Source organism: Ovis canadensis, chromosome 18, assembly GCF_042477335.2.
Source record: "Ovis canadensis isolate MfBH-ARS-UI-01 breed Bighorn chromosome 18, ARS-UI_OviCan_v2, whole genome shotgun sequence".
Lineage (NCBI taxonomy): Eukaryota > Metazoa > Chordata > Mammalia > Artiodactyla > Bovidae > Ovis > Ovis canadensis.
The window spans coordinates 38466060-38537945 of record NC_091262.1 but is presented as its reverse complement, the minus strand read 5'-3'; the positions used below and the strand labels follow the sequence as shown (position 1 = coordinate 38537945).

Genomic DNA, 71886 nt, shown 5'->3' with positions numbered 1-71886 from the left:
AAGTTCGATAAGGTTACAGTGGATTAGGTGGGCCTTATGCAGAATGATGGGTGTCTTTATAAGAAGAGGAGAGACACACAGAGAGGAGGAGGCCATGTGAGGAGGAGGCAGAGGCTGGGGGGATGTGGCCACAACCCAGGAACACCTGGAGCCCCAGAAATGGGAAGAGCTGGGAGTGACGCTCCTCCAGAGCCCAGGTCGGGGGGCCGGGTCCTGCTGACCCTTGACTTTAGACTTCTGGCCCCCAGAACTGGGAGAGAATCGATTAGTATTGTTTTAAGCCTCCCCACCACCCCAGTTTGTGGCCGTCGGTATCAGAAGCCCCACCTGGGACACTCAGTGTTCTGTGTCCCTAAGATCCACCAATCGACTGCTACCTCAGCCAGGCCAGTCTTCCCCCGGTCATCACGGGATGTCTTCTCAACAATAAACCTCCTGACTCGGGAGAAAGGCTCACGCTGCACACAGGGGCCCCATCTGTGTGGGGCCAAAGCGCATGTTGCCTCAGAGCGGCTCAGCCTCACACACCTGCTGGCCCAGGGGGAGCAAAGAGGGTCACACACCTCTGAGCCCCTGTGCCCTCCACACCCTGCCCAGTCATAACTGCAGACGACCGGGCCAGCAGACATTTCAGGAGGGCAGACTTGCTTATCTGCCCCCATTGCTCTTGCTTCACTGTCCTTTTGCATTCCCCCACCCCTGCTTCTGGGCTTCCCTTGGGCCTCCCTTGGAGCTCAGCGGGTAAAGAATCTGCCTGCAATGCAGGACACCTGGGTTCAGTCCCTGCGTTGGGAAGATCCCTGGTGAAGGGAAAGGCTACCCACTCCAGTATTCTGGCCTGGAGAATTCCATTGACTGTATAGCCCATGGGGTCGCCAAGAGTTAGACATGACTGAGCAACTTTCATTTCCTTCATCCTTGCTCCTGGTCCAGCCTGTCCAGCTGGCCCTCATGTTTGGGCCCGGGGGACACCGGTGACATCTGGGGACATTTTCAGTTGCATTTATGAATGCTGCAAGATAGTAAATGCCAACAACACCAAGGCTGAGAAATCCCACTTTAAGACTCTTCATCTTTTGGGGGTCATTGCTTGAGTATCCAATAGAGTCCATGGATTTCTTTCTCCCTGGGGAAGCACGCAGAAGCCCCAATTTTGTTTCACAGTGGGCAAGGTAGTGTGGCTGGGCTCTCTCTGAGGCTATCTTGTTCCCCAAACCTTCTCACTTCTTGTAATCTGAGCATCCCCAGGAATGAGTCTTCCTGACATCTCTCCACTACTCAGGCTGGTGTGGACCCGCACACACCCTGTACGCTGCCTGTGCCCAGTGGCCCCTGAATAGACTCTGGTCTCGAGCAGGGGCAGGCAACAGGCTTCCTGGGGCCTGACTCATCTCAGGGGAAAGCTCAGGGTTGCAGGGGCCATGGAAAAGTTGGTAACGATCTGAAGACACCACAGGAAGATGGCTCATGCTCAGCTCCAGCGTTTTGAAATCTTGAACCGTTTAGTTTATGCCAATAACAGTTTCACCTAAAAAGGGCCCAATCAGAGACTTCCCTGGTGGTCCAGCGGTTAACACTCTGCCTTCCAATGCAGGGAGTGTGGGTTCAATCACTGGTTGGGGAACTAAGATCACCGCATGCCTCGAGGTGTGGCCCCCCAATTTTGTTTAAAAAAGCCATTCACTCATGAAGGCAGCTCAGGTGCTATCGAGCCCTGCCTGCCTGTCTGGCTCGTCCATGAGCTGTGACCACCTCCAGGGAAGGACTTCACCTTCTCTTCTCTCTGCACCATGAACCTGCACACAGGGGGCCTTCAGAACCTCAGGAGACTCACCCCACCCGCACTATAGCCAGAACCCTCCCCAGGCATTAAAACAGCTGTGGAGTCACTTTGGCCCAAGCCCTGGTTACGGATCCCTGCAACCTACTACAGCCTCTACAGCGTGAATGATCAGGTCCTTTATACACAGATTCCCGGCTGTGAGATCCGAGCTTTGAATTCATTGTCAGCTCTGTCCCTCCCGTGGCAGCCCGGTGGGCCGGGATGCAGACAAAGGAGCTCATGAGCTGAGTTTCAAGGGAGGCATTGAAAGGACAGCGATGGATGCAACCTGTTGCAAACCTAGGCAGGGTCCCTACATGTCTCAGAAAAGGCCTCTGGTGTGCAGGTGTGGAGGAGGGCTCCCACGATGCAAAGGAAAGAAGGTACTCAGGGGCAAAGGCTCATGGCCTCTCCTGTAGCAGCTCCACTTGGTAGCTCGTGAACAGTGGACAGCCAAGTGGTCACATGAGTGTGACTCTTATTCCCTCACAAAGCAAGAGAAAGGGGGCAGGGTATGGGAGTGCCCTGAGGGTGTGGTGGGGCGGATGAAGGGAGGTGTCCTTCCTCTCTTCAGTGCAAATTGCTTTTGTGAGTCTCAGAGCTTCCAGATGGCAGTTACCAAGTCAGGTCCCCACAGGATCCAGTGTGGGCTGGGTGCCTTAGCCCCTGTCACATGGATGAGCCACACCATATGGTTTCCCTGGGTTCTAACAGCAGGATCTGGGGATTTTGTCTAGGTACACACTTCCTTGCTGTAGCTGTCTTACCTGTTACCCGCTTCTCTGAGCCCCAGTTTTGTCCTCTAGATAAAAAACATCGATTGCTACCTTAGCAGGTTGCTACCTTAATCCTGTGAAGACTAATTAGGGTAATCCTACAATTAATAGCTGGCCTTAAGAGATATCAATGAATAGCTGGCCTTAAGAGATACTGGGCTTCCCTGATAGCTCAGCTGGTAAAGAATCCTCTTGCCATGCAGGAGTCCCAGGTCTGATTCCTGGGTTGGGAATCCTGATCCTGATCCACTGCAGAAGGGACAGGCTACCCACTCCAGTATTCATGGGCTTCTCTTGTGGCTCAGCTGGTAAAGAATCTGCCTGCAATGCAGGAGACCTGGGTTCAATCCCTGGACTGGGCAGATCCCCTGGAGAAGGGAAAGGCTACCCACTCCAGTATTCTGGCCTGGAGAATTCCATGAACTGTATAGCCTATGGGGTCGCAAGAATCATACACGAATGAGGGACTTTCACTTCATTTTCAAGAGATATGACCTGAATCCAGATTAAACTGGCGTCTCCAAGTGTCATCTGGCATTTCTTCCCTGAAGCCAGCCAAAACCCACACAGCTGCATTTCCAGGGTCTCCACTTAGCCAGCTGGACAGAAAACCCAACGTGGTTCAAGCAAGCTGACAGACAAGCAAGAGAGGACTCACAGGCATACCGCTTCCCTCCGGTTTCAGAACCGGCACTCTCAACCCCTGGGCTCAGGAACGACCTCATTCTCAGGCCAGCAGCTCTGCCCTGATGGGCTCAGAAGGTCACCAACTGCCCCAGGCTGACCTCACGCCCCTCCCACTGCTGGAGCCTGATCTCACCCAGCTCCACCCCTTCTGGCAGAAGGCGAGCTCCTCTTCCCTTGATTCCAGCGAGAGGCCCAGTCCTGGGCCCCAGTTGGCCACCGCACCAGTCCTGAGCCAATCACGGTGGCCAGGAGGGAGAGAACACCCCGATTGGCCAGGTTCAGGTCATGTGACCATACTCTCCAGGACACGGGTGAGCTGCTCCCCCTGTGTCAGCGGTGGAGACAGTGCGATGCCCAAGAGCAGGGCTGAGAGTCCAGTCACTGTGTCCGTGTGCTCAGTGTCCTGGGACGTGCCTGCACATCCTCTCTACACACCACTTTGTCCTCTGCAGGCAAAATATTCATGACACACCTCTTTCCTTCCCAAGCGCTGTTTCACACACCCACATTCCAGGGAGCAGGGCCTCCTGTTTGAAGATAGGTTAGGAGATCCTCTCTTGACCTCTGGGCTTATTTCTTGTATCATGTTAGAATAATTTATTCAGTCTAAAAACCCCTACAAGCACCACCACATGCTGCTTTGCTTATTCAGGATTCTTAGCTGTTCTGAGTTGAGGGCATGGCCCACGGGCCTCCCAGAGGGAATGAATTTTGTCCAAGGATGCACCTGAGAGGCTGAATCACTGAATCACTTTGCTGTAAATGTTAAACAAACAAATTATTGTAAATTAACAATACCTCGACTTAAAGAAAAGATATTCCTTCATCCAAAATTGTTCAAAATTTTGTAAAATTTCTCTCTCAATCGTTGGTTCTTCAGTTCAGTTCAGTTCAGTTCAGTCGCTCAGTTGTGTCCAACTCTGCGACCCCATGAACTGCAGCACGCCAGGCCTCCCTGTCCATCACCATCTCCCGGAGTTCACTCAAACTCACATCCATCGAGTCAGTGATGTCATCCAGTGATCTCATCCTCCGTCGTCCCCTTCTCCTCCTGCCCTCAATCCCTCCCAGCATCAGGGTCTTTTCCAAAGAGTCAACTCTTCGCATGAGGTGGCCAAAATACTGGAGCTTCAGCTTTAGCATCATTCCTTCCAAGGGACTCTCAAGAGTCTTCCCCAACAGTCTTCTCCCCAGTTCAAAAGCATCAATTTTTCAGCTCTCAGCTTTCTTCACAGTCCAACTCTCTCACCCAGTACATGACTACTGGGAAAACCATAGCCTTGACTAGACGGACCTTTGTTGGCTAAGTAATGTCTCTGCTTTTGAATATGGTATCTAGGTTGCTCATAACTTTTCTTCCAAGGAGTAAGCGTCTTTTAATTTGATGGCTTCACTCACCATGTGCGGTGATTTTGGAACCCAAAAACATGAAGTCTGACACTGTTTCCCCATCTATGTGCCTTGAAGTGATGGGACCAGATGCCATGATCTTCGTTTTCTGAATGTTGACCTTTAAGCCAACTTTTTCATTCTCCGCTTTCACGTTCATCAAGAGGCTTTTTAGTTTCTCTTTACTTTCTGCCATAAGGGTGGTGTCATCTGCATATCTGAGGTTATGATATTTCTCCCAGCAATCTTGATTCCAGCTTGTGCCTCTTCCAGCCCAGCGTTTCTCATGATGTACTCTGCATAGAAGTTAAATAAGCAGGGTGACAATATACAGCCTTGACATTCTCCTTTTCCTATTTGGAACCAGTCTGTTGTTCCATGTCCTATTGCTTCCTGACCTGCATATAGGTTTCTCAAGAGGCAGGTCAGGTGGTCTGGGATTCCCATCTCTTGAAGAATTTTCCACAGTTTATTGTGGTCCACACAGTCAAAGGCTTTGGCATAGTCAATAAAGCAGAAAGAGATGTGTTTTTTTGGAACTCTCTTCTTTTTCGATGATCCAGTGGATGTTGGCAATTTGATCTCTGGTTTCTCTGCCTTTTCTAAAGCCAGCTTGAACATCTGGAAGTTCACGGTTCACGTAGTGCTGAAGCCTCGCTTGCAGAATTTTGAGCATTACTTTACTAGTGTGTGAGATGAGTACAATTGTGCGGTAGTTTGAGCATTCTTTTCCTTGCCTTTCTTTGGGATTGGAATGAAACTAACCTTTTCCAGTCCTGTGGCCACTGCTGAGTTTTCCAAATTTGCTGGCAACTTGAGTGCAGCACTTTCACAACATCATCTTTCAGGATTTGAGATAGCTCCACTGGAATTCCATCACCTCCACTAGCTTTGTTCATAATGATGCTCTCTAAGGCCCACTTGACTTCACATTCCAGCATGTCTGGCTCTAGGTGAGTGATCACACCATCATTTTTATCTTGGTCGTGAAGCTCTTTTTTGTACAGCTCTTCTGTGTATTCTTGCCACCTCTTCTTAATATCTTCTGCTTCTGTTAGGTCCATACCATTTCTGCCCTTTTTTGAGCCCATCTTTGCATGAAATGTTCCCTTGGTATCTCTAATTTTCTTGAAGAGATCTCTAGTCTTTCCCATTCTGTTGTTTTCCTCTATTTCTTTGCATTGATCCCTGAGGAAGGCTTTCTTATCTCTTTTTGCTAATCTTTGGAACTCTTCATTCAGATGCTTATATCTTTCCTTTTCTCCTTTGCTTTTCACTTCTCTTCTTTTCACAGCTATTTCTAAGTCCTCCGCAGACAGCCATTTTGCTTTTTTGCATTTGCTTTCCATGGGGATGGTCTTGATCCCTGTCTCCTGTACAATGTCACGAACCTCAGTCCAGGGTTCATCAGGCACTCTATCTATCAGATCTAGTCCCTTAAATCTATTTGGTTCTCAGTATGTGTCTAATTGGTTTGGTGGTGTTTTGTGAGGTAGGGATCCAACTTACTTTCCCATATGGATACCAAATTGCCCCAGTGGGGTGATTCTTTTGTCCTTTCTCCTGGAAATGTCCTTTCTGGGTTTACCTATTAAAAAGCTTTTTTAAAAATGCCAAGTATCAAGCACTTCAGATCTTCTTAATTTATAGAGCTCCCCAGAGGCATGTTTCCATTTCTGTGTCTTCTTTGCATTTCACCATTGCCAGTTTCTAGTATACACAAGTACCCTCAGAGGGTTCTCTGTAGTGAACCGTGTATGTTTCTGTGAGAGCAGAGGATGTGAGCATGGAGGAGGGTCTGAATCCATAGTGACCATGTGACCATGCTCAGCAACCCCAATATTAAGTCTGGCTGAGACCTCCTAAGACAAGGTCTGTGTTTCTTCCTCTTGGTGTCTGGATATGCAGAACGATGTCGGTGGATTGGGACTTGGATCTCTGGGTCCAGCAGTGTGGAGATATATCCATAGCCTGCTTTTCCATTCTATTTTCCTCCTATAGGCTCTGCTGAGCTGGTGTGGAGATATTTCTGCTAAAGGTTGAGAGGTCGTCAGTCCTTCTGCTTCTCATCCCCTGCCTCGTCTGTACTTCTGTCACTTTTTAAAAATATAGCTAGTTTTCAACGTTGTCCATCCTTGTGTCATTCTGACCCTCAGGCCCCTGTGGTTTAATAGACCTCCAGCTCCCAAGAGCTCTTTGCCTGGTGGAGACGTGGAGAACTCAGGGAGCAACACTACATCACACTGGAGCCTGGACCAGAGAGAAGGTTCTTGCCAGGAAGGCTCCATCCCTGCTGTGGGGGGTTCGGAGTTATCACTTCTGACTGTGCATGGCCCTCGGTGCAGGCCCCACTCTGAGATCTGGAAAGGAGGTGGCTTCCCTCATTGACACAGAACTAGTATTTTTTTGTCCTTGTCCTTGTCCAGTCCTGCTTGGCTCCCAGGCTCTACCTTTGACCCTCGCCCACAGGATCAGGAGAGCCCGGTTCTAGAGGAGTTTCATACAAGGAGAGGCTCCTGGAGACACTCCAACCCCTCAGCCTAAATAAGCATTTCCTTGGAGTTTCACAGCCCTGGGAGGAGACACTGGTTTTTGTGTTCACTTTACAGTTGAATATGTTGAGCCTCAGATCATTGTGTGATTTGCCCTGGGTCACTCTGCAGGTCAGAGGGTGAGCTGGGATTTGAACCCAGACTCTAGGTCTTGGAGCCCGTGACTGTACAGGTATTTCTGCCCCTCAGTTAAATTCATTTCAGGGTTTGTTGTTTTTTTTGCATGCCTTTGTATATGGGACTGTTCTGTTCTCTCTCTGATGGTTCATATCTTGCTATATTGCTGAGTTTATTGGTTTTAATAGTTGTTACTTGGTGGAGTTTTTAAGGTTGCATATAAATCCTGTTGTAATCGAACAGTGACAGTGTAACTTCATCTGTTCTGATGGGGATGCCTTTAATTTCCTTTTCTCGCCTAGTTACTCTGGGAAGGACACTGCCACTGCTATGATGAGCAAGATAGGTGAGAGTGGGCATCCTTGCTCTTTCCTGATCTTTTAGGAAAACCTCTGGTGGCTCAGATGGTAAGGCATCTGCCTACAATGTGGGAGACCCAGGTTGGATCCCTGGGCTGGGAAGATCCTGTGGAGAAGGAAATGGGAACCCACTCCAGTACGCTTGCCTGGAAAATCCCATAGACGGAGGAGCCTGGTAGGCTACAGTCCATGGGGTCGCCAAGAGTCGGGCACAGCCGACAGACTTCACTGTCACTTTTCACCTCTTTACCACTGAGTTGGATGTTAGCCGTGGGCTTGTCTTGTATACCCTTTAGTATGTTCCATGCATAGCCACTGTACTGTGAGATTGTATCCAATGATGTTACCCTTTGTCAAAAGCTTTTTCTGCAATTATTGAGAAGATCATGTGATTTTATTCTTAATTTTGCTCATATTGTGTATCACAGTGATTGATGTGCAGATCATAAATCATGCTTGCAGGCACAGAATAACTACATTTGATTATAGTGTATGATTCTTTTAGTGTATTCATCAATTTGGTTTGCTAATCTTCTTTTAAGGATTTTTACATCCATGTACAGCTGAGTCAGGGTTCTCTGGTGGTTCATATGGTAAAGAATCTGCCTGCAATCCAGGAGACCTAGGTTTGAGCCCTAGGTCAGGAAGATCCCCTCGAGAAAGGAATGGCTACCCACTCCAATATTCTTGCCTGGAAAATGCTCTGGACAGAGGACCTGGTGGGCTACAGTCCATGGGTCACAAATAATTGGACATGACTGAATGATTCACACTTACAAGACTACTTCTTGACAGTCGTAATATCTAAATTTAAGATTTTATCTCAGTCAAAAATTACAGTCAAATGCAAAATGTCAAAGTCCAAGAGTCCTTAGAAATAGATGACAATAAGGCATAACAGATGAAAGCAAAAAGGACACCACATAATTTACTTTTCATGAGAATTTTAGATCTTCAGAGGAATTCTCATTTAGCGAAATTAAAATGCAAGCTTTAGTTTAGACTGGAAACCTTTTTTGGTATTATGTTTCTATCTTCAGACTGAAATTTCATTATTTATGTATGATGTATTAAGCAATACTGTGTGGATATTAAAATCATATTTTCAAAACCTTTAATGATATTTATAAGTACTTATAGTGGAAAAACAACTAGGAAGAGAAGATGATCCCATAAGGTTTAATGACATTGCATATGTGTTGAATGATAGTTTTCAGATTGTATTTATTTATTTTTAATTGAAGAATAACTGCTTTACAATGTTTGGTTGGTTTTCCTCATACAACAACACAAATAAGCCATAAGTATATTATCCACTCTTTGGTGAGCCTGGCTCCCACTTCCCACCATCCCACCCTCTCGGTCGTCACAGAGCTCCCTGCTGGGCTCCCTATGTTATACAGCAACTTCCCACTAGCTAGCTATTTTGCATATGGTAGTGGCTATGTTTCAATGCTACTCTCTCAATTGGTCCCTCCCTCTTCTCCAGCTGAGTTCACAAGTCCTTCCTCTACATCTGTCTATCTATTCAGTTCAGTTCAGTTCATTTCAGTGGCTCAGTCGTGTCTGACTCTTAACAACCCCATGAACCCCAGCACGCCAGGCCTCCCTGTCCATCACTAACTCCCGGGCTTTACCCAAACTCATGTGCATTGAGTCGGTGATGCCACCTAACCATCTCATCCTCTGTCATCCCCTTCTCATCCTCTGTCATCCTCTTCTCCTCCTGCCTTCAATCTTTCCCAACATCAGGGTCTGTTCAAGTCAGTCAGCTCTTCACATCATGTGGCCAAAATATTGGAGTTTCAGCTTCAACATCAGTCCTTCCAATGAACACCCAGGACTGATTTCCTTTAGGATGGACGGGTTGGATCTCTTGCAGTCCAAGGAACTCTCAAGAGTCTTTTCCAACACCACAGTTCAAAAGCATCAATTCTCTGCTCAGCTGTTTTTATAGTCTGACTCTTACATCCATACATGACTACTAGAAAAATCATAGCCTTGACTAGACAGACGTTTGTTAACAAAATAATGTCTCTACTTTTTCATATGCTGTCTAGGTTGGTCATAACTTTCCTTCCAAGGAGTAAGCATCTTTTAATTTCATGTCTGCAATCACCATCTGCAAGGAAAGATAGAAGCATCTGAATGCAGAGTTCCAAAGAAGAGCAAAGAGAGATAAGGAAGCCTTCCTCAGCAATCCATGCAAAGAAATACAGGAAAACAATAGAATGGGAAAGACTTGAGGCCTCTTCAAGAAAATTAGAGATACCAAGGGAACATTTCATGCAAAGACGGGCTCGATAAAGGACAGAAATGGTATGGACCTAACAGAAGCAGAAGATATTAAGAAGAGGTCACAAGAATACACAGAAGAGCTGTACAAAAAAGAGCTTCACGACCAAGATAAAAACGATGGTGTGATCACTCACCTAGAGCCAGACATGCTGGAATGTGAAGTCAAGTGGGCCTTAGAAAGCATCACTATGAACAAAGCTAGTGGAGGTGATGGAATTCCAGTTGAACTGTTTCAAATCCTGAAAGATGATGCTGTGAAAGTGCTGCACTCAAGTTGCCAGCAAATTTGGAAAACTCAGCAGTGGCCACAGGACTGGAAAAGGTTAGTTTTCATTCCAATCCCAAAGAAAGGCAATGCCACAGAATGTTCAAACTACAGCACATTTGCACTCACCTCACAGGCTAGTAAAGTAATGCTCAAAATTCTCGAAGCCAGGCTTCAGCACGTGAACCATGAACTTCCAGATGTTCAAGCTGGCTTTAGAAAAGGCAGAGGAACCAGAGATCAAATTGCCAACATCCACTGGATCATCGAAAAAGCAAGAGAGTTCCAAAAAACCCCATCTATTTCTGCTTTATTGACTATGCCAAAGCCTTTGACTGTGTGGACCACAATAAACTGTGGAAAATTCTTCAAGAGATGGGAATCCCAGACCACCTGACCTGCCTCTTGAGAAACCTCTATGCAGGTCAGGAAGCAACAGTTAGAACTGGACATGGAACAACAGACTGGTTCCAAATAGGAAAAGGAGTCTGTCAAGACTGTGTATTGTCACCCTGCTATTTAACTTCTATGCATAGTACATCATGAGAAACGCTGGGCTGGAAGAAGCACAAGCTGGAATCAAGATTGCTGGGAGAAATATCAATAACCTTGGATATGGAGATTTGACCACCCTTATGGAAGATAGTGAAGAAGAATGAAAAAGCCTCTTGATGAACGTGAAAGAGGAGAGTGAAAAAGTTGGCTTAAAGTGCAACATTCAGAAAACGAAGATCATGGCATCTGGTCCCATGACTTCATGGCACATAGATGGGGAAACAGTGGAAACAGTGTCAGACTTTATGTTTTTGGGTTCCAAAATCACTGCAGATGGTGAGTGAAGCCATCAAATTAAAAGACGCTTACTCCTTGGAAGAAAAGTTATGACCAACCTAGATATCATATTCAAAAGCAGAGACATTACTTTGCCAACAAAGGTCCGTCTAGTCAAGTCTATGGTTTTCCCAGTAGTCATGTATGGATGTGAGAATTGGACTGTGAAGAAAGCAGAGTGCCGAAGAACTGATGCTTTTGAACTGTGGTGTTGGAGAAGACTCTTGAGAGTCCCTTGTCTGCAAGGAGATCCAACCAGTCCATTCTGAAGGAGATCAGCCCTGGTGTTCTTTGGAAGGAATGATGCTAAAGCTGAAGCTCCAGTATTTTGGCCACCTCATGTGAAGAGTTGACTCATTGGAAAAGACTCTGATGCTGGGAGGGATTGGAGGCAGGAGGAGAAGGGGACGCCTGAGGATGAGATGTCTGGATGGCATCACTGACTTGATGGACGTGAGCTTGAGTGAACTCCGGGAGATGGTGATGGACAGGGAGGCCTGGCGTGCTGCGATTCATGGGGTCACAAAGAGTCGGACACGACTGAGTAACTAAACTGAACTGAACTGAACTCAACAGGTCTAGAACAAGCTTGACTTTCGGTCAAGCACCTCATGTTATTTTCTACTATTATGAAAGGAAATGAAAGGGAATAAGATGCAGTGTTCTGGTGCTATACTCCGTTTTTTAAGAGCAGGATGGTGATGCTGAGTCTTTGAGCACAGCAAACAGGTTTATTTTTTTATTTGTTTTTCCTCCTCCTATTTATACACAGATGAAATTCTTGAGAAATCTAGGTAAGGGGCCGAAGTTGAGGTTAATTGGTGTTAAATCCAGGAGAACTGGAAGAAGCCAGGAAGATGGAAGAAGAAGTGGATGGGGCTGCCGTCAATAAAATCGGCACCTTCCCTGCATCACACCCCTCTGCAGTGTAACCCATGGCACTTTGTCTTCAGTCAGTCCCTCCCGCTAGCCCCATGGGGACAGGAGAGCGACTCAGCTTTGCCCACTGAGCACAGGGGTGGTGGGCCCAGTTCATCTGCCCTGTGTTAAGAAATTGGGCCTGCAGCCCAGCACACAGGGCACCAGACCCATCCATTCTGTGTGTTTAGGCAAAAGTGGCTGAGGATCACAGTCCAACAAATATCAAAGCTGCTTCTGATTCCAGACTCACTCCTGAGTGCCTTTTCTTTTAAAGTCTAATCAGGCTCCCTCCTGATTGCACTTTGTCTCAGATTGCATAATAAACATGCTTTTGTTTAAAAATTTGTTTTGCATTGTCCCTTCTGAACTGTGTTGATGATATCGTATCTGACATAGCGACAGAGTTTGGTTTTTTGTTTTTATTTTCACTCAAGCAGGGTAGAAGACAGAAGAACGATCTGAGAAGTGTCACTCTTTCGGAGGCCAGCGCTCAGGTGAAGGATATCGCAATATCCAGGGAGAGGATAATTCTAAAAGGTGAACTTCAATAAGGTGTTTTGAGCATATTTTCCATGGGATCTTAGTAGATGAAAAAGATCCAAATATGGAGAAGGGATGGCAACCATTCCAGTGCTCTTGCCTGGGAAATTCTTGCCTGGGACAGAGGAGCCTGGTGGCCTACAGTCCACGGCATCACACAGAGACAGACACAGCTTAGCGACTGAGCAGCAACAGTGCACAGCCAGGCAGACTGTGATTCGGGGAAACACTGCTTGACGGAAACGTGGAATAAAGCGGAGAGTGAAGCGACCTAGCAAACGCGGAGCATAGAGTTTTGGAAGACATTAAAAGTGTATAGAATAACAGCTGCACATATTCAAACAATAAAGTCTGTGGCTAAAGGAAAAAAGGAAAAAGATCCAGATAAAGAAAAGCAAGGATTTGTAAAAACGGATAAAGATCAAGCTTCTGAAATTCGGGTGACAACGATGCTCACTGAGAGCTGTAAGCTGTGCGGTCTTCATCACAGAAATCTTCTTCCTGTCACCAGGGTGTGTATAGAAGGAGAAAAGCCCTTGGGGATATTGGCTTACATGAACTGGGGGAACCTTAGATTGTTTTTACGGCAGCGCCAGTTAGTAGAGGCCCATAATCCACAGCCGGTGTCTCAACAAGCCTTGGTTCACATGACTGTTCAGATTGCCTGAGGAATGAGCTATCTGTCCAGCAGGGAAGTCATCCACCAAGATGTGGCTGTTAGGAACCGTGTCGCTGAGGACACACTTCAAGTTAAGATCGCAGACAATGCTGTCTGCAGAGACGTGTTCCCCATGGACTCTGTCATTGCCTGGGGGACAATGAGAACAGGCGGGTTTGGTGGACGGCCCTTGAAAGTCTGGTTAATAACGAGGTCTCCAGTGCCAGTGACCTGCGGGCCTTCAGAGGGAGGCTGTGGGAGCTAGCTTTTGACTCTGGGCCAAATGCCCTACGTGGACAGGGACCCCTTTGACATGGCTGCGTGCCCTAAAAGACGGTTACCACACTGTCCTGAGGAACTGTTTGCTGTGATGGCTTGTTGCTGGCCCTTCGATCTGGAAGAGAGATCCCAGTTTTAGCAGCTGGTCATGGATAGCCACCTCTGCCATGTCCTAATGATTACAGATGGCTCACTAATTGCACCGCATGTTCAGCCATGTATCTTGAAAGAAAAAGATCAAAGAATTTGTGCACCTGCCTTAAAACCACCACAGGTAACTACTATTAATAATCTTGTTTTTCCCTCTAAACATTTTTAAACACCTTTTTTTAAAACATTTTTTCATTTCACTAATTATTTTGCTACAATGTTACTTTTGATAACTCCCTAACATACTGTATGGGTCTAACACCAGTAACTTAACCAGAATCCCACTGGGAACATTTTAATTATTTTGAAGTTTTCGACATTTGAATAATACTACAAAAACATTTTGTCACATAAATGTCTATATGTGTGTTAGTCACTCAGTTGTGTCCAACTCTTTGCAACCTATGAACTGTAGCCTGCCAGGCTCCTCTGTCCAGGGGATTCTCCAGACAAGAACGTTGGAATGGGTTGCCATTCCCTTCTCCAGGGGATCTTCCCAACCCAGGGGTTGAATCCAGGTCTCCTGCATTGCACGCAGATTCCTCCTCATCTGAGCCACCGAGGAAGCCCAAATGTCTCTAAAATCCATGATTATTTAACAAAGCTAATAGGTAGACTAAAATGATCGTTCGTGTGGAAATGGTTTCAGCAACTCAGAGAATGGAGCAAAAACCAAGTGCTTAATAAGACATTGTCTGGACACTGTCCAGGGAGGAAGAGGTGGAAATCCTGGGAAGTGGTTTGCATCAGGAAGATTCCAGACTCCTGTGGGATGGTAGCATAATGGAGGATAGAAATAGCTGTCAAAGCCAGAGACCTTTTGCTGTGATTCAGCAGGGAGAGCATGAGGTGTGCCCAAGAGGACAGAAAAGAAAAAAGAATCCAGAGGAAGACAGTCAAGTGCTGAGACACGGTAAAACCCGAGTCTGAGGAGTCAAGAAAAAAAAAGGCCAAGATGACTCAGGACCCAGGAAAGGGATGGGTGAAAAGTCACTTCACGGTTTTCTGGAATCTATACCAAAAACTGAGTTTTGTATTTTCTATTTGTCCAACTCAAACTATTGGGGGATGTCAAAAAATCTTTAAAAGTTTATATGTATTTAATGAAATTCTATAGAGTGAATGTTTATCATCCAGGCAGAGAGACTGTGTGCACCCTGCTTATCCTTACTACTGGGGACAAATTTCTGGCCTTTAATCCTATTATTTTCAATTTATAAAATGGACATGACATTTTTCAGATTTGCTTAAAGTTTAAGTTCTTTGAGCAAAGATTGTGGCCAACTTTGCTTAAAGGCTGTTTGAAGGGTTAACAGGACTTTTCAGGTGGTGCTAGTGGTAAAGAACCCTCCCTGACAATGCAGGAGACCTAAGAGTTGCTGGTTCCATCTCTGGGCCAAGAAGAGCCTCTGTAAGAGAGCATGGCAAGCCACTCCAGTATTCTTGCCTGGCGAATCCCATGAACAAAGAAGCCTGGTGGGCTAAGGTCCATAGGTTGCCAAGAGTTAGACATGAATGAAGCGACTTAGCACGCAACAAGCACAAATAGTTGACATGCCTTAGAAGGGAGAGGTTGGCTACCGCCCTGTAGCGGCTAGAGGTTGTCCCCTGCCGATCAGGGCCACGTACTCACATTCTAGGCTTCTTTCCTCCGAAAGGGACTTTGTTTCTATTCCAGAAGAAAATACCGGATCTTTCCTACTGAGGAGGAGAGCAGGAGCAGATGCGTCAGCCATCTATTTAAGCTCTGAGTTTCATAACCTGGAATTTATGCATAAACCCCATTGCACACACAGGTACACATGCCTCTACCCTCTCCCCCTGTGGGGAACCAGGGCTAAGTTTACTCGGCAACGAAACAGTCTGATGCTTGCTCCAGAGATCTCATGATGGGCTGGTGTGTATACAGTTGGCTAGCATGTATGTTTGTATGCATACATATACACTTGTATACTGGTATAAATACATGCTACCCAGGTATACGTGCACACTCATAAAGACTCATATAAATAACTGTGGTAAGGTAACTCGTTAACTCAGAAGTAGGATCTCAGACCTGTCAGAATTTCAGACAAAATACCGAGAAATGGATCAACAGAAGCAGTGGGATGTCTCAAGATCAGGGTAAAAGGATGCTGACTTCCCCCACCTCCTGTCACTCACTTGATCTGATGAAACAAGCTGCCATGTTTTGTGCAAACCTATGGAGAGGCCTGAGCTTCCCTGGTGGCACTGGGGGTAAAGAACCTGCTTGCCATTGCTAGAGACCCAAGAGATGCCAGTTCAATCCCTGAATTGGAAAGAGCCCCTGGAGGAAGGCATGGCAATCCACTCCAGTATTCTTGCCTGGAGAATCCCATGGACAGAGGGAGCCTCGTACAGGGTTGCCAAGGGTCAGACACAGCTGAGGCGACTTAGCATGTACACACACACATATGGAGAGGACTGGGCTGCCCTGGTGGCTCAGCCGTGAAGAATCCGCCCGCTAATGCAGGAGACTTGGCTTTGACCCCTGGGTTGGGAAGATCTCCTGGAGAAGGAAATAGCAGCCCACTCCAGTATTCTTGCCTGGAGAACTCCACGGACATAGGGGCCTGGTAGGCTACAGTCCATGGGGTTACAAAGAGTCTGACATGACTGAGTGACTAACAAACAATAAATGGAGAGGCCCTCATCACAATAAACAATAAACGGAGAGGCCCACGTCACAAGGACAAAGGACAGCTTCCTGCCAACTGCCCCCAAGAACTGAATCCAGCCCCCACCTCATGTGTATGCTTGGAAGCACGTCCTTTCCATTCAGGCCTGTAGGGACCACAGCCCCAATCTGGTGAGACTCAGTATCAGAGAACCAAACTACACTGAACCATTAGAAATGGCGATGTAATAAAGGCTGTGACAAACCTAGATGCCGTATTAGAAACAGAGACATCACTTTGCTGACAAAGATCCGTCTGGTCAGCGCTATAGTATTTCCAGTAGTCAAGTACGGATGTGAAAGCAGGACCATAAAGAAGGCTGAGCACCGAGGAACTGATGCTTTGTTTAACTGTGGTGCTGGAGAAGGCTCATGAGAGTCCCTTGGATAGCAAGGAGATCAAACCAGTCAATCTTGAAGCAAATCAACCCTGAGTATTCATTGGAAGGACTGATGCTGAAGCTGAAGCTCCAATACTTTGGCCACCTGATGGGAAGAGCCGACTCACTTGAAAAGACTCTAATGCTTGAAAGATTGAAGGCATGAAAAGAAGTGGTCGACAGGATGAGATGGTTGGATGGCATCACCGACTCAGTGGACGTGAGTTAGAGCAAACTCTGAGAGAGGGTGAAGGACAGGGAGGTCTGGCATGCTGCCGTCCATGGGGTCACAAAGAGTCAGACATGTCTGAGTGACTGAACAAGAAGAATAAGGCTGTAGTTTTAAAACACCAAGTTTTAGGGTAATTTCCACTAATACGTGCCCTTACCTATCCTGTAAAACATGGCCCGGTCTCCCTCGCGTCCGTGCACACGGGTGTCCCTCCCACAGCAGCAGTGCTGCTGGCCATGCCCTGCGTGCACGTTCTCGGAGGGAACAGGGCCCAGAGCACCAGGGGTCACAGGGCTGCCCTGCCCTGGGCCTCTTCATCCAGAGGCCAGTGTTTAACAAAGAAGTGCCCTGGCATCTGGGGGTCAGCCACCACTGAGGGGCCACCCTCCCTTGCAGGAGCTGCTTTGGGCGGTCCTGTGGTGGGTCCAGCCTGGGAGCCCAGCCCTGCTCGAGCCACTCTGAGAGCAGGAGGCTGTCTGCTCTGTCCTGTTCACGTCTCAGCTAGAAAGCTGGATTGGGTTTTCAGTTTTTTTACCAGCAGCTTTTAGCTATATGTCAGAATAAAGTCAGCCACAGAGTTCTCTCCTTGATCTGCTTGGTCCTTCACGTTTCTCTGAATTCTCAAAGCAGCTGGAGCCCACAATGGGGAGGGGTGGGGTGTCTGGAGAGGAGGGGCTCGGGCACCAGCTGCCTGGTGCCCAGGACTGACTCGTCTATGTGTTTGTTTCCAGTTTACCCGCACTACTTCTGTAGGTGATTATACAGCGTCCAGAATACGACAAAGGCTACATTTTGAACTTGATGCAATCTTTAATCTGTCGATATTTGTTATATGGACCATAAGATATTTTATACAGAGTTTTTAATTAGTGAAAAATTCATGAATACCAAAGAAAAAAAATGTTCCTTATATTAATGTAAACTTATGACTTCATTTATATACTTCCTTTTTCTTGTATATCCAGGCTATGAATATCCTTTCAGATCAGTTCATGTTCTGATACCTGATTTTAGTCTTTCAAATGATTGTACTGTAATACTTGTCTGTATAAATCCTATGAACAAATATAGGGCTTTTGCAAATGATGCATTTATTGTCATTATTTTTGTTTAATTTTTAAATGTTAAGCCATGAGAGAAGGGGTTTTACTGCGATTGTAAAATCATCATGACATGGTGTGCATTATCCTTCCCGAATGTAACCAAGCTCTCCAACAATCACTCTGAAATGAGCGAACTTAATTTCAACCAATTGTTGTATTTTAACGACTGACCTAAACTGTACTTTGTTTCTGGGAAGAAATGCTTTTTGTCTGCAGCGTGAAGCGATTTAAAAGCACTGGGTGTTAAATGTGAGCTTCTAATGAAATTTGGGCTGAAAGGATAACTAGAAGACGACTATGAAAATCTCTCCTGTAACCTAGTCTCTGTGGACCCAGATCCCTCCTCTCCGGTGAGACTCTTCGAGGACCAATTGCGATGCCCTGCACCCGCTGCGGAGCCATCCAGCTGGACAGTGAGGGCGCCACATCCCCGACAGACAGACAGCACAGTGCAGCTCTGACAAAGGCCTTATTTTTCTGATGTAAATCATCTCTTTACATCTGTTTGTAAACATGTTTAAAGAATGGACCTAGGCATACATGTTTAGATTTTGATGACATAGCCATTTTGGATAGTATAAGTAGCAAATATAACTTTTACTTTTTCAGCAGCACATTAAAGCAGCCAGCAAGAGATGCGTTCAGATCATGGTGCCTTATTATGCAGCTGATCTCTCAGCAGACACAGATGGCACGTCTCTTTACATGTGTGTTCTGCCTTTCCTTGTACAATTCATTGTTAACATTCTGATTTTCTATTAATGTTTTGTGAACTTCCTGAATATGTGACAAAGTATGTACAGTCTACTTTTGAACTATTTCTTATCACAGTATGATTTATTGCTTTCCTTCAATAAAGGACTGAAGCAAAATTCCCACTGCCAATAAAGAGTGCTGAGGGTAAGCTGTACTCTCAATGAGAACAGACCAGAGCTGGTAATGGGAGCCCGTGTCATCACACGGACATTCTGTTAAGAGAAACGGATGGATACAATGGCAAGGCTAGAAGGTGGAAGTATAGGTGTCCCCAAAGACCTGGTATTCATGTCCTTGGCTCCGGAGACAAGGGACTCCATCACTTCAGCACCTGCGGGGACAGGGCCCCTCTGCTGCTGAGGCGTGGGCAGCAGGCCGAGGGTGGGAACAAAGTGCAGGTGTCGAGGCTCACCGTGGATCCCAGGGCGGGGAGGCCGAGGGCAACCCTGACGTGGACCCGAAAGATGCACTAGGGAGTGTACGTGTGCACACTTGTGTGTGGGAGCTTTTCATGTTATTTTAGTCAACAGTCTTTATTATTCATATATCCACAGAAACAAGAATGTAGCAGGGGGAGGTGGGAGGGAGATTCAAGAGGGAGGGGACACACGTACACCTATGGCTAATTCATGTTGCTGTCCGGCAGAAATCAAACCGATATTGCACAGCAATTATGCTTCAGAAAAAAAGAACATAGCAAGGTGGTCAGGAAGTATGAAACAAAGATTTCTCATAGAGATTTATAATCACAACTCTGTGTACATCTGGGAGCAGGCTGCCCACCACCATCAGACCTTCCCACCAGCATCAGACGCTTAACCCCCAGCATCAGACCCTAGTCCAGCATCAGGACCTCCCCCAGGATCAGACCCTAGTCCAGCGTCAGATGTTCCGCCCCCAGCATCAGGGCCCTCCCCCAGCATCAGGCCCTAGTCCAGCATCAGGCCCTAGTCCAGCATCAGGCCTTAGTCCAGCATCAGGCCCTCCCCCAGCATCAGGCCCTCCCCCAGCATCAGGCCCTAGTCCAGCATCAGGCCCTAGTCCAGTATCAGGCCTTAGTCCAGCATCAGGCCCTCCTCCAGCATCAGGCCCTCCCCCAGCATCAGGCCCTAGTCCAGCATCAGGCCTTAGTCCAGCATCAGACCCTCCTCCAGCATCAGGCGTGGCAGCCCCACTTGTCTGACGCTCCTGAGCACACTTAGGCAGCCCCAGAGCAACAGGACAATAGTTCTTGCAGGATGTGCATCTTTAGGAATCACCTGTGGAGCAGCAGCAGCTGGGGTCTGTTTCAGGCCAAGGAGAGGCAAAGAAGAGGCACTTGTGCCAGAGGCAGCGGTGGGTGTGGGCACGTTCCCCAGCTCTGCTGCCTCCCGGAGGGGGCTTTGCTCTCCTGCTCTTCTCACATGCTCACTCCAGGGCCCCAGGGCTGTGTCCTTCCAGATTCACGGTCTCCTTGATATCTCAAGCCCAAGTCCTGAGTTGCGTCCCAGTCCGGGCTGGCAGAGGGCTGGGAACACCCAAGCTCAAGGGCTGAAAGGATCCCAGGGGGACAGCCGGGCCCCAGCGGGTGGCAGAGCAGGCGATGAGGGTGGCCGCCCACAGAGAGCCCCACAGCAGCACTGGAAGGAGAGCAGGGATGCCTTAGCTCACTTGGGGACGTTGCCTGGCCTCAGCACTCAGATGTCACCCCCAGCAGCTCTGGGGACACAGGAAGCCGGTGAGTGACACCACACCACTCAGGCCGTGTGGGTGGGCACTGCTGACCATGGCCTCGGTTTGCATTCCGGTTCCAACTGTCCCTCCAAGGGCTGGCGGGCTCCTCCTCCGAATGGCACAGATATTTTCTTTGTGGGTGAACACATCCCAGCTTGTTTCTGTTGGCACTGTTGTTGCTCTTCATGTGTTTTCCTCTTTTCATCCTGTGCTTGCTGCTCTTCTAGTTTAACTTAGGAGCAGCCCCCTTATTTTCTGCATTTCCTAGTTGTCAGCTTTCCCTGGGGCTTTCCAGGTGGCGCTAGCGGTAAACATCCTGCCTGCCACTGCAAGAGATAACGAGAGATGTGGGTTCAATCCCTGGGCTGAGAAGATGCCCTGGAGAAGGGCATGGCAACCCACTCCAGTATTCTTGCCTGGAGAATCCCATGGACAGAGGAGCTACTGGGCTTCAGTCCCTGGGGTCACAAAGAGTCAGACACGACTGAAGCAGTTTAGCACACACTCAGGTTTTAGTTCAGTCACTCAGTTGTGTCCAGCTCTTTGCTGCTCCGTGGACTGCAGCACTCCAGGCTTTGCTGTAAGTCACTGTCTCCTGGAGTTTGCTCAAACTCATGTCCATCGAATCAGTGATGCCATAGAACCATCTCATTCCTGCTGCATCCACCAGAGAGGTGGCTGGGGCTCGGCAAAGTGCATGGTCCCACTGCATGGATGTGAACCGGCCCTCACCACTGCCTCACCGCGCGACCATCACTGTCTCCTCCCCTGTAAATCGGGAGGTGGCAGCACCTGCTTGGTAAGGGGCACACACAGCATCTGGTATACAATCAATGCACCATCCAGCTCAGTGTTGTATTTACTAACAAGAGGGATAGCACTGAATAATCTGCTCCTTTTTCTCTCTTCTCCCTTCACTGTGCTCCAGACCACATTGTTTTACTCACCCTGTAAATCCCACACCCAGCAAAAAGAAGACACTCAACAAATATCTGGCTGAAGAGGCAGGAACATACCCTGTCCTTAAGGAGATGAAGCCGAGAGAGACGGGGGCCTGATGATAACACTGTGTGATGAGGAGACCCCAGGAGGACCTGCGTGGCTGTGGGCTGGGGTGGGGGGCATGGGCAGAACCCCTCATGAGCTCCTGGGGATGGGGAAAGTGGCAGGAAGGAGGGGATGCTCTTCCTTGTGGGGTGCCCACAGATCGTACCTCACTCCTCTCTGATGAGCACTTAGGCCGTTTCCAAACACTTGTCACTGTTCTGGAGGAAACAGTCATTGCCCGGCTCCTACTCAATCCGTTTCGTAGAATACGTTTCTCATCGGAGTAAGCATCTGCTTTACTCATTCCACGCTCCGTTCATCCACCCATCCAGCCAGCCCTCTGTTCATCCACCCGTCCACCCATCCACTCATCAACTGATCTGGTCATCTGGGACCCTAGAGAAGACAGACGCCTCCTCCACTCCTCCCAGAAGGACACCTAGCGTGAGTGACAGGAGCCTCATGGGGACAGCGGGGGAGACACAGAAGGGACATACATGCAGACCCTCCTCCCTCTGAACGGTGAAGCACCCACCTGGTCCTAACGCCTCCTTGCTGGTGTGTCCAGGCTGGCCCTTTTCCTTCTTGCCAAACCAATGACCGATGGAAGACTTGATGCCCTTCTTCTTTGGGGCTTTCTGGCTGCTGTTGCTGTTGCTGGGGTTGCCCCTGGGACCGTCCTGAGAGCCTGTCGCACTTCAGGGAGAGAAAATGACCTTTAACAGGCACCCTTGTGCAAACACACACCCCTTCATAAGACCTACTGATAGAACCAGCCACCCAGCAACACCCACGCCTCAACCTCGCAGCAGACAGTGGAGTCTCCTTCACCACCCACACTCCACACGAGCAATGCAGGCTTCTGGCCACAACCAATGGCCCAGGAAGCTGAGATTCTCTGACTGGAGCCCTCCCCCAAGGAGGGAGGTCTTCACTCCAGACGAGCTGGTGCAGAGGGCGCCCAGACCCTCCCTCAGGGTCTCTGCTGGGCAGGTGACGACGCTCCCAGAGAAGGCGAGCTCCCCAGTTCTGGGCAGTTCCCCCCGCCTCCTGCAGGGTGACCGTCCTCGGCCGTGGCAGGAGAGTGATGGTCACTGTGCAGGGCTGCTGGTCAGGTGACCACATGTGCCCTCCATCGAGGGCTGCCTGGCTCACGACGGGAGCTCAGCAGGTGGGGGTCTGAATGAGAACAGTGTCAGTCACAGGAGGGGACAGACAGTCTCCTGAGAGGAGACCCCTGAGGAAGAGGGAGGGACCCTCAAGAGCAAAGCCGAGAGGCATGGAGCCGTAACCATCAGGAACTCGCCCCAGGCCTGGCAGACCTCTAGCAAGAGCAGGAAGAGACCTCCCACAGGAGTGAACACGTAGAGACAGATGTTTTCTAAAATCACTGAGGTCACTGAGCTCTTCTCCCCCAGCACCTGAAGTTCACCACTAAACACAGGCACCGAATCCAGTGGGATTCCTTTACAACCATCCTTGCAACTCTTTCAAGACAAGAGCCACAGGGCTCCTGAAACTGACGACGAGGCGAGCAGGCGCCTTACTTGTGGGCGTCCCTGATGTCCTCATCGCTGGCTGTGCGCAGTGAGCCCGTGAGCCGGTCCAGCCGAAAGGACCGCAGCGAGGCGGAGGTCGAGGTTTCACATTTGATGGTGTCATCTTCTACCTCTTCCTGTATAGCTGGCAGCTGAGGGAGTGAGGTAAGTGTAAAATTGGCTAACAATAGACTGTGTCGAAAAAGGCAATCACACAGGCTTTATGTTATAACCAGAAACTTACTTGAAAATATATTAGCTATGCTATCCGCCAAATACAAAAAAAAGCCTTGTTCCAACTTAATGCCATCTTAAAGGACTGTTTGTTCAAGAGAAGTGGGGCCGTGGAGCAGCGAGAGCACCCCACTGAGTGCAGAGACCCCGGACGGGAGCCTCCCTGCAGCCGGGCTCTGCACTCCCTGAAATCCAGCGAACAGATGGCCCTGCCAGGCAGGACAGCAGAGCCACGCCAGCACCGAGAACCCTGCATCGCATGAACTGCCCTGATGAAAGGACTGTGCTCATCGCCAGATGCTGCTCGGAGGCACCACTAGCAAGAGTAAGAAACCTCTCAGCAAAGCCGTCCAGACCTTTCTATTTGAAGGAGAAAAGGAAACAGCTTGTACCACTACCCAAGATCATTTGTAGTGATGATGCAGGTTACTGAACCCATGACAACAAGTCAAACACAGAAAAGGTACCTAAGCCCTCCATGCGAACACCATGTGTCTGGCTTGTATTTCTCAGTAACATACAGACTGGGGGCTACACACTGAAGTGCTTACACCCAGTTGGAGTGTCATTTGCTCCCGGTGGTTTACATGAAGCTCTCCTAGGTCTTCACTAAGAAATAATCTTGTATCAACCTAGAAGGGGTGGGGTGGGGAGGGAGATGGGAGGGAGGTTCAAAAGGGAAGGGATGTATGTGTACCTATGGATGGTTCATGTTGAGGTTTGACAGAAAAGAACAAAATTCTGTAAAGCAATTATCCTTCCATTAAAAAATAAACTAATTAAAAAAAAGAAAATGATGATCTCGCCTGGACTCCCAGCTCTTCCGCTAGTCCTGGGTCTGAAGATAGGAAAGACACTGGTGGCAACAGTGTGGGGAACAGATGAACCCCTCGGGGTCCAGACAGGTCTCACTTATACATTTGGGTGTGTGGTTAAGCAGGGGAGCTTTGAGGAAACATGCATGGCAAGTATTTTTATAAACAATGAGTGTGTTGTTTTAATCAACTAACCAGTCCTTTTTTAATGGGATTCTGTAAAGAACACTGGTCCCGTGCAGCCCCACAGGAGCTTGGTGACAACAAAGTGACTTAGTGCAAAATACAGCTGAACTCATTTAACAGCAGCTGGATAAGCTGGGCACCCTCCCCTGACCTCTACCAAGAAACCTCAGACAACAGAAGGCTACAAAGGCTAGAAATTATCCACATGGAACTGAACGGGTATCAATCTCAAATTCAAGTTACAATAAGCACTTATAAAAATCAGAAAACAACAAAGAACAGAGCAGGGAAGTGACACACCTGGGTTGACTGTGGACTCAGTGGAGACAAACACCTGCCTTAGAGTCAGGGACCATGGCCAGCCCCTTCCCCCGGGCCTCCTCCTAAGGAAGGCTCTGGGTCCGCAGCCTGGCCGCCCTCCCCCAGGATGGGAGCCGCCCCACTGGTGCCCACGTGACTAGGATGGGCAGTGCCGTGTCCTCACTTACCAGGAGAGCAAAGCAGGCCACAGAGCGGGCGAGCGGCACACCCAGGGCACCAACCCCAGGGTGATGGCGCTGCTCTGCTGTGCCCAGCAGAAGGGCTCCTGGACACTGAGCTGCCTGAACTGGAGCACGGCTGCCCGAGTCCTGCAGGAAGGCCCCAGGAGTGCTCCATCAGCGGGCTGGGAGTGGGAGAGGGACAAGGAAGGCCAGCCCTCAGGGCACTGGACTCCAACAACAGGGGCTCAACCAAGTGACCAAACGGGAGAGGCAGCGAGCTCCCTCCTGATGCTCCCTCCATCAGGGATGCCGTGATGGACACGAGAACCTCTGGAGCAAAGCGGGCTGGACGGCACCACAGGAAGTGTCCCGGCTCTGATCTGACCAGTCCGAACCACACTGCTGGGTGTGGGAGCCTGGGCACGGTGCTCGGCCTCTCTAAGCCTCAGTGTCCCTGTCTGCTGAATGGGGATAACAGCAGCCTGGACCTCACCTGGCGTCTGCGGGAGTAGATGACAGACTCGGAAAGCACTCGACACGGTGCCTGGCACACAAAGTCTCCTGCACACTGCTACCCACTGTCATTAAATTGGCTTCCCCCAAATCTAACTTCTATGGCTCTGATTCAGTCATTTGTTTAAAAAAAAACTCTAAGCGGAAATTCCACGGTGGTCAAGACGTTAGGACTTGGCACTTTCACTGCCAGGACACTGGTCTGATCCCTGGTTGGGGAATTAAGATCCCATAAGCTGTGCACCATGGCCAAAAAAATAAGTAAAGGAAAATTTTAAAATAGTAAATAATACTGTGTCTATTATAAATAAGCATGAGATGATTAGAAGGCAGACAAATGGGAGACCGGCAAACTGTTACAATTGTCCCAACAAATGACCTATTTCCAACAGAACCCTCAGCACCCAGTGGTGGGTGAGTTTCATTACTTCCATTAAAATGTCAATTATTCACCAGTACATAACCACACAGTGTTCATTCATGTAAAATGATAAGGACTCTCTAATACTTCACAGAGAAACAGAGGCATGCTAAATTACTAAATAGTTCACCTTTCGACGATGCTTCCTTAAATCACTAGGCTGATAGATGCATGCAAAGAAAGGAGAGAAACCAGATTTCTTGCGATTTTGAAGCTAAAAATTCAAGACTCAGTACAGACAAACACAGTATAGCAAAAATGATGGCAAACATATAAGTGAGATGAACATTTAGAGAACATGTAACTGGAAACAGAACATTTCTTTTGACCACAGAAATTAGATAAGCTATTCAAGATTTACTAGAGAAACACTATAAATTATTACTCAGGAAGATACAATTCTATTACAACATCATGATCTATTAAAGCACAGCATTCTGTACAATAAAGGCCCTTAACAGTTGTCTATTCTCAGCCAAACTTCTCTATAAGTTAGTTTCTCTTCATAGAAAACATGTTATACTTTAAAATAGTAATTTAACTGATGAGGAAGTTACCATAATACCTATTTAAACACTGAACAAATCAAACCATCTATTGGACATTAACACAAAATTCTTACCTAGAATTTGATTTAAAAGTTCTCAAAATAAACGTATTAAAGCAGGTTCCCTGTGAAAATATGTAAGAAAGAAAGCTAGCATAATAGCAGGTGCAGTCTTTATATTTTATTAACCATAGAAGATGCTTTTTAAAGAGTCTAGCAGAGACATTAACTGTGCAAAAGCTGATGAGATTTATAGTCTTAAAAACAAGCACCAACACAGAAAGGATATTGTGTCAAAAGTCCATTAATTCTACACTGAAGAAGATCATTTCTTTAGATAAGGATAATCTCATTTATGAATGACACATGATATGCGGTTTAGGATCCATCAACATTACGCTTGTAACTGCATAGTGCTATGCTAATTCAAACTTACTGCTATGGGGGAAAACACCATTTGATGAGACATGAAGACAAAGCACAAACCCAACTAAGGGGACACCTGCTGTGGACCACAGCACTGCTATGACCAGAGTAGGTGGGAGGACGGGGAAGGGGAGATGGATGGGTCAGCCGCAGCCTCGGGGGCGAGGCGGGGCAGTGGTGGGAAGCTGGGGTCTGGATTGACAACCACTGAGCAGACAACAGGATGAGCCAGGAAATCAAAACCACTGATGAAAGCAGACACACCGTCAGAGAACTCCAACAGCAGGACAAAATATACAGAACTGTTCTTTTACAAACACTCGGAAAGAAATCAATCGTGAAACTACAGAGAAATCGTCACAGAATTTTAAATATCAACTAATTAGCCAACGAAGCAAATTATAAAAAGTGTCTCCAAAGACCACAAAATGGACTAGTTACCACTTCACATGCCGCTAAATGATTCACAGTTAATTTAATTATATGCCGACTAACAATGCAGCTAAGATGAAACGGGTGGTAACCAAAAAAAAAGTGAAAATACAAGCGCAGTTACAAAGCAGAGTGTTGTAAACATGAGTTCATGGGGTAAACAGCAATGCACTCGCAAAACCTAAGCTAAACATGGAAGAAAGCTGGAACATGTGCTTTAGAGCCGCACACTCTCTCACCAAAAGCCCTAGGTCGTCATCCCGTTTTCAGACTCGGAAGAGTGAGGAAGCCAGACTTCTTCACTGGGGCCGTGGGGCACCGGGCTTTTAACCTGGTTTCACACACAGAGCTGGCCTCACCGCGCGGCCAGGCCCATCAGCAAGCAGACCAGTTGAGATTCCTAAGCCAGGGGTCCAAATATCAAGACTCATTTGTCGCTGTGTGATTATGGAATGATTTCGCTCAGTCGTGTCCGACTCTTTGCGGCCCCATGGACAGTGGCCTACCAGGCTTCGCGGTCCATGGGATTTTCCAGGCAAGAATACTGGAGTGGGCTGCCATTTCCTTCTCCAGGGGATCTTCCCAACCCAGGGATCGAACCCGGGTCTCCAGCATTGCACACAGACGCTTTACCGTCTGAGGCACTAGGGAAGCCCAATTCATGACTAGGCAGTTTTAAAAATCTTAGACCTCTGAGCGAGCAAATGTACCTGATTTTCTTCTGGGTAAAAAGAGAAAAAACAAACAAACAAAAGAAAACCAGTGTGCTCGGGGAGGGACGCGGCAGGGAGGAGGCAGACACACACCAGAGTCATGAAGCCCAGCTTGTCTTCTTCTGGCTCAGGGCTGGGCTGCCTCCTTTCGGGCATGGAGCGCCCTCTGCTGGGCGGGAAGGAGCCGGCATGCGAGGAGGCGGGATCCAGGTTGAGGGAGCTCGAGGATTCAAAGCGCCGAAGGTTGCTGAAGCTCCCACTGCCCACCCTGCTCTCAATCCCCTCCGCCCGCTGATCCGTGTTCTCCTTGTCTTTTTGGATGAACCTAAAACAGAATAAAATCATCACCTGCCTTTGTCAGCAGAGGAACATGTCTGGACAGCAAATGTGGGCTTGCATTCTGTGTCACGATTAGCAAATTCCAGGAAGAGTTGCTCAATTAACATCTCAGCAAAAAGGTTCAGCTTTCCCTCTTTGGAATATTCTCAAACTTAGAATCACTTATCATTGAGTCTTACAAAGTGGCCCCTCATCATTCACGTTTGATTTGACTTACTGACTCTAACATTCTGATGGGGCCTGGGTGGTGACTCTCCCTGTGAGGAGATACCTGAAGCTGACCACCTTTACCTTCCCTGCTCTCAGGGCAGAGATGCACGTGAGTGCCTCAGAGCTTTTCCACTGGGAATCCGGAACTCCGTATAACCAAAACAGCCATTCACGAGCAAGCTGGAGTTTCTACACACGTCTCCAGACCAGATGAAGTGCTGAGTTGCACGTTTCATTCTGTTTTCAGCTTGTGTATGTGCAAACGCATCACTTGATGAAGTTCTCCACCAGCTTTGTGTGAGTTTCTGGATTCAGGTCAATGTGCTGCATTGACCTAGAATTCACAGTTACTGCTCTTCTCCCCTAATGTGTCATGGATGATTTTATATACAGATTCAATGCATGATTATGCAAATAAAATGATTTTCCAATTAAAATACAAGATCCTTACAGGTAGTAAACTCTCCAGTTTCACTTCTACTTATACATCTTGAAAGTTTTTCACTGTTGACAAGTTGATGGACAGAATTGACCATTTACATCAAGTCAACTTGTTGCATAAGGAAAAATCATTTTTACCTGACAACTTGCTCTAAAAATAAAAATATTAATACAGAAGTGTTCCAAATTTCCTACAGGGATGAGGAAAAACAATCTTTCTGAGCTTGTCTGTGCTCAAACATGGCCCACAAAGTAGTCTGTCTCGGCGTCAAAAGTACAGGCGGCACCATCTGCGTTTGCTGGTTGTGCCATTCACCCCGGCCTTTTCCCCGAGCCCCCCGCACTCGACCGGCAGGAACGGGCACCTCGCCAGGGGTGACGGGATGAGAACAATCTGAGCAGCAGCTCTGCCAGGTCCTGTGCAGGGTCACCGGCCTGGGGCCACTCTGAACGTGGACTCGGGACAGGAGGCACAGCTGTGCGGGTGTGGCACCAGGCAGGCCTCGGGGCCCCAGCCACCCGGCTGCACCCAGACCCAGGGCCCCCTGCTCACCACGAGGCGGGCCTTTGGGTTCTATCCTGTTTTGTAAACTGTTCTAACTGCCAAGACTGGGTCTAAAGAAAACATTTTAAATATACTGATGAGATGAGAAAAATTCAAACACATGTCCTTGGATCACTGTCTTACAACAAGCCAATCTTCACAATGTATTAAGTTAAAAAGGAAAATGCAGATCTGAGTGGGAATTTGCCAAGCCCAGAACCCCAGCTTTTCTGTTCCAGGTGGCTTTTCACCAGAACGTAGAAGGCTCCGAGGGACACACGAGGGCAAACCCTCAGTGCTAGAGGGTGCACGGGCCACAAGGGGACACCGCCTCGGCACCTCACTCACCTTGGGGCCCAGAGCTGAGGGGGGGACACCCCACAACGCCCCCCCACAGAGTGCTGACACCACACTGTGGACAGAATGCCCCGGCTGACTGAGCTCTATAATCAAGGGCAATCTCAGAACTGAAAATTCTCGAAGCAGACCTGAAGTCAGTTTTCTCACTATGGCACACTCAGACTTCTCTAAGCAGAAGACAGCTCCTCAGAGAAGCCGAGCCTCCGGGGAGCTGGGCTCAGGCGCACCCACCAGATCTCTTCGTTGATCCTGTCCAGCTGCTCCTGAATCCTCATGGCCAGAGTCTTGGCTACAGCCGGCCCGCTGGGCGACAGCAGAGCGGGCGCGCTGAAGAGGGTGTCCCGGTCTCCCTCGCCATCTGACATGCCCTTGTCACTCTCGAACAGCTGGCCAAGGTTGGCCAGCACGCTGGCTTGCTGCTCGAGCGTCCGGTCCTGATCTTTCAGGGGCTGCACCTGGGCACAAGAGGACCAAGTCTCGTCAGCAACATTTTGGGCACCTCAAGTCTATCAGGAACTGAACACAATTTTACATGGAAGCCCTGACTTTGGACAAATGGGCCATGCTTATGAGACACTGCCATCTCTTAAGCGAGCAGTACTGAAGAAACGGGCAGGAGGAGAATCCAGTTCCTAGATGGCCTGGTGACATTGAGGTCTCAGCGTGGATGGAAGGCAATCCTATGAGGTTATCCACAAGGGTGCGCTGATGGAGTCAGAGACAGAAACCGAAAATTACAAAATATATCCTTGCTTCCATCAGCCAGGCTGAAGGACAATTAGAAAATAAAACCCTTCAGCTCCGCAGCCGCTGGGTCCACCCCACCGGTCATCACTGGTACTAGTTCGCCGAGGAGTCCTCGCGGGTTCCCAGCCCTCTGTTTTCCAGGCTGGTCTGAACACGCACAGACAGGAGTGAGCAGGGCAGCCAGGGGACGGGAGAGCCAGCCTCCCGTGGCTCTCCTCTCAGGGCACAGGCCCTCGGGCTGTTCTGGGGATGGCCCCTCACACCGCAAGGGCGCCTCTGTCATCTGAGACGCATGCAAGAGTGCCTGCTGGGCCCCGTGCCGCCCTCCCGCTCTCACACCTCACACCCTTCTCTCCGCAAATCTCCCCCCTGCCCCACTCTCACCCAGGTCCTGCCTTGTTTTCCCAGACATGACCTCAAAGCAACGGAGGGGCAGCCTCGAGCTGCTGGCTTGCCGGCTCCCTGTCCCCCGCGGCCAGTACCTTCGCTTTCTGTCTTTGTCACGACCCCTCCCCAGGGCTGGGCCTCCCCTTTCCTGGCTCTAGGACCACCTGCCATCATTCCTGCTCCGCTCTGGTGAACTAGCTGCCTATGGGTTCACCCCCATCAGCCCGATCAGCACATCCTCTCCATTCCCTCGCCTTAAAATCGCACATTTTTGAACTTTTTCATTCTGAGAAATTGTACTTTAAGTGTTCCATAGCAAATAGAAACACTCAGAACAATACTAACCCTTATAAACCATAATAAGAAGTTACATCTCAGGTGTAGAAAAGCTTCTGGAGGAAACATGGCAAGCCATTGACGACAACGAAGTCTATGGAGAGAAGCTGGACTTGGGCTCGGGGTTCGGGTGGTGGGGGACAGGACTCATTCTATTGCCCTCGCTCCTCTCATTGCTTTAGACTGTCTCAATGGACCTCACATGCATTCCTGGGCATTCCTCACATTCATTCCTCTACACCCCACTTCACTTCCTCACGGGGTAAAACAGGTCAAACGGGCCAAGTTTCCGAGTCACTCGACTCAACCTGGCAGCTCTGTGCTGTCGGCCACGGCAGTCACTCGCCTTGTGCAGCCACTGAGGATGTGACACAGGCCGGTGCAAAGCTCGATGTGGAAATCACACAGATTTCAAGACTCGCAGTGAAAAAAGTGAAACGGGCACACTCGCAGCCCGCTCATTTTTAGGAAATTTTAGATTGTGTATGTGGTTCCTATTATCTTTCTGACGGACAGCACTGTCCACGTGAAAGGCTCATGCTTTGTCTCAGCTTTCAGGTGAACCCAGAAAGGACTACTTAGAATTCTGAACCACACACAACGGCCACACACTCTAAATCCACCTATAATGCAAATCACATTCAATGTTCAAAACCAAAAACGCTATACACGTTACAGCAGTGGACTAGCCATAAGGAAAATGTAACTCCACTTCCGCTAAGCATCTGCAATAACTGTGACAATGAACCCAGCTCAGTTCAGCTCTTAACACATTTCTAAAGGATTTAGAGATTTAAGGACCTTGTCGTTTTGCATTTCTTCTAAATGCTTTTTTGCATTTTCAACTTCCCATAGGAGAGAATTCTGAAAAAGATACATACAGTGCTTTAGAGTCAATTCTTAACAGACGTTGCGTGGACTGCCGGATGGCTACTCTCCTGTCTGAAAGCATAAAGCACCTTGGGATGAGGGGCGGACCTCGCGCCCAGAGTGAAGTGTCGGCACGAAGCCGGATGACAACTGTTAACACTAACTTGTACACAGAAAAACTCCTCCTTCCCCGACTGATCTTCTAGATCCAAGGAGGCCAGGTCCCTGGGGTAAGTGAAACTGCTTTATACTTGCTTTCAGCTTTTGCAGTTCAGTGGTCACTCAGGAAACTGGCGCAGGTTTCACATGTAAAATTCAAACCTGAGATAAAACTATCCCCACCCTCAGGGCCAGCCCACAGGTCAGGGTGACGTGAGCTCTCTAGTGAGGTGTGGGTATCATCTTGGGTTTTGTGGGGGAAAAATGTGCCGCAGAACTTGTAGTGACCGTGGGTCTCTCTCAGACAAGCGTCGCCCAAGTGCTGACCTCGGCGAAGGTTCTGGGCCTCGTCTTTAGGGCACTGGTGCAGCTGGGACAGGTTTTCCCTGAACCTCCACCAGACTGTTGCCCACTGAGCTGCTCTGATAGAGGTTCTCAGACATTTTCCAAAGCAAATAAAAAGAGAGATGGCTGGAGTTGGAACATGAGAATGCTTGCTTTTACTTGCTTCCATCTTTTCTATCACATTATATAAAAGATCCTGAACTAAACTTATTGATTTGGCTGCATCGGGCCTTAGCTGCATCATGCGGGATTCCTTTGATGTGATTGCCGCGTGGCATGTGGAATCTTAGCTCACCAACCAGGGATCGAACCTGCGTCCCTGACCTTGCAAGGCAGGCTCCCAGCCACTGGACTGCCAGCAAAGCCCCAGAAATAAACTTCTAAGAAAGAAACGAAGGGGTGAGGGTGGACCTAGAAGAATGTTCTAGCACAGCGGCTGGTAACATCAGGGCCACTGGTGATGCCGCCTCACTGATGCTTTCTGGAAGGGTTGCGGGCACACATCTATGTCTGTTCCTTTACACACTGCCTGTGGATGCTGTCACGCTTATTGACTAGCATGAAATGCTGCTACTCTAACCAGTAAAGACATTCACTCTGGGGCCGTCTATGGGAGTTTTCAAACTCCTGTCCTGGAGATTTTCCCCCCACACAGACCGGGCCGAGCCAGGCCAGGCCACATGCGCCTCTTGTAAAGGGGCCGTGAAGCTGGCTCACCTTATCCTCCAGAGCAGCCATTCTCTCCTTCAGATGAAGCTGAAGCCTCTCATCTGAAACAGACAGAAGCTTATCCACGGTATCTGATGAGTGTTCGTTGTGTTCTTCATTCATTTTTTCTCTTTGCTTTGCCTAAAACAGGAAAAACGAAAACTCATAAACTTCAAGAGCAAGTATAGTCGTTCTTTTAAAAGCACCAGGGAGCCGCGACGTGAGCGGCCTGTGCCCTGGTTCCCGAGGCGGTCCCCTCCCACGGCCACCTCTGGTGGGCTCTTGAGCATCCCCAGAGCAGACGGGCGGGTGCAGAGGGAGGCAGGGACTTCACTGGTCAAAGGTCACTCCCAACACTTCTCTTTGGCAGAGCACCTGGGGGACCTCAGTGTCACCAGCCATTTCCTGTCGAAGCGGCTCGAGGAGCAAGCAGATTTACACTCAGAAACAAGTACACTTGAAAGGGGATCGGCTTACACACACGTCGGTGGAGGCATTTCCCAGTATATAAAAGAAGCTTGATTCTGGAGTAAGGGTGTAACATGAATTCAATTTATAAAGCAAAAAGTGAGAAAATTCATTTTGGAAAAAAAGCCAGTGGAGATAGACTTTCACATATTTTTCTTTACATGAAACATCACTTGAATTCTTTGTAATGATTGCTCTTGTTCAGTCCCTCAGTCATGTCTGACTCTTTGTGACCCCATGGACTATAGCACGCCAAGCTTCCCTGTCCTTCACTATCTCCCAGAAGTTGCTCAAACTCACGTCCTTCGAGTCAGTGATGACATCCAGCCATCTCGTCCTCTGTTGCAGCTTCTCCTCCTGTCTTCAATCTTTCCCAGCATCAGGGTCTTTTCCAGTGAATCAGTTCTTCGCATCAGGTGGCCAAAGTATTGAAGCTTCAGCCTCAGCATCAGTCCCTCCAATGAATAGTCAGGACTGATTTCCCTTAGGACTCATTGGTTTGATCTCCTTGCAGTCCAGTGGACTCTCAAGAGTCTTCTCCAACACCTCAGTTCAAAAGCATCCATTCTTTGGTGCTCAGCCTTCTTTACGGTCCAACTCTCACATCCATACAAGACTACTGGAAAACCCATAGCTTTAACTAAGTGTTCCTTTGATGGAAAAGTAATATCTCTGCTTTTTAATATGCTGTCTAGGTTGGTCATAGCTTTTCTTCCAATGATAATTCATATTCAGTTCAGTTCAGTTGCTCAGTCATGTTTGACTGTAGGACCCCATGGACTGCAGCATGCCAGGCTTCCCTGCCCATCACCAGCTCCCAGAACTGCCATCCAACCATCTCATCCTCTGTCATCCATGCTCTTCTTGCCTTCAATCTTTCCCAACATCAGGGTCTTTTCCAATATGAAAATTCATATTAAAAAGCTGAAAATAAATGCCTCAAGCAATTTTTAAATGTAATAACAAAGTTGGAAAGTCTGTGATTTATAAAATGAGCATCAATTTCATGGTTTAAAAAGCTGTTTTAGGACCTACTGTATAAAAAAAATGGAGAGAAGACAAAAGAATGCTATATTTGAGATTGGCCCTGTGTTAGAAATTGCTGAGGCCAATTGATTGGTCATGAGCATTTATTACACTCTTCCGTCCACTTTTGTGCATGTTTGAAATATTCCATCATAAAAAATTAAAAAACAGGTTGCTGCTGCTGCTGCTAAGTCGCTTCAGTCATGTCCGACTCTGTGCGACCCCACAGATGGCAGCCCACCAGGCTCCGCCGTCCCTGGGATTCTCCAGGCAAGAACACTGGAGTGGGTTGCCATTTCCTTCTCCAATGCATGAAAGTGAAAAGCGAAAGTGAAGTCACTCAGCAGTGTCCGACTCTTCGCGTCCCCATGGACTGCAGCCCACCAGGCTCCTCTGTCCATGGGATTTGCCGGGCAAGAGTACTGGAGTGGGTTGACAGGTCATTTTCTGGTAAATATTTTCTGTTAAAACAGAGTCTTCTCCAGCAACACAATTCAAAAGCATCAGTTCTTCAGTGTTCAGCCTTCTTTATGGTCCAACTCTCACATCCATTCGTGACTACTGGAAAAACGATAGCTTTGACTATATGGACCTTTGTCGGCAAAGCAATGTCTCTACTTTTCAATATGCTGTCTAGGTTTGTTGTAGCTTTCCAAGGAGCAAGCATTTTTTAATCTCATGGCTGCAGCCACCGTCTGCAGTGATTTTTGAGCCCAAGGAAATAAAACCTGTCACAGCTTTCCCAATAAGGCTTCGGCATTCAAATCTTTTTAAAGCAAAACGAAAGTTTACTTTGAATTGGCTTAGTCATGAACAGCATCCCAATCTCAACAGCCTCTGAGCAGCAGTTCTGAAAGTAAGGAAGTGCACCCCGATCAGGAGACATTGAGCTCTCTGCTTAAGCAGAGAGGGAGCCTCACCGAGGTCTCATGATGGGAGTCAGAACCACAGTCCCCTGGGAGCCCACAGAGGCTCTGCAGTCCAAGCACAAGAACACAGCTACGGTGGGGACAGTACTGACCCCTGAGGCTGGACCTGGGATCCCCACTCCATTTCCTGGATGGTCGGTACCGCTGTGTGGCCAGCCCTTCCGGGAAACCTCTCTCAGGGCTCTCTAATGCGAGCCTCCACCATCGCCCTTTCCTGGCGCGCCTTCTGTCGCAGCGCAACTTCCATTCTCCTCCTGTCTAGGAGCAGCCATCCTACACACACACCCCACGTCTGGACCGGCAGTTTGGCATGTGGGACTCCAGCGCCACGTCCGAGGCAAGCACCTCCACACCTGGGCACCATGCCCTCCGTTTCACGGGCCTCGGGCTGGCTCGCTCAGGTTTGAGGGCCACTCGTAAGGTCCAACTGTATGCTGAGCAGCTCCCCGGCCTGGCTGGTCAGAGCAACAAGCGTCCTCCTTGAACGTGGGGACCCCCTGGCCACCTGCCCACCACCTACGAGAGACCACATCTGGCCCTGCTCCCGAGGTTGGGTCCCTGAGGCAGCAGACAGGGCCACACATGCACACTGGATGGCAGAGACAGGAGCGGCAGAGAAAGGCAGCGCCGGCCCTGTCCAGCCGCGTCTCCTGCCCACACGCCCCTCTCCTCCATGCTGCTGGGTCTCTCTCCTGCCTGTCGGCCAAGAACAGCGTCAGCTCCACTCGCAGCGACCCTGTCCAGATGGCACGCGGGCTGTGACCCCAGGGGCGGCAAGGGGGCCATGCTCTGTGCAGACCACTGGCCCCGGGTTCGCGGGGGGCACACCCGCACGCCTGCTCACGCAGCCAGCGTGGCTTCGTGTGTGACACGTGGGTGACGGAGGGTGCTGGTGACCGGCTCGTGAGAGGAGAGGTGCTCCCCTGGCCCCAGGCCCCCTCCTCAGACTGCCTGGGGCGAGCCAGCGCGGGCAGCAGGCAGTGGCAAGCACGGGACACACGAGGGCACACGTTCTTCCTTCCTAAGCTGGGAGGTCAGTTCCAACAGTTTCGCCTCCTTAGTGGCAGAGCTTCCGGAAGACAAAAGTTCAGACTACAAGGCCGACCGGGGACAGACAGCAAAGATGCCAGGGGAGAGAAGAAACCAGCCCTTGAGGGGAAGATCACAGGCAGAAGGGCGCCGCCGGGCGGCTGTTAGTGACCCTGCTCGGGGAGGGTTTGAGAGCACAGGACACCACCGGCCTCTGGAAACCGGCGGCCTCTCAGGTGATCCCTGAGCTCCAGGGAATGCTCCCACAGCCAGGCCAGCACAGGCCCGGCCCGCCTCTCCATGCCCAGCCAGTGGCCACCAGCAGTGCAAGACAACACCTTTCCCACCAGAAGGATGGGGTGGCTGGCTGTGGGCACCTTCTCCCCAGCAGCGCCAAGTCTCCTAGACTCGGCCTCTCACCCCTGGGCTCCTGGGGACTGCAAGCTGGGAGTGGGGCCCTGGGTCTGCACCATGCCCCGCTGTGACTTATACAACAATGTATGAATAAAGACTGAAAACTGTGTTCATGACAGAGCTATTTTGGCCGTCTCTTAACGAGAATGGGATCTTTCTCGTTCTTTATCCTGCTAGGCTTTGAGTTGCTGACTGAACTCTGAGCAGCAGTGACTCGGAGCTGAAGCATCCTGGGGACACACAGAGCACAGGACAAAACTGCAGGGAAGTTAACGCAGGGATGACACGGGAGCGGGGACTGTCTGACACTCAGGGAGCGCTCCCATCGCAGACGGGCAGCACGACCCCGGTGTCTGCGCTCCTTTGTGGACTGAGCAGCACGGGGAGGGGCACCGTGGGACAGCAAGGGAACAGGCCCTCCCCGCGCCCGCCCCCCGGGAACCAAGAGCAGCACCTCGGAGAGCACAGCCACCCGCGGAGTCAGCTCAGCCACCACTTCTGTCAGCATCTGCTGCAGCTTCTGCTCTGCCAGCTCCAGGCACTCCTGCAGCTGTCGGTCTTTATCCTCCTTCTACAAAGGGAGAGCAGAACATCAAAACAGGCCAAGCGGTGTAGCCTCTGCCATTGTTAGTAAGCTGAGACAAAACCTAAACGCGTGTGTCTACAGGATTAGTTCTGTTTCGGAAGCCGCGTCACGGTAATTTTTCTCTCAGTGTTCCTGGGCTTGGTCTCAGTGGGCAGAACACCTCTTGCCAGAGTATTTGGTCTTCCTAAACGTCTCCAAAGAAGTCTTTAAAAAAAAAAAGTTCTTATATATTAAAGAAGATCAGGTTTCTGTAGAAGCTTATTCATTCTTATTGACAAGTTAAGGGTCAGTACTGACCCTTCTTAAAACATCACCAGAATCATCATTTGAAGGGAACCCTACCGACCGCTGACCGCCATGGGCTTGTAAGCCAAAATATGGCTTTCATCTCCTCTGAAATACAGACCTGATCAGAGTGTGCCTGGGGAAATGCCAGTCAACTAATATTTGTAAATGCATGATTATTCTTTTAACAGATCTTCTTACACGGAAAACTTTCAGTGTAGAACATTTAGACAGATTCTTTTGTGAAAAAGAAAAAAAAATGAAATGATCTATACACTCGGGTTCCTGAGAGGTTAGCATTTATTTCTAAGCAGCTTTCTTATTTTTTCTGTGTGTGTATTACTCTATGTACATACATAAACAATAAGATGTGCTTTAAAACCCTCAGAAAACAACAGCATATGGTACGTAGTACTTTCTGATCTGCCTTTTACAGCCATTATTTTGTATATCGGAATGCTCTTAATTAGCATTCCACATCATACATTTCAATGGCTTTCTAGTATTTTATTTTTGTAGTGGGGCCAATGATACACTTTGTCACACACCAGACTGACTCACTTTGTTTTGGAGAAGCCAGATTTGGTTTTCCTGATTAAGTCCTGATTCTGTGAGACCACACAGGAACAGGAGCAAGTAAAGCTCACCAAACCACAGGAAGTACAAACCCTAATCAGACTGGAGCTCTAATCCTGCCTGTTGTCACAGTGACCCCAGTTCCCAACAGGCAGCCAGCTGCTGTGAAGTTCCCTGCTGCTCTCTGCTCTTTCAGTAAAAATGCTAACAAGCCAACAGATTCAAGTCAAGTAAAACAAGAGTCAGGAGTGGAATTCCACAAAATGGTTAACCCAAACCCAAATAATTCAAACCTCGAAGTTGCAGTCACCCTCAAGTTTTAAAAAATGTATTTCCTTTCAGTACAGCTGATTTATCATGATGTACATCCACACTTTTGAACGCAGTGTTTTAGAGTCATAAGAACTTTACACTGGGACTTGATTTCCAACATGGGAGTCACATGAAAAGGTCTTTACCTTCCTTCCTCAGTATTCACTACTACAGAAGTCAGACTCAGTTCAGGAAAAGCCATTACCTGTCGATGCATAGAATCCTTATTTGCGATTTCATTTTCAAGTTTATCATGGAGGTTGTGCACAGAGATGGCTTTGCACTGTGCAGCGAGGTAGCGTTTCTCAAGTGTAGTGATTCTCTTCTCCATGTCCTCCTTCTGGGCCATAGCCTACACCAGGCATTGCAGAGGAGAAAAGGTAAGTCATTATCATAGAATATTCTGATACACTTAAGAGTAAAAAAGCGGGACTAAATCCTAAGTTTCAAATCAAACATAAAATTAGCGTCCTCAAAATTTAAGTCCTAGACATGGCAGTTTTCTGAGATGTGAGCAAAAACGCGCCTACCTCAAATGTCGCATTTGCCGTGATGGCACCCATCTGTCTTAACGTCTGTCTGGCCACTCAATTTACCAAGCTTCTTTTCTACATCAGAAACCCAACCAGCAAACAAAAAGTACACTAAACTACTCTGTCATTGCAAGAATTCCAGGAGGGAAGGTATCTGGCATGAAATGAGGATCTCTGTCTCCACACTATACAGGCGGGCTTGACCCAGAACAGGGAGGGACCTTCAACAGATCCTACAGGCAGCTCTGAGGCTCATTTCCTCAGGTAAAAGTTGAAAAAATCTCATGCAATTTCCTCAAAATTAAATAAGAATATTAATGAGTAGAAACAGAAGTCGAAGTGTTACACAACTGGGAGCAGCCTTCTCAAGCCTAGTTCTTCTCAAGCAGTTACACCCCATGTAGGAAACGCTCAAACCAGGAGCAGAGCTTGCTGCCGATGCCACTCCTGTCCGCCGGCTCAAAATCCATGCCAGGTCCCTCTGTGCTCACTAAGTAACCGATGTTGTCCTAACATTAAAAGTGAAAGGTCTTAAAAATGCTTTTTCCAGAATTCTCTGTGTATTAATCTCTGCCACCTAATCTCCTCCTGTTGCCAAAGAGTAGTGTGAACACGTTATACAAACATGTGCAAGTATTTCTGTTTTCAGTTCTCACACCGAGCTACTAAACAAGTACACCTGCTGTACCACATGTTGGAGGGGTGCACTCTGAGAGGGTCTCACGGGGGAGGGGTGGGGCAGGGTGGGCGCTGTCTGTCTGCGCAGAGAGGAGAGGCGAGGCTTAGAGGAGGAGGCCTGAGCCCCCTGCTCTCTTCTGTTTTTCACAGTGACCGTTAGGGAGCTTCTCATAAATCACGACACCCGCAGACATGTCTGCCAGAAACATCCTGATTCTGCATGGTTACACAGCACGGGCCTGAGGATCTGAGGGTGAGCAAACACCACTCGACTTGTCTGACCACTGGTATCACTGTCACACATCCTTTCAAGGAGCGGAACCTCAGAAAACTAGAGAAGATGGCCAGGCAAGCTGCCTCAGCAGAGCCCACACAGCATGTTCCCATCTCTTCGGGAGAGAGGGCTCCACAGATGTTCAGACTCATCTGAGTGAATCAGAAGGAAATTTCAGCATCATTGGGAATATATTCAGCAGGCAGGTAGGGGGATGAACTGGGATACTGGGGTTGACAGATATACACTACTGATACTATGCATCAAGTCAACAACGAGTAAGGACCTACTGAACAGCACAGGGAACTCTACTCAGTGCTCTGTGGTGAAGTTAACGGGTAGGAAACCTAAAAAACAGGGATATTTGTGTGTGTGTGTGTGTGTGTGTGTGTGTGTGTATATTGGTTCACATTGCTGTACAGCAGAAATTGACACAGCAGTGTAAATCAACTCCAATAAATGAATGAGTGGATGAATGAATTTTTAAAAAAGGAACACACTAGGCCCCCTAGAACTTGTGGAAATGAGGAGTCCACACCCAGGGTGCAGCACAGCGCTAGGACTGCCCTCATGTTGGTCCACTGCCAACGGACCGCCTGGACCAGGCCTCTTCTACCCCAGAGACCTCGACGCAGAGGCGGGAAGGCAGCCAGTGGCGGTCTCGCCAGTGCTCTGCTCTTGCTCACGCAGCCATGCCAAGCCTGAGATCACGGGGAGGACAAGGGACCCACATTCCGCCTCAGGACAACAGACACGTCCACTGTCACTCACTTCACGGACGTCCTGCTGTAATTTCACGTTTGCTTCCTTGGACTTGAGGAGGTCCTTCCTGGCCGTGTCCAGGTCCTTCTCCAGCTCTGTTACGTGGGCAGAGAGGGCTGCCAGGCGGTCCCTCATCTCTCTCTGCTCCCGTGACTTCTTCTCGATGATATCCTGGAGCTCGATCACCTGAGCCAGGTCTTCGTCGCGGGTTCTCTAAGGGGGAAAGGAAACCTTAGACAGCCTTGTTTCGGGAGGGAGGGAACGCAGCACTTCCGGGAAATCGGTGAAGTCAAAACTGCCTTCTGCGCTCTGGAGCTCACATGACCCTCACGGCCACTCAGACCTACATGATGCATTGGTGAAAGGTCTCAACAGCCCCACACAGACTGGATAGTAAGATGAGAACCAGACAGAGAGTGAGACCGAGGACATGCCTTTCCATTGGCGCTTGGCATGTTTTCTTGTTTATTATTTACATCAAGCACCCTGTCCATTAGTATCTTTTTCAGGTTATTCTTCTCTTTAAGAATCATCAGTGAAAACCAAAAAATTGAATCAGAATAAAGAAATAAGTAAAGACAGCAAAACTCCATTTGGAAAAACTCAACTCAAAACTGAAAATACAGCATAAAAAGAAAATACATGGTGATGCTATCCATCCCGAATAGAACCAGGTGATTCGAGTCAGAATTTGTCTCCTCCTGGACAAAGGTGTGCTTAAGAGATTCTGCAGCTCTGAGCCACATGTCTAGTTTACTAGTCATTAAAATAACCCAGGTGGGCTGGTCCTCAATCAGAAAGATAAAGAACATCTGATGTCCACCACGACAGCCTTCATCCTTTCTTAAAATGAAAGGATACAAATGACAAACCTTTGGACTGCAAGGAGATCCAACCAGTCTATTCTGAAGGAGATCAGCCCTGGGATTTCTTTGGAAGGAATGATGCTAAAGCTGAAACTCCAGTACTCTGGCCACCTCATGAGAAGAGTTGACTCACTGGAAAAGACTGATGCTGGGAGGGATTGGGGGCAGGAGGAGAAGGGGACGACCGAGGATGAGATGGCTGGATGGCATCACCAACGTGATGGACATGACTTTGAGTGAACTCCGGGAGATGGTGATGCACAGGGAGGCCTGGGGTGCTGCGATTCATGGGGTTGGGAAGAGTCGGACACGACTGAGTGACTGAACTGAACTGAACTGAACTAACTGAAATTACACGATGAATGATCCAACTTACCTTGTTATGCGTGGCACCTAATTCTTCTAACAAACTACACCTTTCAAGTGCTCCTCTTGTGTTGATGTGTGTATATACGTGAGTGCACTTCTTAGTGTAAGCTGCTGCTGCTGCTGCTAAGTCGCTCCAGTTGTGTCCGACTCTGTGGGACCCCATAGATGGCAGCCCACCAGGCTTCCCTGTCCCTGGGATTCTCCAGGCAAGAACACTGGAGTGGGTTGCCATTTCCTTCTCCAGTGCATGAAAGGGAAAAGTGAAAGTGAAGTCCCTCAGCAGCGTCCGACTCTTCGCGACCCCACAGATGGCAGCCTACCAGGCTCCTCCACCCATGGGATTTTCCAGGCAGGAGTACTGGCGTGGGTTGCCATTGTATAGTCACTCTAATACGTGGCTACTATAATGGAATACATTTAATGTATCTCATTGATCTTAACATCAAAAAAATCTGCTTATTAACAGCTTTAAATTCTAAGTTTGAGAGGAAAAAAAATGTTATCCTATCCTAAAATAATTCTATGACTTAGTTTTTAATTGCAAATTGATATACAGAATACAATAAATCTTGAGACATTTATACCAACTAATACTTTTTAACTGGCAGCTTCCCGGGTGGACCAGTGGTAAAGAATCCACCTGCCAATGCAAGAGGGCAGGTTGGATCCTTGGGTCGGGAAGATCCCCTGGAGTAGAAGATGGCCACCCACTCCAGTATTCTTGCCTGGGAAGTCCCAGGAAAAGAGGAGCATGGTGGGCCACAGTCCACAGGGTCACAAAGACTCGGACATGACTGAGCATGTATGCAGGCAACACTTTTTAACCATATAAAACTCTGACTTCTTACAGAAAAAAAGTATTTACAAGAATTCAAGAAGCTCAAAAGTCAACTAGTTACATAAATACATGCATCATCCACCTAACAAGGCTGCAAGTGTACAAATCCAGGATGGCCGGGTGGCTGGTACCTTCTTGTCCAGGGCCTTGTGGTGCTCAAAGAGTGACTTCAGCAATTTGAGCACCTCCAGCTCGTTGGTCATGCCGTCTGGGGACTGCGCCTGCCACTTGCCCGCCGTCGTCTGGAGGGATGGTATATACTGGGAAACCCGGCACTCCAGGTGCTCCATCAGCAGCTGCAGGGCAGGGCCAAAGGAGCACTGTCAACCTCATGCTTGAATTCAGGGCCGATAACCCCTCTCAGCCTCATGCTACAGCCGGAAACATGCTAAGGCAAGTCGGAATCCCGCCAGTTCAGTCTAAAGTTAGAGTGGACTTCCCCAGTGGCCCAGAAGTTAAGACTCCACACTTCTGCAGGGGTCATGGGTTTTAATCCCTGGTCAGGGAACTAAGACCCCATACAAACTTAGCATGGACAGATTGTAGGTTAAGAGAACTCCCCCGTCAAATGTACTAAAATTATAGTAGCTCTCATCATAAATTTGAAGCAAAGTATGAGAACTCCAAACTGATCCACCCTGGTCTGCTCAGTGGGAAGATGTGAAAAATGACTTGAAAACCAGATAGAGTTTAAAGACAGCAACAAGGAGCCCAGCGGTGACCCCAGCGGGGCAAATGTCAACACGTGAGAATTCCCCTACTGACCATAATGTTATTCCGCTCTGCGTTCAGCAGAGCTATTTCTTCTTCTCTTGCAAGAAGCTGTTCCCGGCATATATTGAGTTCTTCCGTAGATGTTGCCAACTCCTAGAAAACAGTGAAATGAGTAAGTAACTAAATGCAAACACAAATTAAAAGAGCGAGACTCTGAAGACTGACCCTGTCAAGTCTCTCCAGGCTCCACGCAAAGGGTCTCCCTGCCCCTCCAGAGAAGAGGGGGTCCACTGACCCCAAGACCACACAGACCACCACAACTCAGACCGGCCTTCAGCCTCCACCTCGACCTGGCAGGCACGCGGCAGGGGAGAACCCGGAATCCAAGCCTGCCTTCTCAAGACCCAGGGAAGTCTGAAAAACTTCCCTAAACATGAACCTAACAACAAAGTGGATAAAGAGATTCTTAAACGACACACAGACAAATAACCTAGAACTGCTGGGAAGAGTGAGGAAGAAAGGTAACATCTACAAGGCTATCAGGCTTTGGAGTGTTCCTCTAGGAAAAAGGCTGATGGCACACAAAGGCCATCTGTTAGCCTGACTCTATTGAAGTCACCCAGTCTTTCAGTAAACTGGAGAAAATGTTAAATTCATGTTTTATGTATTTTGTCACAATTTTCATGCACGCGGTGCCATCCACGTGGTGAACTTGCTCAAAGTGAACCACATGGAGTCTTTCATTCTTCTAGTTTTCTTTACACAAATAAAAATATCCCAGGCTACATATCCCCTACTACATACTGAGTATTCAGCACCTAGAACGCTGCCCAACACTTGTTAAGAGGCATGTAGTAGACATGTGAAGCTATGAGGGTGTATGTTATACACATAAGCAGTAGGTACCCGTCATTAAGATACTGGACACACCGTTCTGTGCTTTGTAAGATGGGAGAGGCTAAGGGGCTTAGCCTTTCTGCTTCAAGGACTGACTCTAGAGCTCAATCCACATGCCCCAGTGACTCCTCCAGACAGTGTTTCCCTTCTTGTGGGGCCCCCGCCCGTCCTCCACTCAGCCCCTGCACAACCACTTACAAGGTCAACCTGCTGGGGTCCATCTTGCCCAGAAGGCCAAAACGCCCTGGCCGGCAGGGCCCACAACCATGCTAACAAAATGAAACACAACTCCAACGCTTTGCCGGGTGAAGGCCAATCCGACGGGCCCAGCCCCCGGCTGCTCTCACCTCAGGCCGCTCTGCTTCCAGGACTTGGGCCGAGGCCAAGTTCTTCCTTGTCTTGGCCTTTGCCTTGGGGATGCAGCACTGGAAAAGTGCCCATAGGCGGGCCCTCCTGCGACCCATCCTCGCGGATGGGGGCAGCCCCCCACTCAGGGGCAACTGCTGTTTCACTGTTAGATACCTCAGCACCCGAGCTATCACCACCGATCTCACACTACGACCACCACTATTCACACTACGACCACCGCTCTCACACACACCACTCTCACACACCACTCTCACACACTACTCTCACACGACGCTCTCACACACCACTCTCAGACACACTGCTCTCACACTAGGACCACCACTCTCACACCACGAACATCAGCACTGCTGTCTCTAGAAGAAATGGCACGAAGGCTCTGCCTCCAGCACGTCTCCCGGGAGCCTGGCACCTGGAACCCACTCAGTCACAAGGGGCTCCGTGGTAACAGGGGGGCTGGGCTCAGGCCCACCATCAAGGGTGCAGAGAGGGGGGAGGGGCTGCCAAAAAGACGACAGATGAGTGTGGGGTGCAGGAGAAGGAAGGCTCTGCCCACAGCTCAGGCCCACCATCAGACTTGACCCTGCAAGGATACTGGTTCACAGTCGAACCAAATAGTAGAAACTGCTTCAGAAACCACCACCACAGGGAATGAGCACGTCTTCTAAGTGGGCTTCTGCCTCCTCTAGCCCCCAAACAAGCCTCCAGTGAGGCTACTGAAAGGGCACCACTGAACTCAAGGGTGTCCCCAGAACCCACCCGGGTGATAAGGACTCACCGCACTAGCTGCCCCTCACTCACCCTGAACTCCGTCCTCCCTGACTGACTCCCTCAATCGAGCTCAGCAAGGTCTTGACCAACCTCGCTCCAGGCACTTAAAATGAATTCACAGTGGGTACAGGGCTTTTGTCAATCTGCTGCGAACTCGCCCTCTTCACTTTGACCCTGGGCTGCCAGACAACTCTGCCCCGTGGGGGCTGTACGGTGGAGGTTCAGGGGTGTCCCTGCCTTGAGCCGCGACAGCCAGCGCCTCCCAGACCCGCCAGGTGCTGCCCCTCCCTCCACGCCCGAGTCTCCCACCCCCTCTCCTGGCCCCACTCCCAGCCTTGCGGCTCCCCCCTCGCCAGGGCACAGGCCATACTGCTCCTGGTTCAGCCGGGGCCTCTGCTGTCACTTGAGGACCTCGGTCCCCCGGGTGCTTGAGGCCCTATATCCACCCATCTCAGCAGTTACAGACTCTGGGAGAGACACAGTACAGTTTGGGGTCCCGCCCGCAGTTCACCCTGAGCACGTTCTCTTTTTTTTGCTTTATCTGCTGGAGTTCTCTGAGATGTCTTTTGAAAAACCTCAACTATTGTTTACAAAAAGACTGTCAAATCACTGTGCTCAACTTTAAGAATAAAATCTTCATTTTCAACCTTAAAGGGAAACTGGAGAAAGAGTCAAATCAGTCATCTTTTCACACTGAAAAAGAAAACCTGCACGTGACCGCATCACAGAATACAGTTCACGCAACCCCTTCCTCCTCAGCCTTCTCCTCCACTACCAGCCGCCTGTCATCACAAGGCCTGCCCTGGGCCGGCAGGGGCAAGGGAAGAGGGCAGACTGGCTCCTCTGTCCCCAGGCCGCATGGGCCGCTTGCCCACCTTCTTCCCAAGTTCAAGTGGCCCTGAAACAGCCCAGGCAAGCGGGGGATTCTGATCAGAAACACAACCGTGGGTAATAAGCAAGGGCCCCCGGTTCTTGTTTACCCCAGTACCAAAGATGATCAATATAATTACTGGGAGTTTTACATGTGGCTTCAGATGAGAGAAGACACCCGGGGCTTCCCCACTTCCAGTTACAGATGCAAGCAGCTTGTGGGTCAGCCTACCAAGAGCTAGAGAAGCTACATACTTTTCAAAAGAGGTCCTTAGGCAGCCACAATCCAAGATTTCAAACAAAAGCGCCCAGTGAGGGAGCTGGAGACTGAGAGGGCCGCTCCTTCCCTCGGGGCATCAGAACAAAGCTGACTCTGGGGAGAAAAGGCAGGGAAAAAGTCAAGCAGAGGGGACTGGCTAACAGCTCTGGACAGTTCCTTGGGCTGGGAAGACAAAAATTCAACCACAGGCCTGACAAGTCAGTCCAGATGGTAGAGACTAAGCTCCCCAAGAAAAAGGAGGCACAGAAAACATACCCAGCACTCTGCCCAAACCGGCTGAGTGCTGAGTATCAATCACTTTGTGGTGCTTGGGAGACAGACGGTGGGCTTCAGGACCGGCCGAGAAGGGAGGGGGCCATGGGAGGCACCCCAGGCTTCCAGATGGAGACGCTGGAGGGCTCCTCCCTGGGGTCAGCGGGGGAAGATGGGTGAAGGCTGCTGAGACTCAGCTTACAAAGACACCCCAGCCTCAAGTAACGCAGACCCTGAGGAACAGACAGCTCTGTCCTCACTAGAGGTCTGCATCAGAGGAACCTCTGGAGAAGACAGCATCACCAGAAACTCTAGGGGTTTCCATAGATAATGTCCACCATGCAACCAAAAAAGCAAATAAGGGTGTAACAACAAACAAGACCAAGAGAAAAAGAACGGAAACAGATCCAGAGGTATCAGATGTATATCAGCATATCAGAGGTATGCTAGAGGAATCAGATGCAAACTTCACCAGTTCAAAAAGATACTTGACAAAAGGAAACCTTTCTGAGACTCAAAACCGATTCTAGAACTTTCAAATAACAGTGACTGAATTTAAGAACTCAGGCTCTGGGCTTAACATCAAGTTGGATGTAGGTGAAGAGAGGATCAGTGAACTGAGGAATGGATCGGTTAAAAATATATATATGAGGGAAAAAAGTATAGAATATATCAAAGGAACCCGTTGTTAAACTACATTGTTAAAAACTATAAATGGGGCCCCTCATGGTGGAGAAAAGACAGTCAGGGGAATAAGAAATGCCTCCAGGGGCTGAAACGAAAGAGCCTCCTAATGAAAGTGAAAGAGGAGAGTGAAAAGGCTGGCATAAAACTCAGCATTCAAACAATGAAGATCATGGCATCCGGGCCCATCACTTCATGGCAAATAAATGGGGAAACAACGGAAACAGTGACAGTCTTTATTTTCTTGGGCTCCAAAATTACTGCAGACGGTGAAATGAAAAGGCGCGTGCTCCTTGGAAGGAAAGCTATGACAAACCTAGACAGCACTTTAAAAAGCAGAGACATTACTTTGCTGACAAAGGTTCATTCAGTCAAAGCTATGGTTTTTCCAGTAGTCATGTATGGATGTGAGAGTTGGCACATGAAGAAGGCTGAATGCCAAAGAATCGATGCTTCTGAACTGTGGTGTTGGAAAAGACTCTTGAGAGCCCCATCGACTGCAAGGAGATCCAACCAGTCAATCCTAAAGCAAATCAGTCCTGAATATTCATTGGAAAGACTGATGCTGAAGCTCCAATACTTTGGCCACCTGACGCGAAGAACTGCCTCTTTGGAAAAGAACCTGATGCTGGGGAAGACTGAAGGCAGGAGGAGAAGGGGAAGACAGAGGATGAGATGCTTGGATGGCATCACCGACTCGATGGACATGAGTTTGAGCAAGCTCCGGGAATCGGTGATGGACAGAGAAGCCTGGCGGGCTGCAGTCCATGGGGTCGCAGTGGGTCAGACACTGAGCAACTGAACTGACTGACAGGGACAGTGGCAAGAGTTGGTTCAAGAATCAGAGCATTGACTCAAAGATGAAAACCACACATTGGTTTCAGCAGCTCTGCAGGTGCCTAAGGCAAGAAGAAAATGTTCAAGCTCTCAGAGGAAAAAAGGTGTGGCTTTTAATGGCACAGCAACACTGAGAGCTGACTTTTCAAGAAAAAGGAAGTCAGAAGATAATGGACTGGCATCTGTAAAATGCTGAAAAACAAATAACCACCAACCTGGAATTCGATACCCAACAAAAACACGCTTCGAAAGTGCAAGCAAAATGAAGACTTGTAGGGCAAATGGAAATGAGACAATTCATCACCCACGGACATGAACTAAAAAAATATTAAGGCAGTGCTTTGGAAGAAAGAAAAGTCGTCTCTGACTGAAGTATAAAAAACAAGTAAACACCAACAATGAAGTAACTGTCAGGGTAAATATTAACGCTACAATGATGATAACACCCAAAATATTTCTAAAATTTTAAAGGATAACAGTGACAAGGAGGAAACAGTCATGTCAGGGAGGCAGTAAAAGTACTAAGTTAGACTTCAATGTAAAACACAGGCTGTGTCTGCGAATGTGCACCCACCAACCTGGCAGAGGAGCACAGAACTAGAGAAACACCTCATCCTTCTAAAAGCAGGCAAGAGAAAAGAACACGGAACAGGTGGGACAAACAGAAAACACACAGCAACACGGTATCTACAGACGGAAACATCAAAGTTATAAACAGAGCAAATGTCCTCATTAAAAGATGAAAGCGTCACCCTGATTAAGATTAGAGCCACACACTGTTCCCAGAGGCACATGTTAAGATGGAAGACCACAGACAGGGGAGAGTAAAAGATGCCCAGGCGAACAAGGACAGAAACCTGACGCGGCAACATCACTGTCAGAGAGAGTCTAAGGTAAGAAGCCTCACTAGCGATAAAGAGGAGCATCTCATGCTCACACAAGTTCAGTCTGCCAAGACGATGAGGATTCTAAATCTGAATGTCCCTAATAACATAACCTCAAAACATCAATACATACAAACTGACAGAAATAGAAAAGCAGTCACAGCCAAGTTCATAATCGCAGTGGGAGACGTTAAAGACACATCTCTCGGGGAACTGGGCTCCCTGGGACGTCGTCACCTGCAGCCACGAAGTACCTGAAATGCGGCTGGCTCTACAATGAGATGTGCTGCAAGCCTGAAACACACACTGGATTTTAAAGACTTAGCATGAGAAAAGGAACGTAAAATATTGCATGAGGTTTTATCAGGTTGATTACACACTGAAATGACAATATTCTGGGAATGTTAAAATAAAATATATTACGGGTAACTTCACCTACTTCTGCTTTACTCAACGTGGCTACCGAAACCTGAATTATGATTGACAAATCTGATCTAACTGATACGCACAGAACACTGCATTCCCACTGACAGATATTATTTTCAAGAGCCCAAGGAACATATAACAAAATGAATATATATTGGGTTCTTAGGAACGCTCAAATTATTTCAGAGGACTGAGATAATGCAGGGTATACTTACGGATTGCAATGGGCTGATGGCTTATGTGCCCTCAAATTCACCGTGCACGTGGTGATGATACCAGGAGGCAGGGACTCTGGGAGGGCTCAGGTCAGGAGGGAATGGGCTGCCATGCTGCCAGGACAGGGAGAAGAAGCAGGCAGTCTAGGAACCAGGAAACAGGCCTCACCAGACGTGGCACCTGCTGGTGATCTTGGGACTTCCCAGGCTCCAGTACTGTAAGAAACAACTTTCTCTTGTTTATCTGCTGGTCTACGGTATTTATAACAGTAGCCCCAAAAGACCGAAATGGGGCTCTTCATGGAATTCACAGAGATCAAAAAAGGGTCACCAGAAAAACCTCCCCAAACACTGGGAAGATAAATCACATACTTCTTGTAGAATTTCATGAATAATAATTTTAAAAAGCACAATGTAAATTAGAAAATACTTTCACATAAAAGATAATGAAAATTTGGCTTATTCAAACTTGTGGGACCCAGCCAACTGTGTTTAGATGGTAACCTAAAGCCTTAAACACATATACTGGAAAAGAAGGAAGGCCGAAATCAGTTGAGCCTCCACCGAAGAAACCAGACAGAAAGCACAGCGAGTGGAGCACAAGGTGGATGGGAGAAAAGGGGCAGGAAATGAGGGAACACAGGGCAAACAGGGAATTGTTTAAACAAGCCAGACGTTGGCTCTTTGAAAGGACCGATAAACCTGATAAACCCCTAGGGAGACTGGTTAGAGAAAGAGACAGAGCACAAATCACCAGTATCAAGGATCTTTAAAAGGGGGGACAACACATCTTACAGAAAAGAAAGATAGTATGAACCACAGTTCACTTACTAATAGGAGAGTCTACGGGCCTAGCAAAGGGGAAATGCCTTACCTAAATATACCCAAGAAGACATACAAAATCAGAAAATGTTATTTGCATGAAAAAAACTAAATCTGAAATTAAAAGCCTCCCCACAATGAAACCAACTGGTTTTGTCAATCAATTCTTCCAAAAATCTAGGGAAGAAAACAGCAATCTCACAGGAACTCTCAGGGTAAACAAGGAACACTCTCCACCTTGTTTTCTAAGACTAGCATACTGCTACTGCTGCTAAGTCACTTCAGTCGTGTCCGACTCTGTGTGTCCCCACAGACAGCAGCCCTCCAGGCTCCCCTGTCCCTGGGATTCTTCAGGCAAGAACACTGGAGTGGGATGCCATTTCCATCTCCAATGCATGAAAGTGAAAAGTGAAAGGGAAGTCGATCAGTCCTGTCACACTCTTAGCCATCCCATGGACTGCAGCCCACCAGGCTCCTCCGTCCATGGGAGTTTCCAGGCAAGAGTACTGGAGTGGGTTGCCATTGCCTTCCCCATGGATTATAGGAACATTAAAGATACATACACACACACACACACACACACACACACACACAGAGTTCACTGTGTGAGGTGATGCGTATGTTGAGCAATCATTCCATGATGTCTGTGGGCATCAAGTCATCACAGTGGAGACCTGAAATACACAAAAACTGTCTCTGTCAATGACTGCTTAGTGAAGCTAGGGATCTAAAATCAGGGCCTGGCACCTTAGAGCTGGCAGGTGTGGGAACTCGGGTTCATGTGCAGGCTGTACACACCCTTAATCACAGGTGAGACCTGAAGCAACCAGGCAACTCTCCATTTTTCTTTTTCTGTTTTTCTCTGTTCCCCTTGCCATTTGTGTTTAACAGATTCCCAGCATTGAGTGAGCAGCGTCAATGCAGCAATAATGTTTCCCCATTAAGGCAGGAGCATGTAACACCAGTAGACTTCCCAATCGCCCCTGGGTGCTGCATCACACAGAAAAGCAAAGAAACTCGACATTCCTGAGACAGAGTTGCCCGACGGCAGTGGGGACTATGGTCCACCAGATGTCCCAGGGGGACCCCCAGGAGCTAGGAGCCCACGCTGGGGCCCCCAGCTTGAGGCCACACTTGCCTTTCCACCATTCTGAAGGTCCTGGCAGAAGAAAGCCAGGCCATGGAAGGGGAATGGTGTGGGCCTCAGGGCAGGACTGACTCGGGTCTGTGCTGGGCTCCACACCCAGTCACCACCCTTGGAGTGTACAAAGATCTTGGGATCATTCTGGGTTTCTGGCAAAAAGCAATGGAGCCAAAGTCACTTAGGATGGTTTTTAAGGAAAAAACCTCACTGAAGATTCACTTAGCGCCAGCCTCGGCCCCTCCTGAGATGCAGACTCCTGGTCATCCAAGGCTGTGCCCGCACCCCACCAGGGCAAGGGGAGCCTCCCGGACACAGGGTGACACATGGCATTCTTCCCCCACTTTGAATGAAGGGCTGCACCCCCGTGGATGAACCCGGCTCACCCCTACACTTCTGATCCTGAGGCCCCCGTGACTCCCACGACCAGAGGATCCAGCCTCTCCCGGGGCCTCCGTGTCACTGCACAGGCCTTGTCCATGTGTCCCCAGCAGGCAGGGTGAGTCCTGTGCGGAGCCTCCCAGCTCGTTGGCCTCGCTGCCCACATCAGGGCCATGCAGGAGCACTGTGGGTCCACTGAATGAATGGATGAGGGCCCCTAACAATGACAGTGATGACGACGGGGAGGAAGAGGTGAAGGGGGCTGAGGTCCAAGTGTCAGTCCCTGATTCAGGCATCTGTGCGTATTAACTCATTTAACCTCATGACAAGGTTGTGTGTCTGTGTGTGTGGGGCAGGGGCCGGTCCTGCCACTTTTCTCACCTTGGAGCCGGCAAGTTCACTCTCAGTGTCCAGGGGTGGCGGCAGCCACTGGCCACAGACTGGACAGCTTTAACACAAACTCATTTGCCCCCAGTTCTGGAGTCAGAAGCCTGTGATCAAGGTGTGGGCAGGGCTCAGCTCCCTCCAGAGGCTCCAGTGGAGGGTCCCTCTGGCCTGGTCCAGCTCTTGGGGGACCCCAGGCCTCCCTGGGCTTGTGGCCACATCACCCCGACCTCTGTGTCCATCTGCACAAACCTTCTCCCCTGGGTGGCTCTGTGCTTCAGATCACTCCCTCTACTCTTCCAAGCACACCTGCCATTGGATTTAGGGTCCACATGTGTCCCGGGTGATCTGGTGCAGAGGTCAGTAACTTATTTCCATCTGCTGAGACCTTTCATAGGAATAAGGTCACCTTTGCAGGCTGTGGAAGGATGGATGGCTTTCGGGGCGACTACTCAGCCCACCATACTGGTCATAAAGCCACCGGGCAGAGCCTCCCTGGGCTTGGTGCAGGGAGCTTCGAAGAAGCAGGGCTCTAGGACTTCAGTCCTAAGGCTGCCTCAAGAAGACAGATAGGATCAGGACACTCGGGCACAGGGAACAGATGAGCAGGGCTCCAAGGTGTGCTGGTGGGCGTGGGGCTCACTCTCAGGGAGCCTGGAGCCTGGCATGACGGCCCAGGGCCGGGGGAAATAACGCATGGGTTTGGGAATGGACACATCTCAGCACGGACAAGGGGAGGCAGGCATGGGCGCTCAGGCCAGGGGAGCCCAGATCTTCCTGCTGCCCTCAAGGGGCAGGTCAGATGGGCCCAGGAGGGAGCCGTGCTTTAAACGACCGGGGTCGGAGTTCTGGTCTGCTGCTGTGTTGTGTCTGGCGATTGACTCAGCCTCTCTGAGACCATCTATTGCTCCTCTGCAAATCTTCGCCATACGTGACTTGCTTCAGAGTTGGGGGGAGATCTTGGTGCTCTCAGCACCCCCGCCCAACCTCGAGGCTGGGGCTATGCCACCTCTCCATGACCTTGAGGCCGCTAAGACCACCCCTGCACAGACTCTTTGCAATGAAGCTGGAAGCTGCTTCCCCTACCGAAGGAAGCCCTGAGGCACCGAGACCCAAGAGGCAGCAACGCCTCTAGCCTGGGGCTCCCGGGCACAGGGTTGACCACATGGGTACTGGGAATGACCATGGATGGCCCCATACGGCCAACCCCATCTTTCCTGTTACAGCTCCCGTTTATTTCTGTGCCCTCTGTTCAGCCACATACAAAGAAAGACCCAAAATATATTCCTCCGAGTCCATGGAGATTTCTCTCGATGCTGGTCAAGAAGCAGTGCCTGGGCCACATCCCTGGGAAAACACGCTCCGCTGTTTACGTGAGCGAGAGAGTCCCTGCAAGAAAAACATCTGGCAGGATTGGGAAAGGGTGGTGGGACTCAGTGGACATGTGGGATGTCCTCGTTCTTACACATATAGGATGTTTTAAATCCTGGTGCCTGGCCTGACAGCAGTCTGCTCCTGGCAGGAAGAAACCATAAGATGCTGGTCCCCTCTGCCAGCAGGACGCCCCAGAGCGGTGGCTTCTGTCCGGACTGGCCCCTCGGGTGGGGAGTCTGGAGGCCACAGAACCGCAGGGGCCTCGAGCCTTGGTGTGGGCATGGGAAGGGCCAAGGGGCTTGGGGAGAGGACAGGGTCAGGGCCCTTGCAGTGGACCGCTTCAAATGCTGGACAAAAACAAGAAATAACAAATGTCATACCTTAAAGTTCCTAAAGAGCCAAGAAGGCCCAGAAGAGTGACCAGGTCTGTGCCATCCGAGGTGGGGGAGGGGAGGGGGAGGCTCGCCCAGCACAGACTGGACTGGTTTAAACCTCCACTCCCAGCTCAACTCACAAGAACAGCGACCTCACCACAGTTGTTCCCGGCACTTTCCTTTTAGAAGGAAGAAGGGAATCACAGAACAAGCAAAAATGTCCCCATGGGGGATTCCTGGTGGTTGAGGATGCCAAGGGCCCCTCTTCGTCCCCACGGCTGCCTGAGCCGGCGTGTTGGACATCACAGTCACCCATCTCCGCTGAAGGGCAGCCTCCTAGGTTGTTGGAAGGTTGGCCTCAATGAGGCCAAGCCTGGGGTCCTTAGCTCCCCACAGAGGGCTCCCGGGCAGCACACCTCCCCAGCCCACCCTGACCCCACAGCTGCCGCCTACCCCAGTGGGCCCCATCACTGCCATCAGGGAATTAGGGGTGCCACGTCTCAGGCCTGATGGTGGTGGGCGCGCCTCCACGCAATCTTGTGTGTGCACCCCAACTGGTTCATGGTCCAACAGGAGCTGTGGGAAGCGTGTGTACATGGCAGGGACACACAGGACGGCTTCCAAGCACGGCTGAGCCAGGAAGCCACAGAGCCCCGGTGGGAAGCCTAGGTCGGACTCTGACCGCCACAGGGGACTGGTCAACTTCCTCCCTGTGCCCTCGGCTTCCTCAGCTCTAAGGATAATACCACCACTCAGAGGGCCTCTGATGCCAGGGCCGCTCTGTGGGAGAGGTCGTGTTCTTCTCGAATGTGTTCAAGGCACGTGATGCCTGGTCAGTCCCTAATGACCGGGTGCATTCTTGGCAGCCCTGGGTCCTGTCTGCTCTTCCTGTTGGCACCGGGGTCCCACGTGGGTGTGAGCTGAAAGGCTGGTTCCAGGCTGAGTCTCTCTGCTTAGGTGACAGACGTGCCCCCCGGCGGGGAGAGCATCTGGCATGGGGTGGGCCTCATCCCCTCCTTCTGATCAACGCCAGGACCACCCTCCTCCCAGTTCCAGGAGTTGGAAGACAGGGGCCCTTTCTGGGTCACCTGAACGTGTCATCTCACAGGAGCCTTGATTGAGGATATTTGCTGAGTGATCCATGGGCCAGGGGCACAGTCCTGCTGAGTTCCTACTGGCTCCACACCCAGTCACCACCCTTGGAGTGTACAAAGTTCTTGGAATCATTCTGGGTTTCTGGCAAAAAGCAATGGAGCCAAAGTCACTTAGGATGTTTTTTAAGGAAAAAACCTCACTGAAGATTCACTCAGCGCCAGCCTCGGCCCCTCCTGAGATGCAGACTCCTGGTCATCCAAGGCTGCGCCTGCAGCCCACCAGGGCAAGAGGAGCCTCCCAGACACAGGCAGGTGTTCTTCCCCCACTTTGAATGAAGGGCTGCAACCCCGTGGATGAACCCAGCTCACTTGTCCACTTCTGATGCTGAGGCCCCTGTGACTCCCGGCACCAGAGGATCCAGTCTCTCCCGGGGCCTCTGTGTTAAGCCCGTGACCTTGGTTCAAGGTGACCCTATCCATAACACCCTCCGATGAGTGGAGAATGCAAGTGCCAAGTCTTTCTGGATAAGGACACCTTTTCCAGGCTTGGGAACTGCCCCGCGGGTTATGGAAGGGTGGTGGCCATTGTGGAAGAGCGCCAGGCACACCAGGATGAAAGACAGCTGGGGGAGAACCAGCAGAAGTGAGCCCCTCAGCTTTGGGATTCTGAGAGGATTTGATGGATAATAAATCTAATAAATCAGCTAAGCTCATCTCATTTAGAGAAATGAACCTCAAGATAGAAAGGTCCTGCAAAGGACAGGAAACCATTAAAGAAAATGACACACACACACACACACACACACACACACACACACACAGAAAGGAAATGACACAGCCAACTTGGAAAAGAGCCAAACAGAACGAGCAGAAATAAAATAGTGTCATAACAAGAAGTGAAAATACAACAGACGCATTTGAAGACATTTGACCTCTTCAGGGAAAGGAGACACGTGGCCACTCAGCAGGGGCATGCTGATAATGTATGCAGCCCCCTGCCCAACCCCCTGCTCTCCAGGAAGAAACCCTGATCTGTAGCTGCATCATTTGCCAATTTCCGTGGTGTAAATACTCCCGCCGTGGCCTGTTTCATGTACCAAAGGGTTAACACCCGGCTGGCAGAATTCCCGATGAGCCAGAGAGAGCTGACTCTGGCACACAACTGGCCTAGAGACATGGGAGGACATCAAAACCGCAACCAGAGGGACACAGATTTCAGCCCGACTACCTGGCACCAGGGAAGAGCCGTCCTTGGGGAACTTTAAAGACAAGACTCTTCACACATGTCCAGAATTCACTTGATAACTTTGCCATTTCCTTCTCCAGTTTAGAACAAGTACGCTTCCCCAAAACCAAGAGAGGCCCAAAGGGAGCCAGGTGGGGTGTAGAAAAGCCTCAGCACTTAAGACTCAAGAGACATAAAAACTTTACAGCCAAAGAAATGAATGTGCAATGGTGGAATTATGACTAGAGATATGAATAGCTTCGGGACTAGACAATGGCCCCTGACACCTTACTGAAGGAGAGGCTCATGGCATAGGCACTAAGCCTGGGGGTAGGAGTGAGATGGAGGCTGAAGACCACATTTTGTTGTTGTTCAGTCACTAAGTCACATCCGACTCTTTGAGATCCCATGGACTGCAACACACCGGCTTCCCTGTCCTTCACCACCTCCCAGAGCTTACTCAAACTCATGTCCATTGACTCTGTGATGCCATCCAACCATCTCATCCTCTGATGCCCCCTTTTCCTCCTGCCCTCAATCTTTCCCAGCATCAGGGTCTTTTCCAATGAGTCAGCTCTTCACACAGGTTGGCCAAAGTATTGGAGCTTCAGCTTCAGCATCAGTCCTTCCAATGAATATTCAGGGTTGATTTCCTTTAGGATTGACTGGTTTGATGTCCTTGCAGTCCAAGGGACTCTTAAGAGTCTTCTCCCACTCCACAGTTCAAAAGCATCAATTCTTTAGCACTCAGCCCTCCCGACAGTCCAGTTCTCACGGTTCAGGGCCAAGAGTCTGACGTGAGAACCCAGCACCCACGTTCAACTGTCCCTGTTGGGCCCAGTGGCCTTGATCTCCTTGCCCCACCTCTCAGAGCCTCAGTTCCTTCCTTTGGTAAAGGGATCTGTCCCTTTTACCACAAGCCAGGTCAGGATGCCCACAGAAGGTGGGGTGGGGATGGGGCTTTGCATCCAGGCTGACAAGTCCCTGAGAACATCTGTTGCTGCATTATCCTTACATATGGAGTTGTTGAAATTAGACCTGAGGTGCCTCTAAGTCGAGAACCCCCACCCCAATGTCCAGGCTATAAGGAGGGACCCCCAACCCCCAACTCCATGCTCATCACTACACTTAGCCAAGTCTGTGAACTGTCTCAGACACCAGCTCATGCCCACAAAGCCTCAGCTGGAAACTGCAAGAAACATGCCCCTCTCCCCTGTCCTGTGTCCATGGCAACCCTGCCCACCCACCAGCAGATGAAAGCCCCTCCATTCTAAGGTGGAAAAACCAAGGTCCCGAATAGGGAAGCCACTTTCCTGAGGCTGCTCAGCCTCCAGGAAGTGGCCGGGCTGGGTCTGGACCTGCACACATGGCCACACGGGCTGTGTGCGGTCTGAGCCTCTCTGGGAGCTCAGGTACCCTTTACCGCCTGACCAGCCATCCTGGAGTCTGGTGTGGAGGTGGCTCCCATGCTCCAGCAGGCAGTTGCTCACTTGCTTTTCAAAAAGCAATATCCACGAAGACGCGAAACAGATCCCGCCCCGGCCCACACCAACTCAGGGAAGGAATGAGGAGAAACTATACCCCTCAGCCCTGGGGTGCGGTGGCGAGCCCTGAACGGCAGCTTGAAAGCAAACTGACCTTGTAGGGTTCACATGTCTGAGGCCTTAACAATTCTGCCGAATCCGGAGTCAAGTTCAACATCAGGGAGGTGTGGGCCTCGGTCACCCCCAGTACACAGCTGGGATTTTCCTGTGTGGCCTTTTCGGCAATTACCAGTGGACATAAATAATGCCCTTGCTTTGAGTTTGCACTTGAAAAATGCTGATAGGTTTCAGTTACAAGGAAACATGTTGGCCCACAAGCTGCTCTTATCCATTTCCTGGGATCCCTGGCCGCTAACCCCACAGCCATCGGAGGGACAGAGCAGTGGGGGATGGGCAGAAGAGGCGCTCCTGCAGAAGGCAGGCCTCGGCCACCTGCCTCCAGGACCTTTTCCTACCATTTCCATCCTGTCTGCTGTCCCAGGGATCTCTGACATGACACCCCTCCTGGACCCTCATGTGTGAAACTGACTTCGGGGGTCGTCTCTGGATCAAGGGGCCTGATTTGACAATGAGGGCCCCTCTTGTGGGTGGCTGGGGAAGCAATTTTTAAGCTGAGGTCCTCTGGGCCCACGGTGCCTGGCTGAGGGTCGGGGAGCAAGTGGGTCCCCTGTGGTCACAGCCAGTTCGCCAGGCTCAGCCTCCATCCATCCTATACGCAACGTTATGAGCACGTTTCTTCCAGACCCACCACTGCCCCCTCCACTGGGTTCCTGACCCAGCCACCCAGTGTTGTGTATGGGTCTCTGTCTGGGGTACATCTGGGGCATTGGACAGGGGATTGGGGACTTGCATAGACACTGGAGGTGGGGGCCTTCCTTGGGGAAATTTCTGACAGTTCCTGGGAAACAGGCCTGCACGCTCTTCACACCTCTAAGCATGGACCAGGGTCAGCAGTTTATACACCCTGGGAGCAGGTGAGAGGTGCACTGTGGGGCACTCCTAGACCTGCTAAAAGTCAGAACCTGCATCTTGACAACCTCAGGCGTTTCCGGGATACCCCGGGACCCTGCACCGAGGCAGCCAGGCCAAGGCTTGGTCCCCACCAGACCACCTGCCCTGCTCAGCTCTCCAACCACATGCCATGCCTCCCCACCCATGGCTGTACTAGAGGGGTCCTGTATGAGCTCCCCCCACTCCTGGGATAACTGCTCGTGTGTACAGGCTCAGCTTTGTGGCAGGGTGAATGGTGCCCTCCAAAAGAGACACCCACATCCCAACTCCCCATATTTGCCAGGGGGCCTTTATTCGTAAATGGGGTCATTGCACATGAAATCAAGTTAGATAAGGTTACAGTGGATTAGGTGGGCCTTATGCAGAATGATGGGTGTCTTTATAAGAAGAGAAGAGACACACAGAGAGGAGTGGCCATGTGAGGAGGAAGTGGAGGCTGGGGGGATGTGGCCACAAACCCAGGAACACCTGGAGCCCCAGAAACTGGAAGAGCTGGGAGTGATGCTCCTCCAGAGCCCAGGTCGGGGGGCCCGGTGCTGCTGACCCTTGACTTTACACTTCTGGCAACCAGAACTGGGAGAGAATCGATTAGTATTGTTTTAAGCCTCCCTGCCACCCCAGTTTGTGGTCATCGGTATCAGAAGCCCCACCTGGGACACTCAATGTTCTGTGTCCCTAAGATCCACCAATTGACTGCTACCTCAGCCAGGCTAGTCTTCCCCCAGTCATCACGGGATGTCTTCTCAACAATAAACCTCCTGACTCGGGAGAAAGGCTCATGCTGCACACAGGGGCCCCATCTGTGTGGGGCTCAAAGTGCATGTTGCCTCGGAGCGGCTCAGCCTCACACATCTGCTGGCCCAGGGGGAGCAAAGGGGGTCACACACCTCTGAGCCCCTGTGCCCTCCACACCCTGCCCAGTCATAACTACAGACGACCGGGCCAGCAGACATTTCAGGAGGGCAGACTTGCTTATCTGCCCCCATTGCTCTTGCTTCACTGTCCTTTTACATCGCCCCATCCCTGCTTCTGAGCTTCCCTTGGGCCTCCCTTGGAGCTCAGCAAATAAAGAATCTGCCTGCAATGCAGGAGACCTGGGTTCGGTCCCTGCGTTGGGAAGATCCTTGGTGAAGGGAAAGGCTACCCACTCCAGTATTCTGGCCTGGAGCATTCCATCGACTGTATAGCCCATGGGGTCGCCAAGAGTTAGACATGACTGAGCAACTTTCATTTCCTTCATCCTTGCTCCTGGTCCAGCCTGTCCAGCTGGCCCTCATGTTTGGGCCCGGGGGACACTGGTGACATCTGGGGACATTTTCTGTGGCATTTATGAATGCTGCAAGATAGTAAATGCCAACAACCCCAAGGCTGAGAAATCCCACTTGAAGACTCTTCATTTTTGGGGGGTCATTGCTTGAGTATCCAATGGAGTCCATGGATTTCTTTCTCCCTGGAGAAGCATGCAGAAGCCCCAATTTTGTTTCACAGTGGGCAAGGTAGTGTGGCTGGGCTCTCTCCGAGGCTATTTTTGTTCCCCAAACCTTCTCACTTCTTGTAATCAGAGCACACCCGGGAATGAGCCTTCCGTGACATCTCTCCGCTAATCAGGCTGGTGTGGACCCGCACATACCCCGCACGCTGCCTGTGCCCAGTGGCCCCTGAATAGACTCTGGTCTCGAGCAGGGGCAGGCAACAGGCTTCCTGGGGCCTGACTCATCTCAGGGGAAAGCTCAGGGTTGCAGGGGCCATGGAAAAGTCAGTAATGATCTGAAGACACCACAGGAAGATGGCTCATGCTCAGCTCCAGCTTTTTGAAATCTTGAACCGTTTAGTTTATGCCAATAACAGTTTCACCTAAAAAGGGCCCAATCAGAGACTTCCCTGGTGGTCCAGCGGTTAACACTCTGCCTTCCAATGCAGGGAGTGTGGGTTCAATCCCTTGGGGAACTAAGATCATCGCATGCCTCGAGGTATGGCCCCCAAATTTTGTTTAAAAAAGCCCACTCAACTGCTGAAAAATTTTAAGGCTATAGAACCAAATTATCACTGATATTTGGAGTCACCATGACCTTGTGATTTGTATTAATAATAAGAAATACATTTTTGATCTTTGCCCCCAGTCCTGGCACAGAGCTCCTAAAACTCTGGCAATTACCGAAGTGGGGAGAACAGTCAAGGCGTCTCTTGTTAGGTGAATGAGGTGACTTTTCGGAGAGTGCCTCCTTTCCAAAGGGGGGCGCTGCTTGCCAGGGTAACTAAGCACATGGTTAAGGATTGGAATTTCCGGTCCGTCCCCTGACCCCCTCCTCCCCTGACCATGTTTGGGAAAGCCAGAAGGGCTTCTGTTTGAAGCAATCACCAACAGCCACTGATTTAACCAATTGTGCTTGTGTGATGACTCCTCCATAAAAATCCCCAAACAGGGTCTGGACAGCTTCTGGGTTGAGGAACACATGCAGATTTGGGGAAAGTGAGGCTCAGAGAGCCTGAGGTTCCATGCCTCCCCCACACACACCCTGTCCTATGTATCCCCCTCCATCTGCTGTTCCTGAGTTCATTATCTTTTACAATAAGGCTGTGATCTACTAGGCAACATGTTTCTCTGAGTTCCGTGACCACTCGACAAATTAATAGAATCCAAAGCCATTAGAACCTCTGAATGGGTAGCCAGTGGGTCAGAGTGCAGGTTACAATCTGGGCTTGCAAATGATGGCTGGAGTCGGGGGAGAGTCTTGTAGGGCTGGGCCTTTAACCTGTGGGGTCTGGAACTACCCCCAGATAGGCAGGGTCCACACTGAGTTAAGTTGCAGGACCCCCAGCTGCTGTCACAGAAGTGCTGGGTGATGCCGGGGAAACAACGCATGCATGTTGGAACTGGAAGAAGCCGAGTCACTTAGTACAACTCGATCTTTCCTGGTGGCCATAACCAATGTCTTTATGCTTGATGTTTATTTCAAAGTCAGAAGTTTTAAAGAAGATATGTGTGGCGAAGGATTTAACTGGACTTGGAAAGGCTCTTCTTTCTCCTTTGTGAGCGGGGCCATTCCATTATCATATGAGCAATAATGATATATGCCTGAATATTCACATCACCAGTGAGAATTTCCCGAGGGCCAGACTCTAAGTGAAGTACTTTAGAATAACCCAGTGATGTAATGAGCTGTTTCCCAGACGGTTCAGCAGAAAAGAACCCGCCAGCCAATGTAGATTGTGAAATGCAGGAGACCTGGGTTCAGTCCCTGGGTGGGGAAGATCCACTGGAGGTGGAAATGGAACTCCATTTCAGTATTCTTGCCTGAAAAATTCCACGGATAGAGGATCTTGGGAGCTACAGGCCACAGGGCGGCAAAGAGTTGGACACGAATGAGCACCTGAACATGCACAGTCGTGCAAATACTGTTGGTTTCTCTGTTTGACAAATGGTGAGACTTCATTGCTGTTGTTGTTTAGTCATCTGATTTTGTCTGATTCTTGGCGACCCCATGGACTATACACTCCAAGGAACTGTCTAGGCGAGAATTTGGAGTGGGTAGTGTTTCCCTTCTCCAGGGGATTTTTCTGACTCCCCACATATTGTAAGAGTCAACTTGAGAATTCCTGTTTTTTATTTCATTTCAAATAGCCTTTGGGTATCTGAAAGGACAGTGTAGGTACTTTCGAGATGTCTTCTGCAAAACAAAGCCCTTTTGGCAAATGTGGTCATGATCTCCAGGTCAGCATTGCTGTGGTAAGTGTCGCATCTCAGCCAGAAGCCAGATCCTAAGGCCTTCCTCTGGCAGAAACAAATTCACAAAATAAGCCAAGAAAGGGAGCTGGAAAAACAAACCACACCAACAACCAGAAACTCATTCCTCAGGAGACAAAGCTAGAGAAAAAGCCAACATGCCTGTGGCCCCAAAACCCTCTTGGTAATGAATGTTCAGTAAGGAAGAGACGAAACATATCAAGTTCTAAGGAGAGGCAATGCCCATGGCTAGTGTGGTTTAGAGACGGCCTGACTGCTCAGATGTAGACACACACCAAAGTAAACCCTTTGCAGACAGCAGGGATGGTCATCACCATAGTAAGTGTTTACTCTGGTGACAACCTGCCCTGGGCACCATATAAGGGAGCAGACCTGATTCTCTTCCTCTGCCCCCACACCATTCACTCATGAAGGCAGCTCAGGTGCTATCGACCCCTGCCTGCCTGTCTGGCTCGTCCATGAGCTGTGACCACCTCCAGGGAAGGACTCTGCCTTCTCTTCTCTCTGCACCATGAACCTGGACACAGCGGGCCTTCAGAACCTCAGGAGACTCACCCCACCCACACTATAGCCAGAACCCTCCCCAGGCATTAAAACAGCTGTGGAGTCACTTTGGCCCAAGCCCTGGTTACGGATCCCTGCAACCTACTACAGCCTCTACAGCGTGAATAATCAGGTCCTTTATACACAGATTCCCGGCTGTGAGATCCGAGCTTTGGATTCATCGTCAGCTCTGTCCCTCCCGTGGCAGCCGCAGACAAAGGAGCTCATGAGCTGAGTTTCAAGGGAGGCATTGAAAGGACAGCGATGGATGCAACCTGTTGCAAACTGAGGCAGGGTCCCTACATGTCTCAGAAAAGGCCTCTGGTGTGCAGGTGTGGAGGAGGGCTCCCACGGTGCTAAGGAAAGAGAGGTACTCAGGGGCAAAGGCTCATGGCCTCTCCTGTAGCAGCTCCACTTGGTAGCTCGTGAACAGTGGACAGCCAATGTGGTCACATGAGTGTGACTCTTATTCCCTCACAAAGCAAGAGAAAGGGGGCAGGGTATGGAAGTGCCCTGAGGGTGTGGTGGGGCGGATGAAGGGAGGTGCCCTTCCTCTCTTCAGTGCAAATTGCTTTTGTGAGTCTCAGAGCTTCCAGAAGGCAGTTACGAAGTCAGGTCCCCACAGGATCCAGTGTGGGCTGGGTGCCTTAGCCCCTGTCACATGGACAAGCCACACCATATGGCTTCCCTGGGTTCTAACAGCAGGATCTGGGGATTTTGTCTAGGTACACACTTCCTTGCTGTAGCTATGTTACCTGTTAACCCACTTCTTTGAGCCCCAGTTTTGTCCTCTAGAAAAAAGACATCGATTGCTACCTTAGCAGGTTGCTTCCTTAATCCTGTGAAGACTAATTAGGGTAATCCTACAATTAATAGCTGGCCTTAAGAGATATCAATGAATAGCTGGCCTTAAGAGACACTGGGCTTCCCTGATAGCTCAGCTGGTAAAGAATCCTCTTGCCATGCAGGAGTCCCAGGTCTGATTCCTGCGTTGGGAATCCTGATCCTGATCCACTGCAGAAGGGAAAGGCTACCCACTCCAGTATTCTGGCCTGGAGAATTCCATGAACTTTATAGCCTATGGGGTCGCAAGAATCATACACGAATGAGGGACTTTCACTTCATTTTTCAAGAGATATGACCTGAATCCAGATTAAACTGGCGTCTCCAAGTGTCATCTGGCATTTCTTCCCTGAAGCCAGCCAAAACCCACACAGCTGCATTTCCAGGGTCTCCACTTAGCCAGCTGGACAGAAAACCCAGCATGGTTCAAACAAGCTGACAGACAAGCAGAAGAGGACTCACAGGCAGATGGCTTCCCTCCGGTTTCAGAACCGGCACTCTCAACCCCTGGGCTCAGGAACGACCTCATTCTCAGGCCAGCAGCTCTGCCCTGATGGGCTCAGAAGGTCACCAACTGCCCCAGGCTGACCTCACGCCCCTCCCACTGCTGGAGCCTGATCTCACCCAGCTCCACCCCTTCTGGCAGAAGGCGAGCTCCTCTTCCCTTGATTCCAGCGTGAGGCCCAGTCCTGGGCCCCAGTTGGCCACCGCACCAGTCCTGAGCCAATCACGGTGGCCAGGAGGGATAGAACACCCCGATTGGCCAGGTCCAGGTCATGTGACCATACTCTCCAGGACACGGGTGAGCTGCTCCCCCTGTGTCAGCGGTGGAGACAGTGCGATGCCCAAGAGCAGGGCTGAGAGTCCAGTAACTGTGTCCGTGTGCTCAGTGTCCTGGGACGTGCCTGCGCATCCTCTCTACACACCACTTTGTCCTCTGCAGGCAAAATATTCATGACACACCTCTTTCCTTCCCAAGCGCTGTTTCACACACCCACATTCCAGGGAGCAGGGCCTCCTGTTTGAAGATAGGTTAGGAGATCCTCTCTTGACCTCTGGGCTTATTTCTTGTATCATGTTAGAATAATTTATTCAGTCTAAAAACCCCTACAAGCACCACCACATGCTGCCTTGTGTATTCAGGATTCTTAGCTGTTTGAGTTGAGGGCATGGCCCAAGGGCCTCCCAGAGGGAATGAATTTTGTCCAAGGATGCACCTGAGAGGCTGAATCACTGAATCACTTTGCTGTATATGTTAAACAAACAAATTATTGTAAATTAACAATACCTCGACTTAAAGAAAAGATATTCCTTCATCCAAAATTGTTCAAAATTTTGTAAAATTTCTCTTTCAATCGTTGGTTCTTCAGTTCAGTTCAGTTCAGTTCAGTCACTCAGTTGTGTCCAACTCTGTGACCCCATGAACTTCAGCACGCCAGGCCTCCCTGTCCATCACCATCTCCCGGAGTTCACTCAAACTCACATCCATCGAGTCAGTGATGCCATCTAGCGATCTCATCCTCCGTCGTCCCCTTCTCCTCCTGCCCCCAATCCCTCCCAGCATCAGAGTCTTTTCCAATGAGCCAACTCTTCGCATGAGGTGGCCAAAATACTGGAGCTTCAGCTTTAGCATCATTCCTTCCAAAGAACACCCAGCGCTGATCTCCTTTAGAATGGACTGGTTGGATCTCCTTGCAGTCCACGGGACTCTCAAGAGTCTTCTCCAACACCGCAGTTCAAAAGCATTCATTTTGGCCACTGGGAAGTGGGGGCAGGGCAGGGACGCGCGGGAGGCGCGGGCTGCAGTGCTTTGTAAGAATCGGGCAGGAACGCCCCACACGCAACCAGAACGATCTAACTCGGGCTAGCAAACCAGACTGTGGGATAGCTACCGCAGGAAAAGATCGAACATAAGACACCACCAGGACCGAGCACAGAACAAAGGACGGAACGGAAAAAGCCGGCTGCAGACCATCCCCCGCCGGGGACAGGTAGCCAGAGCCATAAGGACTGGAAAGGGACAATTGCAGACCTGGAGAGACTTTCCTTACCTAACTGCAAGCAGGCTTCTTTGCTAAGACTTCTGGGGGTACTGGAGAGTCACAATCTGCCTCCCAGGGGCGCCAGCGGTCCACCCAGAAAGCTGAGCAGCAGCGGCAGAAAAGGTGACAAGCCGCGGCGATCGCGCTCGCCAAACTCCTGAGCTACTTGGACCTGGGAAGGGCACAACGCGCAGTCCCAGCCGAATCTGTGCCTCTGAGGGCTGCCTGAGCGCCGAACCTGAGCGGCTTGGACCAGGGAAGTGCACGCAGCCTAGGGCCGGCCCCAGATGGTTCCCGGCTGAGCATTGTAGAGCCGGAGCGGTTTGTGCGCCGCGAGAAGGGACAGGTCAAGCGGGGCTAAGACACTGTGTGCACACGATAGTGCTATTTGTTTGCAGCATCCTCCCTCCCCACAGTGCGAGTGAACTAGTGAGCCTAAAAAACCAGCAAACAGAAGAAGTTAAACAGAGGGAACCACCTTGGAAGTGATCCCACATGGCCCACAACATCAGAGAAGGGCCAGAAATATTTTTAAAAGCATTCCTTTTTTTGTTTGTTTTTTTTTTTCTTTTTCCTTTTTTTTCTAACTTTTTTAAAATTGTTAAGTCTTCTATTTCTCCTCTAATTTTTATTTCTATAACCTACTATTACTATTTAAAAAAAAGACTTTTTTTATGGCAAACACCATATATAGTCATTGGATGGTTGTTGGTGGTTTTTGTTTGTTTGTTTTTGTTGTTTCTTTTTAATAATTCTTGTTTTTTTTCTTTCTTCCTTTTTCCTTCTGCTTCTTTTCTTTAATATTGTATTTTTGAAAATCCAACCTCTACTCTAGATTTTTAATCTTTGCTCTTAGGTTTTTGTTGTCAATTTTGTACATTTAAAAACCCAAACTTCAGTACCCAAGTTTACCTGAGAGCGAGATTACTGGCTTGACCACTCTCTCCTCCTTTGGACTCTCCTTTTTCTCCACCAGGTGGCCTCTGTCTCTTCTCTCCCCATCTCTTCTCTGTCCAACTCTGTGAATCTCTGTGTGTTCCAGACCGTGGAGAACACCTAAGGAAATGGTTACTGGCAGGATTTGTCTCTCTCCTTCTCATTCCTCTCTCTTATCCTCCTGGTCACCTCTGTCTACTTCCTCCCTCTCCTCTTCCTCGTATAACTCCGTAAATATCTCTGAGCGGTCCAGACTATAGAGCGCACATAAGGAAGTGACTACTGGCTAGCTTGCTCTCTCCTCTTCTGATCTCACCGCATCTCATTCCAGTTACCTCTAACTACCCCCTCCATCTTCTCTTCTTCTTGTAACTCAGTGAACCTCTCTGAGTGTCCCTCAATGTGGAGAAACTTTTCATCTTTAACCTAGATGTTTTATCATCAGTGCTGTATAGATGGAGAAGTCTAGAGGCTACTGTAAAAATAAAACTGAAAACCAGAAGCAGGAGGCTTAAGGCCAAAGCCTGAAAACATCAGGAACTCCTGAATTCAGGGAACATTAAGCAATAGGAGCTCATCAAATGCCTTCATACCTACACCGAAACCAAGCTCCACCCAAGGGCCAACAAGTTCCAAAACAAGACATACCACTCAAATTTTCCAGCAACACAAGAACACTCCCCTGAGCTTCAATATACAGGCAGCTCAAAATTATTCCAAAACCTTTGATGTCTCATAACCCGTTACTGGTCACTCCACTGCACTCCAGAGAGAAGAAACCCAGCTCCACCCACCAGAACTCCAACACAAGCCTCCCTAACCAGGAAACCTTGACAAGCCACTGATAGAACCCCACCCACGGGGAGGAAGCTCCATAATAAAGAGAACTCCACAAATTACCAGAATATAAAAAGGCCACCCCAAACGCAGCAATATAACCAAGATGAAGAGACAGAGGAATACTCAGCAGGTAAAGGAACAGGAAAGTTGCCCACCAAACCAAACAAAAGAGGAAGAAGTAGGGAATCTACCTGAGAAGGAATTCGGAATATTGATAGTGAAAATGATCCAAAATCTTGAAATCAAAATGGAATCACAGATAAATAGCCTAGAGACAAGGATTGAGAAGATGCAAGAAAGGTTTAACAAGGACCTAGAAGAAATAAAAAAGAGTCAAAATATAATGAATAACGCAATAACTGAGACCAGAAACACTCTGGAGGCAACAAATAGTAGAATAACGGAGGCAGAAGATAGGATTAGTGAAATAGAAGATAGAATGGTAGAAATAAATGAATCAGAGAGGAAACAAGAAAAACGAATTAAAAGAAACGAGGACAATCTCAGAGACCTCCAGGACAATATGAAAGGCTCCAACATTCGAATTATAGGAGTCCCAGAAGAAGAAGACAGAAAGAAAGATCATGAGAAAATCCTTGAGGAGATAATAGTTGAAAACTTCCCTAAAATGGGGAAGGAAATAATCACCCAAGTCCAAGAAACACAGAGAGTCCCAAATAGGATAAACCCAAGGCGAAACACCCCAAGACACATATTAATCAAATGAACAAAGATCAAACACAAAGAACAAATATTAAAAGCAGCAAGGGAAAAACAACAAATAACACACAAGGGGATTCCCATAAGGATAACAGCTGCTCTGTCAATAGAAACTCTTCAGGCCAGGAGGGAATGGCAAGACATACTTAAAGTGATGAAAGACAATAACCTACAGCCCAGATTACTGTACCCAGCAAGGATCTCATTCAAATACGAAGGAGAAATCAAAAGCTTTACAGACAAGCAAAAGCTGAGAGAATTCAGCACCACCAAACCAGCTCTCCAACAAATTCTAAAGGATATTCTCTAGACAGGAAACACGAAAAGGGTGTATAAACCCGAACCCAAAACAATAAAGTAAATGGTAATGGGGTCATACTTATCAATAATTACCTTAAACATAAATGGGTTGAACGCCCCAACCAAAAGGCAAAGACTGGCCGAATGGATACAAAAACAAGACCCCTCTATATGCTGCTTACAAGAGACCCACCTCAAAACAAGGGACACATACAGACTGAAAGTGAAGGGCTGGAAAAAGATATACCACGCAAATAGAGACCAAAAGAAAGCAGGAGTGGCAATACTCATATCCGATAAAATAGACTTTAAAACAAAGGTTGTGAAAAGAGACAAAGAAGGCCACTACATAATGATCAAAGGATCAATCCAAGAAGAAGATATAACAATTATAAATATATATGCACCCAATATAGGAGCACTGCAATATGTAAGACAAATGCTAACAAGTATGAAAGGGGAAATCAACAATAACACAATAATAGTGGGAGACTTTAATACCCCACTCACACCTATGGACAGATCAACTAAACAGAAAATTAACAAAGAAACACAAACTTTAAATGATACATTAGATCAGTTAGACCTAATTGATATCTATAGGACATTTCACCCCAAAACAATGAATTTCACCTTTTTTTCAAGTGCTCATGGAACCTCCTCCAGGATAGATCACATCCTGGGCCATAAACCTAAACTTGATAAATTAAAAAAAATTGAAATCATTCCAAGCATCTTTTCTGACCATAATGCATTAAGATTAGATCTCAATTACAGGAGAAAAACTATGAAAAATTCCAACATATGGAGGTAGAACAACACACTTCTGAATAACCAACAAATCACAGAAGAAATCAAAAAAGAAATCAAAATATGCATAGAAACGAATGAAAATGAAAACACAACAACCCAAAACCTGTGGGACACTGTAAAAGCAGTGCTAAGAGGAAAGTTCATAGCAATACAGGCATACCTCAAGAAACAAGAAAAAAGTCAAATAAATAACCTAACTCTACAACTAAAGCAACTAGAAAAGGAAGAGTTGGAGAACCCCAGAGTTAGTAGAAGGAAAGAAATCTTAAAATTAGGGCAGAAATAAATGCAAAAGAAACAAAAGAGACCATCGCAAAAATCAACAAAGCCAAAAGCTGGTTCTTTGAAAGGATAAATAAAATTGACAAACCATGAGCCAGACTCATCAAGAAGCAAAGAGAGAAAAATCAAATCAATAAAATTAGAAATGAAAATGGAGAGATCACAACAGACAACAGAGCAATACAAATGATCATAAGAGACTACTATCAGCAGTTGTATGACAATAAAATGGACAACGTGGAAGAAATGGACAAATTCTTAGAAAAGTACAATTTTCCAAAACTGAACCAGGAAGAAACAGAAAATCTTAACAGACCCATCACAAGCACGGAAATTGATACTGTAATCAGAAATCTTCCAGCAAACAAAAGCCCAGGTCCAGACGGCTTCACAGCTGAATTCTACCAAAAATTTCGAGAAGAGCTAACACCTATCCTCCTCAAACTCTTCCAGAAAATTGCAGAGGAAGGTAAACTTCCAAACTCATTCTATGAGGCCACCATCACCCTAATACCAAAACCTGACAAAGATGTCACACAAAAAGAAAACTACAGGCCAATATCACTGATGAACATAGATGCACAAATCCTCAACAAAATTCTAGCAATCAGGATCCAACAACACATTAAAAAGATCATACACCATGACCAAGTGGGCTTTATCCCAGGGATGCAAGGATTCTTCAATATCCACAAATCAATCAATGTAATTCACCACATTAACAAATTGAAAAATAAAAACCATATGATTATCTCAATAGATGCAGAGAAGGCCTTTGACAAAATTCAACATCCATTTATGATAAAAACTCTCCAGAAAGCAGGAATAGAAGGAACATACCTCAACACAATAAAAGCTATCTATGACAAACCCACAGCAAACATTATCCTCAATGGTGAAAAATTGAAAGCATTTCCCCTAAAGTCAGGAACAAGACAAGGGTGTCCACTTTCATCGCTACTATTCAACATAGTTCTGGAAGTTTTGGCCACAGCAATCAGAGCA

At 48.9% G+C, this 71886-nt stretch overlaps 1 protein-coding gene across 1 annotated transcript; it reads right to left on the bottom strand.

Moving 5' to 3' along the window:
- Positions 1-19330: 19330 nt before the first annotated feature.
- On the bottom strand, positions 19331-45346 carry LOC138423764 (liprin-alpha-1-like). Its single transcript, XM_069560054.1, has 12 exons — positions 45230-45346; positions 44037-44138; positions 43403-43567; positions 41208-41411; positions 39157-39303; positions 37647-37763; positions 33336-33467; positions 30006-30229; positions 27974-28205; positions 23121-23263; positions 22109-22269; positions 19331-20852 (listed from the first exon to the last, which is right to left on the bottom strand). Exons 1-12 carry the CDS (start codon positions 45344-45346, stop codon positions 20791-20793), a joined length of 1806 nt encoding a protein of 601 aa, XP_069416155.1. The 3' UTR covers positions 19331-20790.
- Positions 45347-71886: the final 26540 nt, after the last annotated feature.

Coding starts and splice junctions, on each gene's coding strand:
- LOC138423764 (XM_069560054.1), bottom strand. CDS start 45,346: ATGGGTCGCAGGAGGGCCCGCCTATGGGCACTTTTCCAGTGCTGCATC. Junction 44,139..45,229: donor TGGAAGCAGAGCGGCCTGAG/GTGAGAGCAGCC, acceptor ACTGTTTTCTAG/GAGTTGGCAACATCTACGGA. Junction 22,270..23,120: donor GACATCAGGGACGCCCACAA/GTAAGGCGCCTG, acceptor CTCTCCCTGAAG/TGCGACAGGCTCTCAGGACG.